The sequence below is a fragment of the Coloeus monedula genome, assembly GCF_965178545.1.
Source record: "Coloeus monedula genome assembly, contig: HAP1_SCAFFOLD_84, whole genome shotgun sequence".
NCBI classification, from domain to species: Eukaryota; Metazoa; Chordata; class Aves; order Passeriformes; family Corvidae; genus Coloeus; species Coloeus monedula.
Window position 1 is genome coordinate 739286 of NW_028120815.1, and position 69331 is coordinate 808616.

At 55.3% G+C, this 69331-nt stretch overlaps 3 protein-coding genes and 1 pseudogene across 4 annotated transcripts; 3 read left to right on the forward strand and 1 right to left on the reverse strand.

Moving 5' to 3' along the window:
• Positions 1 to 684: 684 nt before the first annotated feature.
• On the forward strand, positions 685 to 5857 carry LOC309585634 (maestro heat-like repeat-containing protein family member 7; the record flags this gene model as incomplete). Its single annotated transcript, XM_082303560.1, has 14 exons — positions 685 to 796; positions 1100 to 1164; positions 1272 to 1601; positions 1785 to 1933; positions 2190 to 2337; positions 2545 to 2732; positions 2815 to 2952; positions 3226 to 3340; positions 3511 to 3648; positions 3889 to 4065; positions 4194 to 4349; positions 4509 to 4610; positions 4990 to 5092; positions 5736 to 5857. 14 exons carry the CDS (start codon positions 685 to 687, stop codon positions 5855 to 5857), a joined length of 2043 nt encoding a protein of 680 aa, XP_082159686.1.
• Positions 5858 to 17755: 11898 nt separating this feature from the next.
• Positions 17756 to 18604, forward strand: LOC309585639 (olfactory receptor 14J1-like; the record flags this gene model as incomplete). Its single annotated transcript, XM_082303564.1, has 1 exon — positions 17756 to 18604. One exon carries the CDS (start codon positions 17756 to 17758, stop codon positions 18602 to 18604), a length of 849 nt encoding a protein of 282 aa, XP_082159690.1.
• Positions 18605 to 26299: 7695 nt separating this feature from the next.
• On the reverse strand, positions 26300 to 43592 carry LOC309585635 (olfactory receptor 14J1-like; the record flags this gene model as incomplete). Its single annotated transcript, XM_082303561.1, has 3 exons — positions 26300 to 26320; positions 42638 to 43274; positions 43537 to 43592. 3 exons carry the CDS (start codon positions 43590 to 43592, stop codon positions 26300 to 26302), a joined length of 714 nt encoding a protein of 237 aa, XP_082159687.1.
• Positions 43593 to 63412: 19820 nt separating this feature from the next.
• Positions 63413 to 64380, forward strand: LOC309585636 (olfactory receptor 14J1-like; annotated as a pseudogene). The gene has a single exon. The product of its transcript is annotated as an olfactory receptor 14J1-like (transcript).
• The last annotated feature ends 4951 nt before the right edge of the window (positions 64381 to 69331 follow it).

The following is a 69331-nucleotide window of genomic DNA, read 5'->3' on the forward strand; positions in this document are numbered from 1 at the left end:
GCCCCGGGGCAGGTGGCAGCGTGTGCAAGGGCCCTTTGTGACACGGTGCAGCATGGTCACCGTGGGATGGAACGGGACAGGGTGTCCCAGGGCCCTTTGTGACACGGTGCAGCATGGTCACCGTGGGATGGAACGGGACAGGGTGTCCCAGGGCCCTTTGTGACACGTGCTGACATAGGGGCTGGCGGCGACGCGGCCACGCCACAGTGCTCGGAGCACGCGACGGGACAGGACGGGACAGAGCGGTGCCGTGAGGAGCCCCCGCACAGCGCACTCGATCCTCGCTGACCCGGAGCTTTTCCGAGGCGTTATTCCTGCAGGTGACCTCGAGGCCAGACCACAGGACTTGGTGACCTGTGGCCTTCTTGAGGCTTCTCTTTTGCAGGTGCCCTCGAGGGCAGACCATGGGACTTGGTGCCCTGGAGCTTTTCTGAGGCATCTGCCATCCCTGTGGCCGGTGCCCTCAAGGCCAGACTGTTGGCTTTGCTGACCACAATCCTTGACGAGGAGTCTCCTGTCCTTGTGGCAGGAGCCCTCTGAGACCAGGCTGCAGGACTTGCTGTCCTGTAGCCTTCCTGAGGCTTCTCTGCTGCTGGTGCCTTCAAGGCACAAGTGCAGGACTTGTTCACTCAGAGCTTTCCCAAGGAATCTCTCTTGAAGGTGCCCTCGAGGCCAGACTGTGGCATGGCGGGCAGATTCCGTCGCCTGTTCAAGGTGTTCAGGGGGAAAAAAGGCCCTGGAGCTGCCCCAGCACAACAGCCTGAAGAGCTGGAGCAGTTCCAGCCACGGCAGGACGGTGAGTGACAGAGCTGGGCCACAGGGCTGATGGTGGCAGCCAGCTTGGCGCCATCCCATCCCATCCCATCCCATCCCATCCCATCCCATGCCCTCCCGTCCCGTCCCGTCCCATCCCATCGCATCCCTGGAGAACAGGCCCATGGATAGGATGGAAGAGGGGCCGGGCCAGACCCTCTGCAGCAGCCGTGCTCCATGCCCTGGGCATCCCGGGTCTGTCCCTGCCTGGGGAGCGCAGGGCTGGGCTGCGTTCTCCGGCCTCTCCTGCAGCCCCTCAGCTCTGGCTGCGCTCGCTCTTTGCCAGATGCAGCCCCGGACCGGACACAAGAGCAGGACCGTGCCCACGGCCGCTTCCGGAGAACAGTGCAGGTACCTGCAGCCATCCCCACCTGGCTGCTGTCGCTGCTCAGCCGAGCACCGTGCCTGGAGCACCCCTTGGAACATCCCTCCCTTCCCTGTCCTTTGTTCTCCTGCAGATGTTCCGGAAGTTCATCCACATTCGGCGTGGAAAGACCAGCACCACAGCAACTGAGGGCACAGCTGAGCCTGACTCTGGGCTGACCGAGCTCCAGGCAGAGCCTGATGTCAGCCCAGATATCACTGCACCCTCAGAAGACTCTGACAGTCCAATGAATGATCACAGAGTGAAGACTGATGTGGCAGTGACTGAGGACATGGCCATCACAAACACCGACACCGGAGAGACTCAGGGCATCCCAAATACTGACACTACGCCCATTCCCACTGGGATTCATGCTCCTGAACTGGGTTATTTCAAGGAGAGTGCTGATTCTTCTCAGCAGCAGGTAAGCAGCCTGGGGTCAGGGCTGGAGCCTCCAAGGATCGTGTGCCCCCTCAAGCCACAGCTGCTGGGCCCCCTCAGCCTTTGAGACCAGAACAGTGAGTCGAGAAGGGAAGCATTTCTTGGGGGCAGCTGGGGAAGTTGCTCCCTTGGACAGTGCTCCAAGTCTTCCCCATGCCTCCTCCAGGTGCCAGCCACGGTGAGGAACATTCACCAGAGTCTCGGGTCCCATGTCACTGTGGGCGCCAGGCTGGGCTTTAACCTTCTGAGGCTGGCTGAAGAGCACCCCGCTGATGTGGTGCTGACCCTCCTGCGCTGTGCCCCATCGTGCGACAGGTACGGGGCCCAGCTGCCTTGAGAGCTCGGGGCTCACCAGCCCTTAGGGCCCATCGCCCTGTGCCGCCTGTCCAATGGGGTCTGCCAGACAGGCGGAGAGCTGCAGGACCCTCGGGCCCCTCTGCTTCCTGAGCCTGCTGCCATGCTCCCTCCCTGCCCCTCAGGGCACCGGGGCTCTGTCACCTGGGCCCCCACAGCTGCACAGGGCATGGTACTGTGACTGAGACGCCCCTGACTCAGAGCTCCGATCCCACAGAGCTGCCACAATGATGTGGAGACTCCTAGGCTTGTCAGGCAGCACACTGGAGAAGGTGCTGCCAACACTGCTCTGTGTGATGGAGGACTGGCCTCTGCACAGCATGTGCACCTCTGATGGGGACGACACACCTGTCCTCGCCCTGGCTGTGAGTTTCTGGAACTGGCCTTTGCTTGCCCCCAAGCTGCTGCTCCAGCAGCTCTCCATCCTCTCCCTGCCTCAAGCACTGGGTGAAACCTGAGCTAGGGGCAGGCTCAGGGGGCACCAGGCCCGGTGCTCCCCCTGCGTCTCCCCTCGGGCCCTGCCACATGGACAGCTCGGCACCGAGCGCTGTCTCGGGCTGCTTCTTTTGCAGGCAACTCTGGGGCTGTGGGTGATTGTCCAGGTGCCTCGGTGCCACGAGGCAGTGAACCTTTACTCCTCCCGCATCTTTGTGGCTCTGCTCTCCCATGTTGTCATCACCACACAGCAGATGCCAGAGGAAGTTGATCACTTCTGGAGAGCGTGCCGGGAGGAACACCGCCTTCCCAGCAACCCCAACAGGTCCCAGTCCTCCTGTCCTTCCCATGCCCTTGTGGCCAGCGCCAGTGCTCCCAGTGTGACCTGGGCTTTGCTCTGCACACAGGTTTGCAGTGCAGGCCATGAAGGCTCTGCTCTGTCGACTGCACTGTGACAATGAGGTGGTGGCGATGGAGCGCAAGCGTGGCTGGGACACGCTGCTGTGTGCTGACACCCAGCACTATGCAGTGGGGCTGCTGGCCAGGTGAGACCCCCTTCTCCCCACTGCCCCCGGCACTTGTGCCCTGTGCCTGCGGTGCCCCACACAGTCCTTGTGGCCATGGGCCAGAGGGCCTGGTCAATGAGGGATGGCCAAGGACGCTGGAAAAGGCTGGAGAAGGGTGCTCAGGAGCAGCCACCTCCCAGAGCACCCACATCCCCTGCAGGGATGCTGGGGAAAGACCAGACCTCTGTGAGTCAGTCCTGGGAGATGTTTGCCCCCCAGCTCACAGCCTTGATGCCTTTTTCCCTCTGCCAGAGAGATGCGCCGGGTCTCCCTTCCCATGTGTGCTGGGATTGCACTCCGCCTGCTTGGGCTGCTGAGCAGGGAGGAGCCACGCTGGGATCTGCCCTTCCTGGCATTCCTTGTGGAGGTGAGCCTGACGCCAGCGCTGCCTCGCTGAGCTGCCTCCCGCCTCTCTGCCCTCTCGTAGCCGCAGCTGCCTGGGACGTGCCCGCGCCCTGCGCTGCTGCCTGGGCCCAGCCCTGGGCGGTTCCGGGCTCCTGCCAGCCGGCTCCCCTGTCACTGCCCTGTGCCTTTCAGCTCCTCGAGTGCCTGGACTTGAGGGAATGCGGTGACAGTGTCCTGGAGATGATGTCCAGGTACCTGCTGAGCGAGTGCACGCAGAGATGTCGCCTGGCACTCAGAGGCCTCGTGGTGCTCAGCAAGGATCCCGCGATGGTGAGAAGGCGGCAGTGGCTGAAGCTGCGCTGGGGAAAGCAGTCACATGGGCTTGGCTGGGCTTCAGGAGCTGAGGCAGCTGCTCCCAGCTCTCCTGCCTCCCGGCTCAGCTGCCCCAGTGCTTCAGGACAGGCCTTTGGCCTCTGGGCCCTGCGGCAGCAGGGTGGGCTTGCAGGGCCAGGGTGGTGTAGGCAGTGCAGCCGTTCATGGCTTCACAGCACAGCCTTGTGTTCCACACAGGCCAGAAGAATGGGCAGCCTGTCCCAACGGCTTGTGGAGCTGCTGGGCGATGCAGATGGAGAGGTGGTCAGGATGTCCCTCTCTGTGTTCATGAATGCGCTGGAGAACAAAGACATCCTGGTATCCAGCACCACCGCCCCGAAACTGGCTGAGGCGCTCCTGCCACTCTTTGAAAATGTAAGGCTCTGTGCCCCCAGCCATAGGCTGGGGTGCTACCTGCAAAACTTCAAGCCTTATGGATTTTCAGGCCTTTTCCTTGGGGAACCTGGAGTAATTGGTCTTAGGGTCTTATCTTTTTCCACCAGGACAACAGCCATGTGCAGCTGTTCTCCATTCACCTCTTCGGCAAGGTGATGGAGTTGGTAGTGGAGGAAGGAAAAAAGCCCCTGGAGAGGACTGTGAGCCAGAGCCTGCTCCTGCTCTTCTTGCACTGCCATGAGGAGAACCGCCACGTGGCAGAGGTGAGGTTTTGTGTGATGCTGCTGCATCCCAAGGACGGGGCTCAGCTGCCTCCTGCCCTGGTACCTCCTGGGCTCCAGCATCCTCCTGGCCTTGGAACAGGGACACGAGTCCTGTGCCCTAGGCTGCGGTGCCATCTCTGTGCCTCTGCTGCTCTCCAGGCCTCGATGGAAACTCTTCTTTGTGCGGCCGGGTTCCTGAAGAGGAGGAATCTCAAGCAACTGCTGAAGAAGGAGCAGCTGTTGACGTTCGCCGAGTGCCTGGTAAAGCCTGACTGGAGAAGCCTGAGGCACAGCCTGGAGAAGCCCAGTGTGTGGGGCTGGCAGCTGTGCCCCTGCCCAGTGCTGCACCAGGGGCGCCAGCCTGCGCCCCACACGCTGCTCCCTTCCCCGGGCTCTGCTCCAGGCTCCTGTGGCCCCGAGCCGGGAGCCGATGGAGCCCCGGCCCCGCTGGGCTGTGGCGCGGGGCGGCACCGCGGCTCCCCGGGCAGCAGCCGGCCCTCGGCCCCCTCCAGAGCCCGGCGCCAGCGGCTGCTGGCCGGGCCTCGGGGCCGTGCGGGCAGGGGAGGCCAGGGCTGGGCGCAGAGAGCCCGGCCAAGGGGCTGAGCCCGCGCCAACCCTTCCCTCCTGGCGCTCTCTGCAGCTGGCAGAGGACAGGAGCCGAGCGGCCGAGCGCCTGCACCAGGCGCTGCCGTTCGTGGAGAGCCCGCAGGAGTCGCTGCGAGAGGCGGCCGTCAGGTTCATCGGTGAGCCACGGGCCCGGGGCCCGTCCCCGCCCCGCCGCAGCTCGGCCCCAGCCCCGGCTGCTGCCCCGGCAGCGGGATCCGGGCCCGGGGCCGTGGAGCCCCGCCTGCCCTCGGGGCCGCTGCCGCCCTCTCGCAGCCGTGCCCTCGGGCGTCAGGATGCGGCGAGGGCCCGGGCTGAGCCCTGCCGGGGCAGGAGAGCGTGTGGCCACGGGGCTGGCAGCGCCGCTGCGAGGGAGCCGTGCCGCGGGGCCGTGACCGCCTCTGTGCTCCCAGGGACTGCCAGGGTGTTCTTGAGGGGGCACAAGGAAGAGCTCCAGGTCCTCAGCGAGGGTGAGTGAGGGCAGCGGGCTGGCAGCGGGGGCTGGCGGGGGCGAGCTGCAATGCCTGGCTCGGGAGCCGCAATCCCTGCCCTGGCTGTGGGGGCTTTGCTCCAAGTGTGGACTCGGGGTGACGTGGGCCGAGCACAGAGAGGTTTCAGGGACACGGTGGGGAGCTTCATGGCCAGCACCTTCTGGCTGATCTCCTTGGCCCCTGCTGTCTTCTGGCCATGGCAGGAGCTGGGTGAGATGGCCCTGGCAGGAAGGTCTGCTTGGATTCCCGCAGATCCAGGCTCTGACCGTGGCTCTGTTCCTGTCTCTTCCAGCCCTTCAAGCCCTGAGGAGAGACGACAGCCCTTCCCAGACAAACATCGTAGTTCAGAAAATATTCAAGGAAAGAGCTGCTGAACTACGTTCATCTGCTGGCTCAGAACCAGAGTCCCTTTAAGCCCTCCAGATATCCTGGAAGATGAGACCATCTGGAGACTAGAGTAGAGCAGCTGGAGCTCCAGGCACAGCTGATGCTGGTCACAGCTGAGCCTGTGGAAAGCTCCCATAGCTCCTGCCCTCTCCCTCCCTTTTGACAGCTCCATCCCTCCAGCCCTCAGACCCTGCCCATCCCCTTTTTCCCTCCCAGCTCATCCCTTCGCTTCGCCTCCTATTAATAAACAGTTTGGCTTCTTCACTTGACCTGCATCTCTGTGGTGCTGAAGCAGCCCAAAACCTGAGCCCTGGGACACACAGGCCCCTCCTGCCGCTCTCTTCCGTGCTATTACTGCAACCCTAGGGAATATCACCGTGTCCCGCAGCCGTAGGGAGGAGGAGAGAAGATCCAGCAGGCAGGAACTGTGCAGCAAGATTGATTTATTTAACTATTTTACAAACTCTTTTATAGACCTTTTTCTTCATAGTCTAATTGGACAAAGGATCAGCCACCCCTTGGGGTGATTGGCTAAAATCCTAAAGCATCCATTGTCAAAATATTTTCTACTGTACTATAAACAAGACTTTTCAAGGCTGCAGCTGTTTGGTTGTTTACATAACTCTGCTACCTCTTCTGTGAGAGAGGAAAGTCTCTCACAGGCTTAGAAAACAGCAAGAAAATCCTTGCTAGCAGCATTTTTGTATCCACACCATGCCATGTTTTGTGCAGAGACACAGAGGAACGAGGGCAGCTCAGGCTGGAAAGGTCCCTGTCCTGAAGGTCCAGTTCCACAACACTGTGGAGTCAGAGGTCTTGCTGAGCACCCTGAAGGCCCTGGATTTTAGAACAGCCAACAGGAGGATGCTCCGGAGGCAGCTGTGAGGGATTCCGTGGCAAGCCTCCACGGAGGGCAAAGGAGCTTGGAATGCTGGAAGTTTTCAAGAGCAGCTTCCTGAAAGCGCAGCAGTGCTGCATCCCTGCCCGGGATCAGGAAGAGGGCAGAACCAGAGACCATCCGGGCTTAACAGTGGCCTCTGGGTGTGTCTATGAGCAAAGGAAGCAGCAGCACGGTGGCCGAGACTCGGACGCACGGCCATCCCGGTGTCCGGAGCGCTGTCAGGCAGTGTTGGGATCCTGGGGGCGGTTCTGGTCCCCACAAGTGTGGGATCGCAGCCCCTGCTGATGCCTTGAGAGGCCACCTAAAAACAGAGGCTAGACCAGAATAAGGGAATAAAGGTAGGTATTTATTTGAAAGGCCTTCAAAGGTACACCCAGGGTAGCCAGAGGCTACTGCCAAGAGGGACCCCAAGATGGACAACAGGTCATGAGTTCTTCACACTTTTGTAAGTTTGGTTCCTTTGCATATGGGCCGGTTTTGCCCAATTTAGAAAGATATCCTCTGAGAGAAGGCACAACCACCCCTCCCCCGAACCTGGTTCGGGAAAAGATAAATTTTCCTCAAAGGAAAGTGAAGGAGATAATAACTATTTATTTAACAAACACACAGGAAAAGGAAAATAATGCTAAGTAATAAAATCTCTCACTGTGGAGAAAAAACCTGTGACAGTGTCAGAGTCCTCCCTTTGGTCTCCTCGGAGCTGGGGCTTGGCCCAGGGCCAGGCCCTCTGTGCCCAGTGGAAAGTCCTCCCGATGTGCTCTGATATTGAAGTAGGCCATCAGAAAAGGAAGAAAATCCAGAATTCCAGGGAAGGAAAAAAAAATTCAGCTCTCAGTCTCCCTTTGGAGAAAAAGAAGCTGAAGAACTGGCCAAAAGCTGACCAGGGAAGCAGCAAGCTGGGTGCCTCCTCCCTCCCCTGCTGCAGCTGGGAAAAAGAAAGTCCCTATCTCTGTGTGACCCTGAACAAGCTGCAAACTGCTTTGAAAAAGTTTTGCTCAGTTTTTCCTTCCCTCTCTCAGGCTCAGTTTAGAGGCATAGAAAGGCACAAAAATTAATTTCTGGGCATAGGGCAGTGATATGGGATATGCATCATAAAGTCACCCCAAGACATTCCACCCCTTATCCCATATCATTGGCTCAATGCCCAAACTAAGATATTCTAACTCTACACACACACATCAATACATATACATATACATATATATATACAGCTATGTACGAACAGTGACAGTGACCCTCAGCAAGCAGGGGTACCCAGGCATTTCACACTACAGGTGGTTTTCACCCAACAATCAGATCTCCCTGTGGTACACAACGTGTTGTTCCACCTTTCTGCATTACCCACCATGTGCAACCAGGTCCCTGAGCAAAGACAACCCCACGGATGGGTTTGTCTGTACTCGAGGCAGAATTCATCCCCACAGTCTTTCCTAACAGACCTCTGACATGCACTACTGGGACCTTATCTCCATCTGCTGTATGCAGGGATTCAGACTGGGCTGGACCAGCTCTATTGGTGGAACCTCAGGTGTTAACTAACCAGGTGGCCTTTGCCAGATTCTGTTCCCAATTTTTGAAAGTTCCCCCACCCAGTGCCTTCAAGGTGGTTTTCAACAATCCATGGCACCGTTCCACTTTGCCTGCAGCTGGTGCATGGTAAGGGATGTGGTACACCACTCAGTGCCATGTTCTCTAGCCCGGGTGTTAATAAGACTGTCTTAAAATGAGTCCCATTGTCAGACTCGATTCTCTCAGGGGTGCCATGCCTCCAAAGGACTTGCTTTTCAAGGCCCAGGATGGTGTTCCGGGCAGTAGCGTGAGGCACAGGGTAGGTCTCCAGCCATCCTGTGGTGCCTTCTACCATTGTGAGCACACAGCGCTTGCCTTGGCGGGTTTGAGGCAGTGTGATGTAATCAATCTGCCAGGCCTCCCCATACTTGTATTTGGACCACTGCCCACCGTACCACAGGGGCTTCACCCGCTTGGCCTGCTTGATCGCAGCGCATGTCTCACAGTCATGGATCACCTGGGAGATACTGTCCATGGTCAGATCCACCCCTCGGTCTCGTGCCCACTTATAGGTGGCATCTCTGCCCTGATGGCCTGAGGCATCATGGGCCCATCGAGCTAGGAACAACTCTCCCTTGTGTTTCCAGTCCAAGTCTACCTGTGACACTTCTATCTTTGCAGCCTGATCTACCTGCTTGTTGTTTTGGTGTTCCTCATTAGCCCTACTCATGGGCCCATGATGCCTCAGGTCATCAGGGCAGAGATGCCACCTATAGGTGGCACGAGACCGAGGGGTGGATGTAACCATGGACAGTATCTGTGATAAAACAAACTGTATCCCTGTGATCCATGAAAGGTGGCCACCAGAGGCCAAGGCCAGCCAGACCTGTTGGCCTTGGCAGCTTTTGTCTGGCAGCAATCCTTGGATAGATGGAATTTTGGAGGCCAAATTGCAATTTTGGCCATGGGCAGCTGGAGGAGAAGGATGGTTCTGTTCCACAGGAAGAGCAGCACAGCCCCAGCGTTTCAAAGGCAGCTGAGAGCTGGCCCTCAGGAAGCCAAGGGAAGCTGGACTTATCAGTCCTGGCAGATTTTGCCTGGGAGCTGTACTTGGATATATGGAATTTTGGAGCCGGATTCCCAGTTTTGGCCATGGACACCTGCACTTGAAAGATGTTTCTTTTCCATGGGAAGAACAGCACAGCCCCGCAGTGTTTCAAAGGCAGATGAGAGGTGGCCCCCAAGAGGCCAAGGCCCGCCAGAGCTGTCTGTCCTGGCAAGTTTCATATGGGAACAATCCTTACATAATCAAATTTGGATGTAGAGTCCCAGTTTTGGCCATGGGCCCCTGGAGGAGAAGGACAGTTCTGTTCCATAGGAAGGAAAGCACGGAGCCCCAGCGCTGCAGGGCAGGTGAGAAGCAGCTCTGGCCATGCCAAGGTCAGCCGGAGCTGCCAGGCGGCCCCAGGAGCCCAAGGCAGCCAGAGCTGTTCCATGTTCCCTTGGTTCCGTGGGCCCTGCAGGGTCACAAAGGCCCCTTGGTTCTTTGGGGCCAGCAGTGCCACAGTGGCCCCTTGGTTCCATGGAACGCCACAGGGTCACAATGGTCCCCTTGGTGCCACCAGCCCTGCAGGGTCACAACGGCCCCTGGGTTCCACGAGGCCACGCAGGGTCACAGTGGTCTCCAGAGGAAGGGCAGCACCGAGCCCCAGGGTTTCAGGGGCAGAGGAGACACAGCCACCAGAGGCCAAGGCCAGCCACATCTGTCTGTCCTGGCAGGTTTGTCTGGGAGCAACCCTTGGATATTGGGAATTTGGGAGGTGGAATCCAAATTTTGGCCATTTGTGCCTGGACAGGCAGGATGAGTCTTTTCCATAGGAAGGAAAGCACAGAGCCCCAGGGTTTGGAAGGTGGGTGAGATCTGGCCCTCAGGAGGCCAAGCCAGACAGACTTGATGGTAATGGCAGCTTTTGTCTGGGAGCAGCCCTTGGATATTGGGAATTTGGGAGGTGGAATCCCAATTTTGGCCATGGGCACCTTGTTGAGAAGGATGGGTTTTTCCATATGAAAGAAAAGCACAAAGTCCAAGTGTTTTGGAAGAAGATGAGAGGTGGTCACCATGGGTGAGGGCAGCCAGACCTGTCTCTCATGGCAGCTTTGGTCTGGGAGCCATCCTTGGATATCTGGAATTTTGGAGGTGGATTCTCAATATCGGCCATGGATGCCCGGACATAAAAGATATTTAATTCCATGGGAAGATGAGAGGTGGTCCCTGGGAGGCCAAGGCAGGCAGAGCTGTCTGTCCTGGAAGGTTTCATCTGGGAACAATCCTTGGATATACAGAAATTTGGAGGTGGAATCCCAGTTTTGGCCATGGGCACCTGGATGGGAATGACGGTTCTTTTCCACTGTAGGGAAAGGGTGGAGAGTTGCTGTTGGGACGGACACGACACACACCAACCCCAACAACAACCCCAGGCAAAAGGCTGTTTATTCTAAAAAGTCAGTGTCATTTATACACTTTTGTATGTTTATCATTCATTAACTTATCCATTGGTTGCTTCACTTCTACAACAGAGTCATTGGCTATTATTTAACTGCAACATCCTGTTATTGGTTACCTATAGCATCAGCATTCTGAGTGTTCAGAAAAACACCAGGTGCAGCCTTGTTGCTGTTTTCTCTTTCTGTTGTTTAGGTGTCTTGCTTCTGTTCACACTAAGTTTCTCATGGGTACAAACGGATTGTGCTAAGATCGATGTCGGAATCAGACAGGCTCGCTGACCTGCTGTTAATTCCCACAGTGGAGCACCGGTGTTTTGAAGGTTGATGAGAAGTGGCCCCCAGGAGGCCAAGGCCAGCCAGGCCCGTCTGTCCTGGCAGCTCCTGCCTAGGAGCAATCCTTGGATAGACAGAATGTGGGAGATAGAATCCCACTTTTGGCCATTTGTTCCTGGAGGAGAAGGACGTTTCTTTTCCATGGGAAGAAATCACGGAGCCCCAGCGTTTGGAAGGCAGATGAGAGGCGACCGCCAGAGGCCAAGGCCAGCCAGACCCGTCTGTCCTGGCACCTTTCGTCACAGAGCAATCCTTTGACAGATGGAATTTTGGAGGCAGAATTCCACTTTGGACCACGGGCCCCTGGAGGAGAAGGACAGTTCTGTTCCATAGGAAGGAAAGCACAGAGCCCCAGCACTCCAGGGGCAGATGAGAATCAGCCCTGGACATGCCAAGGTCAGCCAGAGCTGTCAGGCGGCCCCGGGAGCCCAAGGCAGCCAGAGCTGTTCCACGTTCCCTTGGTTCCATGGGCCCTGCAGGGTCACTGTAAGAGCCTAATAATAAGAGAAAGGCTCCAAAAAGTGCTTTGTCATTATGACTGCTTCAAAAATGCCTCGTCATTTGGTCTGCTTATCATAAAATGGGCGGTACAGACCATGGGTAGCTCGCCTTGAGGCCCATAAAAAGGAAGGTGAAACTGGTGCAGGTGTGGAGGGAAAAGCGAGGGGCAGAGTCCCTGAACTTTGCCTTTCCCCCCACCACCATCGCCTGCTGCCAGACACTCTGGGGCCTCCTGGAGCCGACGCTGCCCGCCTGAGAAGAACCCCCCTGATCCTGCACCCCTGGGCAGGGACAAGGAAGCACTGAGGCCCCAGGGCTGCAGGGGTCACTTGTCCCCTCCTGGCCTCAGGGCCAGGGCCAGCAGCCGTGGCCAAAGGGCTGCACAAGTTGGCTCTGTCAGGGCCTTGCAGCTGCTGCCCATCCCTCTGCCCTCTGCAGCCCAGGCTGTCCCACGGTGTCCCTGCCCTGCGCCTCTGTCCCTGCAGGCTGTCCTCATCCCCCCGGCTGCCCCACCTGGCTGGCCCCTTCCTTTGCTGGCAGCTCTGCGTCCTGCCTGCCTCTGCCTGGGCACACAAAGCCTTGGGCTGCTCCAGACTCCTTCTGGGGGACGTGTTGCAGCCCAGCCCTGCTTGGGAGGGAAATTCCTTTCTCCTGGTGTCCACTCTGGGCCTCCCCAGCTGCCCTGTCACAAAGGCCCCTCGGTTCTTTGGGGCCAGCAGTGCCACAGTGGCCCCTTGGTTCCATGGAACGCCACAGGGTCACAATGGTCCCCTTGGTGCCACCAGCCCTGCAGGGTCACAACGGCCCCTGGGTTCCATGAGGCCACGCAGGGTCACAGTGGTCTCCAGAGGAAGGGCAGCACCGAGCCCCAGGGTTTCAGGGGCAGATGAGACACAGCCACAGGAGGCCAAGGCCAGCCACATCTGTCTGTCCTGGCAGGTTTGTCTGGGAGCAGCCCTTGGATATTGGGAATTTGGGAGGTGGAATCCCAATTTTGGCCATGGGCACCTTGTTGAGAAGGATGGGTTTATTCCACATGAAAGAAAAGCACAAAGTCCAAGAGTTTGGAAAGAAGATGAGAGGTGGCCACCATGGGCAAGAGCAGCCAGACCTGTCTCTCATGGCAGCTTTTGTCTGGGAGCAATCCTTGGATAGACAGAATTTGGGAGGTAAATCTCAGTTTTGGCCATGGGAGCCTGGATGAGAAGGACGGTTCTTTTCCTTAGGAAGGAAAGCATGGAGCCCCAGGAGCCCCAGGATACCCCAGAACCCACTGAGGAACGGGGTCCCCCCGGCCTCATCATGCGCAGCCTTCAGCTGTCTCAGGCAGAGCCCATCCCGCCCTCAGCAGCCCCAGCCCAGCCCAGCCCTCCTGGGCAGGAAGCCCCAATGGCCGAGCCGGCCTGGGACACTTGCAGGGATGCGGGGGCAGCCGCAGCTTCTGGGGCCAGCCTGGGCCAGGCCCTGAGCGCCCTGCCAGGGAACCATTGCTGCCCCACATCCCATCTCAGCCTGCCCTCGGGCAGCGGGAAGCCGTTCCCTGGGGCCCGGCCCCGCAGGCCCTTGGCAAGAGTCTCTCTCAGCCAGCAATTGCTGCTCCTCCCTGCTGCGGGGCCCAAGCTGCAAGTTGATTTTCTGCCGCTGGCCCCGGCCCAGCCCCGAGCCAGGGCCAGGACCTTGCCCTGGAGCTCTGCAGGACTGCGGAAAGCTGAGAGGCAGCTCTGGCTTCTCCACTTTCCATGTGCTAAAGCTGCCTGGCAGAAGAAATGGAGGGACAGCTCTGGTGGCACAATCCCTCCCGGCCCAGGGCCCAGCGCTGGGAAGGTCTTTTCGTGCCGAGGCTTTGCTGCGGCCAAGGAAAGCTCCTGGCTCAGGGTCACCTTTCCTGCTGGGCCAGAGCCCCCGAGTGGCCCAGCAGCAGCAGAGAATTCCAGCACAGCCCCGGCACGGGCAGGGCGGCCCTGGGCGGGCTGCGGGAGCCGGCAGCGCCTGAGCTCAGAGCAGCTGAGCCCGGGGGCTCTTGGCCAAGGCCGAGGCCCAGCGAGCATTTCTCAGCTCGCAGGGCAGCCTGGAAAGGTGCTGGGGGGGATCATTCACCCCCCAGGGCGGTCCCAGTGGCTCCCAGGATTTCCATGTCCGTGCTCCCAGCGCTGCTCCCAGCCCTGATCCGTGGGGATGGCAATGTCCCGCTCCCTTCCCGGGGCAGGCTCACACCTGAGCCAGGTGTGCAGGGCAGGACCTTGCCCTGAGCCCAAGCCCTGTCCCCCCTGCAGGATCTGCTTCCCATCGGCCTCTTCCTCCTGCGGCCCCAAGCCCAGCTCGGTGCTGAACGAAGGGCGCTGGGCCGGGGTCATCCCCCGGCGGGGGCTGCGCACCCCCTCTGCCCCCTCCCCAAACTCCCTCCCGGGGCAGCAGGGGCTGCCTCAGGAGCCCTGGGGCTCCTGGGGCTCCGTGCTTTCCTTCCTAAGGAAGAGAACCGTCCTTCCCATCCAGGCTCCCATGGCCAAAACTGAGATTTACCTCCCAAATTCTGTCTGTCCAAGGATTGCTCCCAGACAAAAGCTGCCATGAGAGACAGGTCTGGCTGCTCTCGCCCATGGTGGCCACCTCTCATCTTCTACAAAACTCTTGGACTTTGTGCTTTTCTTTCATGTGGAATAAACCCATCCTTCTCAACAAGGTGCTCATGGCCAAAATTGGGATTCCACCTCCCAAATTCCCAATATCCAAGGGTTGCTCCCAGACAAACCTGCCAGGACAGACAGATGTGGCTGGCCTTGGCCTCTGGTGGCTGTAGCTCATCTGCCCTGAATCCCTGGGGCTCGGTGCTGCCCTTCCTCTGGAGACCACTGTGACCCTGCGTGGCCTCGTGGAACCCAGGGGCCGTTGTGACCTTGCAGGGCTGGTGGCACCAAGGGGACCATTGTGACCCTGTGGCGTTCCATGGAACCAAGGGGCCACTGTGGCACTGCTGGCCCCAAAGAACCGAGGGGCCTTTGTGACAGGGCAGCTGAGGAGGCCCAGAGTGGACACCAGGAGAAAGGAATTTCCCTCCCAGGCAGGGCTGGGGTGTAACATGTCCCCCAGAAGGAGTCTGGAGCAGCCCAAGGCTTTGTGTGCCCAGGCAGAGGCAGGCAGGACGCAGAGCTGCCAGCAAAGGAAGGGGCCAGCCAGGTGGGGCAGCCGGGGGGATGAGGACAGCCTGCAGGGACAGAGGCGCAGGGCAGGGACACCGTGGGACAGCCTGGGCTGCAGAGGGCAGAGGGATGGGCAGCAGCTGCAAGGCCCTGACAGAGCCAACTTGTGCAGCCCTTTGGCCACGGCTGCTGGCCCTGGCCCTGAGGCCAGGAGGGGACAAGTGACCTCTGCAGCCCTGGGGCCTCAGGGCCTCCTTGTCCCTGCCCAGCAGCCTGGCAGGGGCCGCCCCATGGTGCTGCCCTGGGCACTGCCCATCCCCACATCCCAGTGCCCCGGCAAGAGCCCTGAGCACTGAGGGAGGGACAGGATCTGCCTTGCCAGGGGCTGGGGCTCAGGCCTTGGCCCTTTGCACTCATGGAACACAGCCAGCTTTGCTCAGCACCAGAGACACCTTTCCCTTGCTTGTCCCCCCCTGCCATCGCTGCCTCCAGAGTTCTGCTCTCACTGGAACCTGGGGACACTTTCACGTGAGTCGTGTCCCTCACTGGGACCCATTAAAAGTTAAAGAAACTTTGGACTTTGAATCTGACTTTGAGTTCTTGAGAAGTTTTTTGAAGACACTCTGAGGGACTGAGTCTGATGTGAACAACACCAAAGCCCCGAGAGGGTCATTAAAATCCTTGTGCTGCTGCTGTGCTGCTGAGCTGGGCTGGGCTCCTGGCACAGAGGGAACTCTCAAGCTCCTGGCAACCAAGGAGAGCTTCAAAGAGGCAGCTCTGCTGAGGAGCAGCTCCTCTGCCAGCCCAGCAGGGCTGAGGGCACTGCCTGCAGGTACCTGGGAGGAGTGAGCAGAGAGCTGGCTAAAGCAGCTGGGAGGGCAGCTCTGAACTCATTCCTGGAGAAACCTTCCCAGCGTGGGACACAGTGAGTCTCTGGCTGCAGGGATCCTCTAGAGCTGGCCCATGGCACGGCTGCCATGGCTGTGAGGATGGCTCTGCTGCCGTTCCTGCCTTGGGGGAGGATGTGCTGCAGAGCGGGGCTGCCCTGGGCACCGTCAGAGGGACAGGGCAGGACGGCTCCTGCTGCCAGGGCCGGCTGCAGGCTGTGAAGGTGGGCAGCAGCCAGGGGTGCCCAGGGCTGTCCTGCAGAGCAGCTCCTGCAGCCCTGAGGGCTCTTTGCCAGGCCAGGGCATCTGCCACCTGCCAGGGGCAGCTCTCAGCCTGCCTGGCAGCTCCCCATGGGCGGTGCAGGGGAGCTGTGGCTGCAAGGAGTGACTCCTGCAGGGCAGGTCCTGCTGCTGTGGAGAGGCTGCTGTGGGGGCCAGGGCTGCTCAGAGCTCCAGCTCATTCCTGAGGGGATTTTCATGAGCACATTCAGGGCAGGAGATTCCTGCTTGAGTCTCTGCTTTCCTCAGTTTGTGCTCCCACTTTTCCCAGGCTCAGCTTGGTGGGAATGGAAACTCAGCTGTGCAGGTGGAGCAGGGGCTGAGGCTCTTAAACCATCCCACTGAGGATTCCTGGGAGCCTCAGCAAGTGCCTGCACCTCCGCGGCCTCCAGATCCAGCCAGCATCACCTTTCCATGGTGCCCAGGCCCGGGGGAGCTGCTCTTTAATCCCCGCAGCCCCGAGCGGCTGCCGGGCAGGGCTGGCCCAGGGGCTGGGCTGGGCTCCGGCAGCAGCGGCAGGGACGGAGCCCGGGCCGCAGGAGCAGCTCCCGGCTGGGACAGCTCCAGCAGCAGAGCCGTGGGCAGGGAGGGAGGGAGGCAGCGCTGAGGGCAGCCCTGCTGAGGGGAGCTGTGGCAGCTGCCGGGCCTGCCCTGCAGTGCAGACACCGCGCTGAGCAGCGCAGCCCCGGTGTCCCCTCGCAGCCAGCACAGCCCTCAGCCCGGGGGCTCGGGGCCCTCAGCCCGGGGGCTCGGGGCCCTCAGCCCGGGGGCTCGGGGCCCTCAGCCCGGGGGCTCGGGGCCCTCGGTGCCCTCCTGGGCCGGCAGAGCAGCACCAGAGATGAAGGGCATCTCTGCGGCCGCGGGCCCGTTCCTGCTGCCCGGGGCCTGAGGGCGACTGTCCTGCCCTGGTGCTGCCCGGGAGGGGCTGGGCAGCGCTGCGCAGGGAAAGGCTTTTCCTCAGGGCCCGGCTCTCTCTCCTTGCCCTGCTCAGCTGCTCCTGGCGCTGCTCAGGGGCTCTCTGGGAATGGCAGCTCCAGCTGCAGGCTCAGGCCCAGCCCTGGGGCTCCTCCTGTGCAGGCTGAGCACAGCAATGGGGTGTCCCAGCTCCCTGTGCCCCGGGAGCTCTGGGCACGCCGGGCTGGGAGGCTGGCAATGAGCCGGCTCTCCTCCAGCAGGGCCATGGACAGGACCCTCGCTGTGCCCTCGGGATGCCATCCCAGCTGTGAGCTGCCTTCCAGGGGACACTGGGGCCGGGAGTGTCCTTGGCCAGCAGTGGGGCTGAGACTCTGAGAAAGGCTGAGCCACTTTGCTCTGCTGTGGGTCCCTCTGCTCTCAGCTGTGCCAGGCTGATTTTCAGGGGAACACAGTGACTGCCCTCGATCTCAGGAGGGGCAGCTGGGGACAGATGGAGCGACAGAGCAGCTCCCCTCACCCTTCTCTGAGTTACAGCCAATGCTCTTGCCTTGCACAGCTCTCTGCTCTCCCTGGGCACGGCAGGAAACCCTCTCAAAGTGCCTTTGGCCGTCACCGTTCCTTAGCCCTGGCACAGGAGATGCTGCCCAGCTCCTCTGCCTCAGGAGCACTTTGGGCTGATGGAGTCCAGCCCCCGGACTGGCCCCTGTCCCCATTCCCATGTCCCCGCTGAAGCAGAGCAGAGCTGACTCCTCGCTGTCCATGGGCACAGCCCCTGCTCGTCTCAGCAACGGGGCCAGATCCCAGCAGAGCTCCAGGCACGGGGCTGAGGGAAGGGCTCTGAGAAAAGGAAAACTGGGGGGCAGGGCCAGGAGAAAGGGCTTGGACATTGCTCAGCAAAGTCTCCCCTGACTCCTCACTGTCTCGTCCTTCAACAGCACTCCATGGCCAGAGGCTCAAAATGTGCAACAGCAGCTCCATCAGCCCCTTCCTCCTGCTGGCATTGGCAGACACGCGGCAGCTGCAGCTCCTGCACTTCTGCCTCTTCCTGGGCATCTCCCTGGCTGCCCTCCTGGGCAGCGGCCTCATCATCAGTGCCGGAGCCTGCGGCCAGCACCTGCACAGCCCCATGTTCTTCTTCCTGCTCAGCCTGGCCCTCACCGACCTGGGCTCCATCTGCACCACTGTCCCCAAGGCCATGCACAATTCCCTCTGGGGCACCAGCCACATCTCCTACTCAGCATGTGCTGCTCACGTGTTTTTCTTTCTGTTCTTCCTCTCAGCAGAGGATTTCCTCCTCACCATCATGTGCTACGAGCGCTACGTGTCCATCTGCAAAGCCCTGCACTACGGGACCCTCCTGGGCAGCAGAGCTTGTGCCCACATGGCAGCAGCTGCCTGGGCCAGTGCCTTTCTCTACGCTCTCCTGCACACGGCCAATACATTTTCCCTGCCCCTGGGCCAGGGCAATGCCCTGGGCCAGTTCTTCTGTGAAATCCCACACATCCTCAAGCTCTCCTGCTCACACTGCCACCTCAGGGAACTTGGGCTCATCACTGTCAGTGCCTGTTTGGTGTTTGGCTGTTTTGTGTTCATTGTTTTCTCCTATGTGCAGTTCTTCAGGGCTGTGCTGAGGATCCCGTCTGAGCAGGGCCGGCACAAAGCCTTTTCCACGTGCCTCCCTCACCTGGCCGTGCTCTCTCTGTTCCTCAGCACTGTTATGTTTGCCCACCTGAAGCCCCCCTCCATCTCCTCCCATCCCTGGATGTGGCAGTGTCAGTTCTGTACTCGGTGGTGCCTCCAGCCCTGAACCCCCTCATCTACAGCCTGAGGAACCAGGAGCTCAGGGATGCCCTGAGGAAAGTGAGGACTGGATACTTTTCACAAGTTAAAATCTTTCTATTTCCTTCTGCCATGCGAGGAAAATGATGACTAGGATGCTTCTCAGAAGCAATAAACTCTCTCTTTTCTGCTCCAGAACCTTCAGAATGTAACTCTTTACAATCTTGGCCTCTTTTTCCTCTTTGTCCATATTTTCATTGGTGCTTTTTCTTATTCTTTTTCTGGTGTTATTCTGCTTTTTATAAAGTACTGTAGTACTACTCCTTGCATTTCTGCATGAACATCTACCTTTCTTTTGAAACACAAAGACTTTCAGGAGGCTTTTTCCCTGTGCATTTGAATCAAAACAAGGGGCTGTCCTGACCTTTGTGTCCAAGGTTTGTTCCTCAGCCCTTCTCTGGCTCTGCAGGGGCAGTGCCTGTGGGCAGAGCTGGAGGGAAGAGACTCCCAGCACAGCAGCACGGCCAGGGACAATGGCCCAGCCTCTCCCCACCTCTGCTCTTCCCAGCTCCACACTCCCTTTCCCAGCCCTTCTGAGGGTGCAAGGCCGGAGTGCTCGGGCAGCTCGGTCACTGTCCTGCTGCGTGTCCGTGCTGTGAGCACAGGCAGGGACAGGCCACGGGCACTGCTGGGACACAGCCGGGCTCCAGCACAGCAGCTCCATCAGCAAAGGGCATCTCCTGAGGGCAGGGCAGGAAGGCTTCGCTCTCCTCCAGAGCTGCTGTCAGGAATGTGCCCCAGGAATGCCCTGGCAAAGCAAACCCCAGTGCCCAGGGGCAGGGGGGAGTGTGCAGGGGGGGCAGGCAGCAGTGTCCTGGCACTGCCAGAGCTCCTGGGATGGACCTGAGGGAGCAGCAGAGCAGGGCCTGGGCTGTGCCTTTGTTCCGGGCACAGCCTGGGAAGGTGCCCAGGGCAAGTGTCCCACACCAGCCCCTGCCACCAGCAATCCCAGCACTGGCCTCTGCCCTCCCCTGCAGGAGGTTGTTTGTCCCTGCACAGAGGGACACCAAGTGACCAGGCCAGCAGTCCGTGTTTGCTGTGTCCTGAGGAGCCTTCAGCAGTGCATCGAGTGGGTGTGGGGAGATGAACCCGAGTGAGCACAAACACCATCAGCAGCACTCGGGGCTGGCACAATTCCAGGGGCACAAACTGTGCCCTGAGGCCACTTCACTCCCAGAGTAATGTCCTCTGGGAAAGCACCTGTTATAAACATATATTATAGTATTGGCTTCTCGCAAAGTATTAAAGTAGATATTATATAATGTTAGAAATGCTTTTTGCTGTGTGGATGTAGTTTTCTCTCGTTTTAGCAAGAATGTTAGCAAGTGTGAGCAAGTAAGATAACCTCCAAGGGAGCAGAGGATGAGGCCCAAGGAGCTGCTAATCAACACTTTGTCCAGAGAACAAAAGGGCCCAAAGGCTGCTCCGCCCGGAGAACGGGCAGCCAGGAGGGTCCGAGAGCTGCTATCACCGCTCTGCCCGGGGGGCAAAGAGGCCCAAAGCTGCAATCAGCCCTGACTGTCTGGAGAATTAAGAGATCCACCCCACCATCGACTCTTACCTAGCGGGCCCAACCCCAAGAATCAAAAGAAATAAAACCACAAGGCAGAAGACTACGCATGCTCTAAAAAGGCGGACCCAAGGAGTGGCCATGCAGATCAATTCCTGGAAAAGTTTTAATATGAATACAGAACAGACAGTAAAAATGGTATAAAAGAGACTCACCTCGGGCATCAGGTGTGCTCTTGGCAGAGCGCCAAGGCACCCGGCCGTTATCCCTTTGCTTTATTTTACGTGTCTCTTATTGTCTTTATATTAAACTCTTTAAATTCTAACAGGAGAGTGAACCTCGCTTTTCACAGCACCTGAATTCTTTGCTGGGCTGTGCTGAGAACTGCATGCAGACAAACGTCCAGGGCAGGGAGGCTCCAGGGAAAGTGCTCAGGACAGCCAAGGGCTGCACAGAGAGACACCGGAGTGGTGGGTCTGTGGGGAGAAATCACAGCTGCCTCCCTTGGGAATCTCCCCCAGGACCTGGACAGGCTGTGCTGTGTTCTGGGCACTGACCTGGAACCGAGGGATGTGGAAAAGGCGTCTGGTGTCAGGGACGTTGGGAAGGCTGGGCAGGCACTGGCATTTGTCCCTCAGGGATTCCATGAGGGTCCTGCCAAGATGAGCTCTGCTCCTCCTTGGAGCCCTTCATGGGCATAGAGGGCTGAGAGACCTTTCCAGGACAGGCTCAGGCCAAGGAGCCCTTGAGTCTCTCAGCCCTCCGTCGGTGCCTGCTGGAATTCAATCCCCCTCCCCATCCCGCAGCAGCCCCGCATTTCCCTCCTCCAGCCTTGCTCTCCAGCACAGCCACGGGGGCTCTTCGGGCTCTCGGCTTTTCCTGCAGCCACCGAGGCCAGCTGAGCTCTGCCTTCCCCACACTCAGCCCTGCCCAGCGCAGGCAATGCCCAGAAATTCCCTGTGTGTCCCTGGCCTTGCTGTCAGCCCCGGCAGCGGCTCCGTGGCCCCTCTGTGCCCCGCTGCCCCAGCCATGGTGCCCCAGCCCCTGTGCAGGCCCAGCCCAGGACAGGAGCGCTGCGGGTGGGAACGGCCCCTGGGCCCTGCTGCCCACAGCAGCCTTGGGGCTCTGCGCTGTTGAGCTTTGGACGGGGTACCCTTCCTTCCCGGACCAGGGTGAGAGAGCAGAGGAGGCTGCTGTTCTGCTGAGTTCTGTATTTCATAGTCTCACAGCTTTCTTGAAGGCAGAGTTCAAAGGGGGTTACATGATAAAGGCAAGCAGCAACAGCAACAACAGGCAAAACAGCTTCTTCTTCTTCTTCTGTATGCTCTATATGCTCTATACTCTATATGCTCTAGACTCTATATTTTTTCTTGCAGAAGTGTGGATTATATTTGTTAATTGACCAATAAGATTAACACACGATTCCAGTTTTCCTTTTCTTAACCGATCCTGGTCTAATTCTAACAGTCGTAAGCCTCACACCAGTGTTACACAGGTATTACACAGATTTGTGGATGCAGTTTCTATCAGCTCTTACTGTTTACGTGAACGCTCTATCTAAAAAATGTGAACAGTGTCATTCTATCAATTTTTTGTCTAAAGTAAAGAATTCTGTGAAAAGGTAACACTGCTGCAGTAAGAACTGTGTTTAAGGTCTCTGCTGCAGCTTTTCAATGTTTAAGGCACTTAGCATATATTTCTACTAAAGGTTAAAAAATCTGTATTTCTATTTCACTTTGGTGTGACTTCATGTATCTCAGCTTGTCCAAAGGTTTTAATTCAACCCCTGTGCTTTGGCTTCCCTCTGGGCCTGAGTCCAGAGGAGCTTTCACTTCAACAAAACAGAACACTTACAAGAAAAGTAAATGGAGTGGGAACTCATGAGAGATTGAATTTTCTCTGATTCAACTCCAGGATTGATGCCATAGACTTCTGAGTGGAAGAATAATTAATTCATTCTCCTTGAGACAATAAATCAAGAGAATAAATTAGACTTTTGTATCAGGTATGAGTGAATAGATTGCATCCAACACAAGTTTTTCCTGTAGGATTTTTATTTTATTTTTTATTTTCTCAGGAGATTGTATCAAGGCAGAAGAATTAAATTCAAGATATTTGTAGCAAAGAGATCTCTGCTGAACTGATTGTTCCAAATAAACATATCCCTTACCCCATATTTCCATGACCAGAAGTTTTTCTAATTTTGGACTCTAGTATATTGTACTGTATGTGTATTCAGAATACTTTGCAACAGTTAAATTTGCTTAAATTTCATTTCAGGCATTTACTTAATTTTAAGAATTTGCCTAATTTCAGCCATCTTTTAAAAAGTATTTTCACACTTTTATTTTTTTTGTCTGTTACCTTTTCAGTGAGGAGGATCATCATTTGGGTTTTCTCTTGGTACCTCACTAATGCACTCTGAGAGCCATGTTCTGTGTTATTAATGTAGTAGTGATCCGGGGTTCATGGATGGCTACTGCAGGAAACTTGATGGCCAGTAGTGAAAACAGCAAAAATAATGATGAGAGGAGCCACAGACGTTCTGTTGTCTGAGAACTGTGAACTGCCAAAATCAAAAGGTCAGTGCTCTTCTGGTTCAGAATGCCCTTCAGTTGGAGCTGGAACATACTTTGGGCTAAGAGCCTGAGCACAAGAGGCTGTAGCACCTATTTGGTTCAGCAGTTCCCTATTGCCCTACTCCATACTCCACTGCATTCCAGCATGTGATTTGCTGAGCTGTAGACTGTCCCTGAGTGGTGTGATTGCCTGGAATGCTTGAAAATTTGGCTTCACATTCCTCCGTTTCTTTTCAGCATTTTCTCTGTTGCCCTCGTTGCCTCACACCAGCCCCTGTTTTACTTCTAGATGGAGAACAAGGTTACAAACTACAACTTCTCTTCCTATGTCCTTAGAGGGGTTCTCACCTGTAATAATAAATGAAATAGGTTTCATTCCTTTTGATTCCTCCTGGTATGATGCAAAGAAAGGAAAGGTAGCTGGAACTATGGCTTTTTGGGGTGGCTGTTATACCAGAGCCCTGCATCTGTATTAGGGATATTTGTGTTGGCCAGACTGTCTCAGCAGAAAGAGGGAGGAGTGCAATATTAATGTCAGGAGCTCATCCCTGTCCGTGATTTATTAAAAGAAGCCTAGCTTCATGTCTTAGGCCCTGAATGAAATACCTGCAGTTTGGCTGCATGAGTTTGTATCTATGGATCCCACTTCTGTGCAATGTCTGAAGGCCAGGGAACTGCCTTTGTTACCTCTCCTACTGGCACTGCTACAGGAGAAGGAAAGAAATCCAACTAATTTTGAATCATCTAACATGTCCCTTTTGGATACAGAATTCACTGAGAGCCATAAATACAGTGTGTGGCTTTAATAAAGCACAAACGTGGATTTTAAACCACACCTGGCATTGATGTTGCTTGGACTGAATGTGTGCACAGCCCAATGTTTCTCCTCATTGTCCCTGTTATGAATTTCTGCCATTTTTCCTCTTCATTCCTGTCTGAACAAAAGCAGACTTTGTGCCACTGAGTTGAGAACGTTATAAATAAGGTATGGAATTCGTGCTATTATGTATAAAATTGGAGTGTAATCAGACCCTACAGAGACCGAGTTTCAAAATCCCTTCAGCAGCCTGGCTGAGAGAAAAATTTCACAACACTAAAAGAAGTTCTCTCACAATAAGTGAGGATTCCACCCAGGTGGGGTTAGATCTTATCACCGGGACATTTGCACCATAACGACTTGATTGCCACCTTCTGATATCTACATCTCATCTGATAAGGAATGGGACATCCCGGGAACTAAAAATAACTGTTCCAGGAAGAAGAGATGGCCCATTCATCAGCAGAAATGGCCCACTCATCACCCAGGATGGACAATTCCTGGGATCCAGGAAAGGCTTTGTGCAGCCCAACTCCGGGACAAGAAAACTTCATGAATATGCTAAAATGACGAGAAGAATAGAATTAATTCGGACTCTGCCCAAAAAATGTATAAGAAGGGACCAGCCAAAGCAGCATCCGTGAACTTGGGAGGTCTGGTGCGACAGAGATCAGATCTATGCGTGTTCACCCAGCTCCGACCCCGGGCTCGGAGCTGCTTTTCTCCATCGTGGCTTTTAAAACCGATATTTCGGTCACATAATAAATGTCATTTCTTTATAAATTTTGATTGGGCAATTTTGTTTATCTTAAGAACATCCTTCTCAGGCATCAGGAAACTGCCCCATCTCTTTGTTCACCATCTTGAGTGCTTTTCTCACTCAGAGAGGATGGTAACACCACAGAGATTCGTGTACTGACTCTGAGCAGCAAGCTTTGGCCCTGGTGAAGCTGAAGGACCATAAGGCAAGGCAGGAATTTGTTAAGAAGTTCTCACTAATCCCTGGATTTGAAGGAATGATGGAATAAATGGCAAACCTTTTGCTTCAGGCACTGGAGCAGATGATTTTTCTAACAAATAATATTGTTTTGAGTGTTACTGAGCTCATTCACCTTGTGAGGGATTTTTTCTTTAAAAAAACATTGATTTCTTTGTACCTTAACTGCACAGCTTTTGAACAGCTGGGTGCTTTTGTGTTCCTTCTCCTGTTTATGATGTCAGTGTGCTTTTTACTGCATATCCAAGAACAGCTTTTAATTTTTCTCATTTTTAGCTTCACTTCCTAGTTTTTACAGTTAAGTGCATTTTTTATGTTGTAGGTCACCTGTCACATTTCCCTCGGGCAGTATCTGTACACTGCAAGTGATTCAGCCTCTCTCTTTCTGTTTCATCTCATGCTAATGGCTGGGAGATGTTATCTGGGTTAGCCAGGCTAAGGAACATCCTGTTCTTGCTTGATCTTCTTGAGCTGAGAACCTTCTGGCTATCTCACTGCTCCTTGGAGTATTGTGTTGCTCTGGGTTCTGCAGATAGTTATCTGAGGTGTGAACTGGCCAGATGAGTTGCTGCCCTTTGTAAATGGCTCTGTTTAAATTTCTGTGCTATCTTGGACACCGCTTAAGGTGTTGGGTCCTTCTTGCTTCAGGTGCTGTAAAATGGGAAGATGAGAAATTCCTTCCCATCACTGATCAAAGTCCTGGCCAATCTCAGTATCAGGGGAGATCTGTAATGTGATGAATTTCCTTTGCTGCAGTGTCTGTGCCAGGCTTTTCTCCCTTGTGTTTGATCGTTTATAACATACACAGATACATGTTTTACTTAGGGAAAATCTGGGAGCATGGTGTGTTCATAGCTACTCGGTAACATATTTTCAGTATATATAACACGTGAATGGAAAAGGGGAAGTGCAGCACAATGAGTGTGTTTTGGGTATCTCCTGCAGATGTTGAATCTGTCCATAAGAAGAGATTTCTAAGAAAGTTTTATTAATGAACGTTGCATCATTGCTTTTTTTATGCTTGCAGCTGCTCAGAGGGAAGGAAAGTCCCACGTCTCTCTTACACTTGTTGAAACACAGCATGATTTGTTGGTGTATATAAATTTAAGCTAGCTATTTCTCATTTGACTTCATTTTGCTTTGTGCCAAGGTCCTCTGGAGTAACTGAAACAAAAGTAAAATGCCTGTTCTGATGGAATGATTGAATAAAATGTAAAAGGTTAGCAACAGTCAAATTAGATCCCCTTGCTGCTCATTGCCAGGAAGAGCTGGTTCATTAAACCAAAGCAGGATGGAAGTGATGAGCAATGTGCTTGCTTAAAGGATTCCTCTCTTGAGAGGGTGATGGTGTCACCTGGATCCTTGAGATCATCATCTGCTGCTTGCTGACTGCCTCTGAGGAACAAGCCTCAATGTCATCTTACCTGTCTGTGACCCATCGGCCTCGGGAAACAGCTGCATTCTCTCATGCTGCACTGGTTTGGAAAGGAAGAGGCAGGAAAATTGTGACTTTCACCTGTGTGAGTGCTTTGGTGGGAACAAGATTGTGTCTTTCTATGTAAGAAAGTGTGTGTGTGTCTCTCTTAAAAAGCCTGGTGCTTGTTATCTTTGCTAAGCAATTGCAAAGAACCAATAAAATAGACAGTGTTGTGGTGGATATTAACTTTTAATGAGCTTACAGAATAGAGCCTCTCATAATCGGAATTCCTTAGCTCTACAGAGATAATGAAAATAAGAATGCAGTGAAGTTGCTATATACGCTAGGAGATGATTTCCAAACACTGAAACCCAAAGGATTTAAAATTTATTCTGCTAAGAAATTGCTTGGGACATGCAACTCTTGGACAGGAACTATATTTCATGCTAAGTAGACATCATCTGGTTATGTTGAAATGTAAAGACTCAATTGGGGTCTTGCAGAAAGCAGTGGTAGAAGTACTGTTGGCTTTGCTAAACGCAGACCTGGGGCAGTGGGAACTATCCTGGTGCTGGCAGACAACAAGGTCTGCATGGAGGCGGCGGTGGGGGAAATCACGGGTAGGGCTTGGCCCCAGTATTTTCAGAACTATAAAGGACTTGGAATGGCCTGGGAAATTCTGTTCCGGGTAGAGCTGATGATGGGATGGGTCAGCATTTAGGAAATGCTGATTAAATGAAGGGCACGCAGGGAGTTGAAGACATTGTGTTAAGGTGAGGAACAAGACCGGGACACCGCGCTGGGGCCCCGCGCACTTTTCCAGCCCGGCCGCCCCCACGGGCCGGGCCCCGCGGCTCCCGCTGCCGCCCCCCAGCACGGGGCTGTGTCCCAGACCCCACGGTCCAGCCCGAGGGTTGGGGGCGGCAGCGGAGCTGCTGGACGGAGCTTCCAGCCCCGCCAGCCGCAGCTCCGATCCCTTGGGCCGTGACGCTGGGGACGGGTGTCCGTCGGCGCTCGGGTCTGTCAGCTTTTGCAATGCAGAGGGAGAAACTGAGTCCCAAGGGGTGTCGCTTTCCATCAATCGCTATTTCTCCTCTCTTTTCCATGACGGATTTCACAGCGCTTCCTTTCGCCCCAGAGATTTGGAAAACAAAATTCCCGGCTGCCCCGGATCCCTGCAGCTCTCCACAGCTCCAGCCTCGTCCCTCCTCTCCGTTTCCTTCTCTCCAGTCTCTCCCGCCTGGCCCTGCCGGCTCGGAGGAAGGAGATTCCCCCGGCACCCCCTGCCTCCTCCTCCTGTCCCGTGGGGCGCAGTTGGTGCTTCTGGAGCCGCCTGCCCGCGCAGCCGGACCCGCCCTGCGGCCGCTCAGCGCTGCAGCCGAGGGAATGAATTGCAGGCACCGCTGCGCTGGGCTGGCCCTGGCCGGGTGCCCGGGGCCACCAAAGCCGCTCTGGCACTCTGCTCACAGCTGCAGCACACAGAGCACTGAAGGAAAGGCTCGTGGGCTGGGATCGGGGCAGGGAGAGCTCACTCACTGCTCACTGCCAGGGCCACAACAGACCCAAGCTGGGGAAATTAATGGAATTTATTTCCAAACCAATCACACCAGGACAAGGAGAACTAAAACAAATCCTAAAGAAACACCTTCCCCACCCCTCCCTCCTTCCCGGGCTCCCAGTCTCCGCCCGCAGTCCCTCCTCTGCCCTCCCTGCACGGCAATCGTGTCACCAGCCATGAACTTGGCTTTTGCCTCATCCCGGGATCTCTTCCCGGACAGGAAGAACTTTCCCCAGCACAGATTCAGGCTGTGGCAGCCTTTGAGGCTCAGGGTGTTTCTCCTGCAGCTCCTTGCAGGTCTCCTCTCCCCGTGCCGGCTCTCCTGCGCCACAGAACTCTGCCGGCTGCAGCTTTGCAAACGTCAGGTCCAGGTCTGGATGTTCCTGCACGATTTGCTCGAGGTCCTTGGGGGCACTTGGGAGGTCACACCCCAAAGGGGGAGACCCAGGCCAGGGACAGGGACAGACAACCGGAATTCCTGGAGAACAGATGGGCTCAGGTGGACACCTTCTGCCAGCACAACTACGAGACTGTGGCCCCAATCTGCCTGGCTTCGCTGCCCCACAACATTCAGATCCTCCCAAATATTCCTCTGAACCCCAAATTCACCCCCAAATTCCGGTAAAATGGTGCCGCTTTAGACCTCTTTGTTTAATTTCTTTATTTTTACCCCAATTTTGGTTGTTTCAGTAGGATTAACACAGAAGTTACTTAGGCTGCAGAAGATCTCCAAGATCATCCAGGGTTGCTTGATACCACCAGAGAAAACAATTGGACAGAGCAGATGAAAATTTAGGGTGTAAAGGTCAAAAATCAGCTCTTCCCAATGGATCTCCAATGTTGATCTGAGTCCCGATGGATGTTCCTGCCCCTGCGTTCACCCAGGTGCCTAAGGGGATCCAGGAGAACGTGGAGAGCACCAGCCAGGGCTCTTCCCAACCTGGATCACAGGGAATGTGGGTCACCAGGGCTCTGCCAAACGTGGCTCCTCTGATGGGAGATGAAGTTGGAGCAGAGGACAAAGCTCTTCCCGCAGTCGGGGCACTCGCAGGGCTTCCCTTAGTGGTGCCTCTGTTGGTATTTGGTCAAGGTAGAGCTCTGTGAGAAGCTCTTCCCACACTGGGGACACTCGTAGGGCCTCTCCCCTGTGTGGATGCGCCGGTGCCTGACGAGGTGGGAGTTTTGCTTGAAGCCCTCCCTGCAGTCGGGGCAGCGGAAGGGCCTCGCATCCGTGTGAATCCGCTGGTGCCGGAGGAGATTGGAGCTGGTGTGAAACCTCTTCCCACACTCCCCACACTCGTAGGGCCTCTCCCCAGTGTGGATCATCTGGTGGACAATCAGGTGGGAGCTCCACCTGAAGCTCTTCCCACATTCCCCACACTTGTGGGGCTTCTCCCCATCGTGAAGCTGCTCATGAACCACCAGCTCTGACCTCTGGCTGCATCTCCGGCCGCCTTCCCGGCACAGGGTGGGTCTTTCCTCCTCAGAGCACCCTGGGCTGCGTTTGCAGCCCCTCCTCCTGCGGGATCTCCGGGGCTTTTCCTCCCCGTTGGATTCCTGCGCTGCGGAGCCGCTCAAAACGGCCTCTTCCACCAGGTTCTGCCGCGGGGATTTGTCCTCCCTGGGCTCCGTGCTCAGCTCCTTGTCTGGGGAGGAAGGACAAGGAGAGGATGGGATTTGCCTCCGGGCCACAGGGAAGGGCAAGGAGATCCCCCCAGTCCGTCCCCGGCAGGACGGCGTCGGCAGCGGGGTTGTCCTGCAGCCGGGGGCGATGCTGGGCTGGGAGATGGAGCAGGAGAGAGGGGAAAGGGGCACTGACTTCCTCCTCACCTGCCTGGGGCTCCCGGGGCATCTTCCTCTTCCTCACAGCCTCCTCCTCCATCTGGCCAAGGGCTGGGAATGGGAAATCCTGGTTTGGGGAAAACAAGGGATGAGCACATTGAGTTTAAGGTCCCTCTGCCCAAGTCCATCTCTAGAAGTCACTGGGCACTGTGTGTCCATAAAAATCTGCTCTGAAAAAGCCTCTCAGGAGTTCCCTGTCTCTGGTCTCTCCCCTTTGGTGTTTGGGGGTTCCCCCCTGTCCCAGCTGCTGGGGTCCCTCTTTTATTGGGGTCCCCCTCTCTCCTTGGTCTCCACCCTCCCCAGGCTGCTGGGAGTCCAGGAATCCAAAAGCTCCCCGCTTTGGTCTCCCCACTTAGGGATGCTGGGGGTTATGGGATCCCCAGGTCCCTTCTCCCCTTATTCTCTGCTTCGGGGTGCAGGGGGTCCAAGGAGTCCCCCCTGCCCCTCTCCAGGCTGTTGAGGGTCCCGCGAATGGCGGCGCTCCCCCCTCTCTGGGCTCCCCACTTTGGGGCCCTGGGGGTCACAGGGGTTCGCTCCTCCAGACTGCCGGGGCTCCCCTGCTCCCGGTACTGCCCCTCTCTGCTCGTCCCACTCTGGGGCTCCCGAGGTTCCCCCTCCGGCTCTCCCAAGGGGTCCCGCAGCCCCCTGGCTCCGGGCTGGAGGTGGCCGTGCCTGACCCACCAGCATGGGGTGGACCTGACATCCCACCACCCCCCACTGAGGCTCTGCCAGCAGCCAGCACAGGGACCCCCCAAAAACACCGCCTGGGGACCCCCCAGTATCCCCTCAAGGGGCACCTACAGCTCAGCTCTGGACTCCTGCAAGATCCAAACATCCCCCCCACAAACACTGGCCCAGGGACTCCCCAGGATATTTGGGCCAAGCTCCCCCTCCCCATCACCTGTGGGATGGGGGGGTCGATGCTCCTTGGGGTGAGGGGCCTGCAAATTCTGGGACCGCTGGACCCACGAGCTCCCTCCTCTTCCTCCATCTTCTTCTCGTCTACCTTCATCCGTCCTCCTCCTTCTCCCTAATCCCACCTCCTGCTCCTCCTCTCTCCATCCTTTCTCCTGCTTCTTCTTCCCCCGTTCTTCTCTTCCATCCCTCCTCCCCTGTTCCCCAAGCCCCTCACATCCCACGGGAGGAATGGGAATGGAGCCAGGACAGGTCGGGATGGGCAGTGCAGGGCTCTGGGCTGCTCCCACGCCCTGGGGTAACCTGGCCAAGGGAAAAGATGCAAAATTGGTGGGTGGAGATAAAAACTTGGTGTTGTGGTCACCCTGGGTGGGGACTTCCACCCCTCTGGTCTCATGTCAGGATGGAGAGGGGAGCGGGGAATGCAGAGACTGATGGGAGATCCCAAGGGATTTTAGGGGCAGGACGAGGGCTGCTGTGAGTTCTTGTTGGGAGAGGTCAGCCCGGAGACCCCAGAGTGTTCCCAGGGCCCTGGGATGGAGAGTTGTCACCACCTTCTGCTTCAGGTGGTGGTTCTGGAGGGACCTGGGCTCCTTGGGGCTCTTCCTGCAGCCGAGAACTTGTAGGGAACCTCCTCCAGGTGGCTCCTCCAGGTGTTCCAGGGGCTTGGGGCTCACGGTGAAGCCCTTCCCAGAGTCTGGGCATCCATAGGGGCTCCCCAGTGTGGATCCCCTGGTGTCTGGGGAGGCTGGAGCTCCTATGAAAGCTTTTCCTGCCCTCCTGGCCCCTGTAGGGTCTCTCTCCTCTGAGATGGCACCTCTGGGCAAAGCTTCGGCAGACACAGGACTTCTCCCCCACTTGGATCCTGTGCTGGGAGATCAGCTCCGTGCTCCGGCCAAAGCTCTTCCCACAGGAGATCAGTCCCCTGCAATGATGGCAACTTTGGACTTCTCCAGAACCCCTCCCACTCCTCTGGAGGTCCCACCCCCCATCTTTCCCCTCCTCCACCCTTTTCCCATCATCCCCCAATCCTCATCCACCAACGGACCCCACGAAGGGGAAGGGTCCCACTCCCTTTTTCCTCCCTCTCTCCAATATCCCCCTCTCCTTTCTCATCTTCCCCCAAAGCCTCCGTGTCCCACGTACCTGGTTTGGGGCTCTCAGTTCCCTCTCCCACTCAGTCTGGGGAGTCCGATCCCCTTTTCACTGCTCTTCCCCTCTTTAAAACGGGTCTCCCTTCCCCCCCCCCGCCCCTCACCCCAGAGCTCCTCGCCCGCGGCCGGGGGGCTCCCAGCACCACCAGTGCCACCAGTGCGGCCCCAGCTGCCCCCACACGCCCCATGCCCAGCGCCGGGCGCTGCCCACAGCCCCAAAGCAGCCGCGCTGTGCCCTGGGGGGTCCCCAGAGCGGCCCCGCCCCGCACGGCACTGGGAGCACCAGTCCGGACCAGTGCGGAGCGCGGGCGGGCGGCATCAGCCGTGCCCGGGCAGGGCCGGGCCCCGCGGGGCTCCCGCCCGCACTCGGCCCCCGCCGGGACAGCGCGGGGGGGCCCGGCCTGGCCGCCCCCACCTCCCCCTCCCCAAATTCCGCTCCGGGGGGCGCTGGCGGCGGGGGGGGCTCAGCTGGGGCCAGAGCTGCCGGAGCCACGTGTCCCCCGCTGCCGGCACCACCCCCCCAGGATTAGGGGTGCCCCAAAACTCCCTCCGAGCTGCCGGATACCCCGCACGCCCCTCAGGAGTGGGGTCCCCCCGGCCTCATCATCCCCAACCTTCGGCTGCCTCAGCCCAGGCCCCATCCCGCCCATCCCCCTCCGCCACACTTCATCCCACCCCCCAATCCACATCCCACCCTTCCCGGGCCCCATCCCGCCCCATCCCATTTCTCCCGGCAGCCGCCACCGGGACCCCAAAAACCCCGCGTGCCGGGGGCTCCCCAATATCCCCCAAGGGGCATTTGCGACTCACATTTGGAGCCCTGTAAGATCCAAACATCCGCCTCACCCCCCGCCCCACCAAACCCCCTTCCCCCAGGAACCAACAAAGATATTTGGGGCTCGGTGCTGGAGTCCTCCAAGCTCCAAAAATCCCCTCTCCCAAAAATAACCCCAGTGACTCCCCAAGATATTTGGGGCGAGCTGTCCCTACCCGGTCACCTGCGGGATGGGGGGAGCCGAGAGCTGCGGACACAGAGAGCGATGGATGCACGTGGAGGCTCCTCTTCCTGCCTCCTCTGTCCTGCCTCTTCCTCCCGCTCCTCCCCTTTTATCTCTCCTCTTCCTCCCGCCCCTCCCCTTTTATCTCTCCTCTTCCTCCCGCTCCTCCCCTTTTATCTCTCCTCTTCCTCCCGCCCCTCCCCTTTTATCTCTCCTCTTCCTCCCGCTCCTGCTCCTCCATCCGCCCTCCCCCCTCGCTCTTCCTCGTCCTCTCCTACCCCTCCTCCCGTTGTTTGTGGCTCCCATCCCGGCTTTGTCTGGCATCAGCCCTGGGGCCGTCCCGTGCTCAGCAGCAGCAGCAGCAGCAGCAGCAGCATCCTGTGCTCTGGCAGCACTCGCTGCTCCTTAGGGAAGGCTTTGGCATTTCTGCCGGGCACAGACACTGAAGCTCACCCCGACCTGCCCCGCTCCCATTGCTGTCCCCTGAGCGCTGGGCAGCTGCTGTGCCAGGGCAGCCAGAGACACAAAGGAAGCCAAGTCCAGCCCAGCTGCCCGGGCTGATGCAGACGAGCCCCAGGGCCGAGGTCCTGCAGAGCCCCACGGAGCCCTGGGCTCCTCGCTGGGAACGGGCTGTGCTGCGGCTGCCACAGCGGCCACAGCGAGTCCTGGGGCTCCCCCGGCGCCGCTGCAGCAGCACCCAGGTTCCACCTCCTGTGCCAGGCCCTGGCCAGGGGCCATCAGATCCATGGGCTCCGTGCCGAGGGGGAGCACAACAACAGTGGATCGGATGCAGCCCCCAAGGACCTCGAGCAAATCGTGCAGGAACATCCAGACCTGGACCTGACGTTTGCAAAGCTGCAGCCGGCAGAGTTCTGTGGCGCAGGAGAGCCGGCACGGGGAGAGGAGACCTGCAAGGAGCTGCAGGAGAAACACCCTGAGCCTCAAAGGCTGCCACAGCCTGAATCTGTGCTGGGGAAAGTTCTTCCTGTCCGGGAAGAGATCCCGGGATGAGGCAAAAGCCAAGTTCATGGCTGGTGACACGATTGCCGTGCAGGGAGGGCAGAGGAGGGACTGCGGGCGGAGACTGGGAGCCCGGGAAGGAGGGAGGGGGGGGGAAGGTGTTTCTTTAGGATTTGTTTTAGTTCTCCTTGTCCTGGTGTGATTGGTTTGGAAATAAATTCCATTAATTTCCCCAGCTTGGGTCTGTTGTGGCCCTGGCAGTGAGCAATGAGTGTACTCTCCCTGCCCCGATCCCAGCCCACGAGCCTTTCCTTCTGTGCTCTGTGTGCTGCAGCTGTGAGCAGAGTGCCAGAGCGGCTTTGGTGGCCCCGGGCACCCGGCCAGGGCCAGCCCAGCGCAGCGGTGCCTGCAATTCATTCCCTCGGCTGCAGCGCTGAGCGGCCGCAGGGCGGGTCCGGCTGCGCGGGCAGGCGGCTCCAGAAGCACCAACTGCGCCCCACGGGACAGGAGGAGGAGGCAGGGGGTGCCGGGGGAATCTCCTTCCTCCGAGCCGGCAGGGCCAGGCGGGAGAGACTGGAGAGAAGGAAACGGAGAGGAGGGACGAGGCTGGAGCTGTGGAGAGCTGCAGGGATGCCGGGGCAGCCGGGAATTTTGTTTTCCAAATCTCTGGGGCGAAAGGAAGCGCTGTGAAATCCGTCATGGAAAAGAGAGGAGAAATAGCGATTGATGGAAAGCGACACCCCTTGGGACTCAGTTTCTCCCTCTGCATTGCAAAAGCTGACAGACCCCGAGTGCCGACGGACACCCGTCCCCGGCGTCACGGCCCAAGGGATCGGAGCTGCGGCTGGCGGGGCTGGAAGCTCCGTCCAGCAGCTCCGCTGCCGCCCCCAACCCTCGGGCTGGACCGTGGGGTCTGGGACACAGCCCCGTGCTGGGGGGCGGCAGCGGGAGCCGCGGGGCCCGGCCTGTGGGGGCGGCCGGGCTGGAAAAGTGCGCGGGGCCCCAGCGCGGTGTCCCGGTCTTGTTCCTCACCTTAACACAATGTCTTCAACTCCCTGCGTGCCCTTCATTTAATCAGCATTTCCTAAATGCTGACCCATCCCATCATCAGCTCTACCCAGAACAGAATTTCCCAGGCCATTCCAAGTCCTTTATAGTTCTGAAAATACTGGGGCCAAGCCCTACCCGTGATTTCCCCCACCCCCGCCTCCATGCAGACCTTGTTGTCTGCCAGCACCAGGATAGTTCCCACTGCCCCAGGTCTGCGTTTAGCAAAGCCAACAGTACTTCTACCACTGCTTTCTGCAAGACCCCAATTGAGTCTTTACATTTCAACATAACCAGATGATGTCTACTTAGCATGAAATGTAGTTCCTGTCCAAGAGTTGCATGTCCCAAGCAATTTCTTAGCAGAATAAATTTTAAATCCTTTGGGTTTCAGTGTTTGGAAATCATCTGCTAGCGTATATAGCAACTTCACTGCATTCTTATTTTCATTATCTCTGTAGAGCTAAGGAATTCCAATCATGAGAGGCTCTATTCTGTAAGCTCATTAAAAGTTAATATCCACCACAACACTGTCTATTTTATTGGTTCTTTGCAATTGCTTAGCAAAGATAACAAGCACCAGGCTTTTTAAGAGAGACACACACACACTTTCTTACATAGAAAGACACAATCTTGTTGCCACCAAAGCACTCACACAGGTGAAAGTCACAATTTTCCTGCCTCTTCCTTCCTTTCCAAACCAGTGCAGCATGAGAGAAAGCAGCTGTTTCCCGAGGCCGATGGGTCACAGACAGGTAAGATGACATTGAGGCTTGTTCCTCAGAGGCAGTCAGCAAGCAGCAGATGATGATCTCAAGGATCCAGGTGACACCATCACCCTCCCAAGGGAGGAATCCTTTAAGCAAGCACATTGCTCATCACTTCCATCCTGCTTTGGTTTAATGAACCAGCTCTTCCTGGCAATGAGCAGCAAGGGGATCTAATTTGACTGTTGCTAACCTTTTACATTTTATTCAATCATTCCATCAGAACAGGCATTTTACTTTTGTTTCAGTTACTCCAGAGGACCTTGGCACAAAGCAAAATGAAGTCAAATGAGAAATAGCTAGCTTAAATTTATATACACCAACAAATCATGCTGTGTTTCAACAAGTGTAAGAGAGACGTGGGACTTTCCTTCCCTCTGAGCAGCTGCAAGCATAAAAAAAGCAATGATGCAACGTTCATTAATAAAACTTTCTTAGAAATCTCTTCTTATGGACAGATTCAACATCTGCAGGAGATACCCAAAACACACTCATTGTGCTGCACTTCCCCTTTTCCATTCACGTGTTATATATACTGAAAATATGTTACCGAGTAGCTATGAACACACCATGCTCCCAGATTTTCCCTAAGTAAAACATGTATCTGTGTATGTTATAAACGATCAAATACAAGGGAGAAAAGCCTGGCACAGACACTGCAGCAAAGGAAATTCATCACATTACAGATCTCCCCTGATACTGAGATTGGCCAGGACTTTGATCAGTGATGGGAAGGAATTTCTCATCTTCCCATTTTACAGCACCTGAAGCAAGAAGGACCCAACACCTTAAGCGGTGTCCAAGATAGCACAGAAATTTAAACAGAGCCATTTACAAAGGGCAGCAACTCATCTGGCCAGTTCACACCTCAGATAACTATCTGCAGAACCCAGAGCAACATAATACTCCAAGGAGCAGTGAGATAGCCAGAAGGTTCTCAGCTCAAGAAAATCAGGCAAGAACAGGATGTTCCTTAGCCTGGCTAACCCAGATAACATCTCCCAGCCATTAGCATGAGATGAAACAGAAAGAGAGAGGCTGAATCACTTGCAGTGTACAGATACTGCCCGAGGGAAATGTGACAGGTGACCTACAACATAAAAAATGCACTTAACTGTAAGAACTAGGAAGTGAAGCTAAAAATGAGAAAAATTAAAAGCTGTTCTTGGATATGCAGTAAAAAGCACACTGACATCATAAACAGGAGAAGGAACACAAAAGCACCCAGCTGTTCAAAAGCTGTGCAGTTAAGGTACAAAGAAATCAATGTTTTTTTAAAGAAAAAATCCCTCACAAGGTGAATGAGCTCAGTAACGCTCAAACCAGTATTATTTGTTAGAAAAATCATCTGCTCCAGTGCCTGAAGCAAAAGGTTTGCCATTTATTCCATCATTCCTTCAAATCCAGGGATTAGTGAGAACTTCTTAACAAATTCCTGCCTTGCTTTATGGTCCTTCAGCTTCACCAGGGCCAAAGCTTGCTGCTCAGAGTCAGTACACGAATCCCTGTGGTGTTACCATCCTCTCTGAGTGAGAAAAGCACTCGAGATGGTGAACAAAGAGATGGGGCAGTTTCCTGATGCCTGAGAAGGATGTTCTTAAGATAAACAAAATTGCCCAATCAAAATTTATAAAGAAATGACATTTATTATGCTACCGAAATATCGGTTTTAAAAGCCACGATCGAGAAAAGCAGCTCCGAGCCCGGGGTCAGAGCTGGGTGAACACGCATAGATCTGATCTCTGTCGCACCAGACCTCCCAAGTTCACGGATGCTGCTTTGGTTGGTCCCTTCTTATACATTTTTTGGGCAGAGTCCGAATTAATTCTACTCTTCTCGTCATTTTAGCATATTCATGAAGTTTTCTTGTCCCGGAGTTGGGCTGCACAAAGCCTTTCCTGGATCCCAGGAATTGTCCATCCTGGGTGATGAGTGGGCCATTTCTGCTGATGAATGGGCCATCTCTGCTTCCTGGAACAGTTATTTTTAGTTCCCGGGATGTCCGATTCCTTATCAGATGAGATGTAGATATCAGAAGGTGGCAATCAAGTCGTTATGGTGCAAATGTCCCGGTGATAAGATCTAACCCCACCTGGGTGGAATCCTCACTTATTGTGAGAGAACTTCTTTTAGTGTTGTGAAATTTTTCTCTCAGCCGGGCTGGTGAAGGGATTTTGAAACTCGGTCTCTGTAGGGTCTGATTACACTCCAATTTTATACATAATAGCACAAATTACATACCTTATTTATAACTTTCTCAACTCAGTGGCACAAAGTCTGCTTTTGTTCAGACAGGAATGAAGAGGAAAAATGGCAGAAATTCATAATAGGGACGATGAGGAGAAACATTGGGCTGTGCACACATTCAGTCCAAGCAACATCAATGCCAGGTGTGGTTTAAAATTCACGTTTGTGCTTTATTAAAGCCACACACTGTATTTATGGCTCTCAGTGAATTCTGTATCCAAAAGGGACACGTTAGATGATTCAAAATTAGTTGGATTTCTTTCCTTCTCCTGTAGCAGTGCCAGTAGGAGAGGTAACAAAGGCAGTTCCCTGGCCTTCAGACATTGCACAGAAGTGGGATCCATAGATACAAACTCAGGCAGCCAAACTGCAGGTATTTCATTCAGGGCCTAAGACATGAAGCTAGGCTTCTTTTAATAAATCACGGACAGGGATGAGCTCCTGACATTAATATTGCACTCCTCCCTCTTTCTGCTGAGACAGTCTGGCCAACACAAATATCCCTAATACAGATGCAGGGCTCTGGTATAACAGCCACCCCAAAAAGCCATAGTTCCAGCTACCTTTCCTTTCTTTGCATCATACCAGGAGGAATCAAAAGGAATGAAACCTATTTCATTTATTATTACAGGTGAGAACCCCTCTAAGGACATAGGAAGAGAAGTTGTAGTTTGTAACCTTGTTCTCCATCTAGAAGTAAAACAGGGGCTGGTGTGAGGCAACGAGGGCAACAGAGAAAATGCTGAAAAGAAACGGAGGAATGTGAAGCCAAATTTTCAAGCATTCCAGGCAATCACACCACTCAGGGACAGTCTACAGCTCAGCAAATCACATGCTGGAATGCAGTGGAGTATGGAGTAGGGCAATAGGGAACTGCTGAACCAAATAGGTGCTACAGCCTCTTGTGCTCAGGCTCTTAGCCCAAAGTATGTTCCAGCTCCAACTGAAGGGCATTCTGAACCAGAAGAGCACTGACCTTTTGATTTTGGCAGTTCACAGTTCTCAGACAGCAGAACGTCTGTGGCTCCTCTCATCATTATTTTTGCTGTTTTCACTACTGGCCATCAAGTTTCCTGCAGTAGCCATCCATGAACCCCGGATCACTACTACATTAATAACACAGAACATGGCTCTCAGAGTGCATTAGTGAGGTACCAAGAGAAAACCCAAATGATGATCCTCCTCACTGAAAAGGTAACAGACAAAAAAAATAAAAGTGTGAAAATACTTTTTAAAAGATGGCTGAAATTAGGCAAATTCTTAAAATTAAGTAAATGCCTGAAATGAAATTTAAGCAAATTTAACTGTTGCAAAGTATTCTGAATACACATACAGTACAATATACTAGAGTCCAAAATTAGAAAAACTTCTGGTCATGGAAATATGGGGTAAGGGATATGTTTATTTGGAACAATCAGTTCAGCAGAGATCTCTTTGCTACAAATATCTTGAATTTAATTCTTCTGCCTTGATACAATCTCCTGAGAAAATAAAAAATAAAATAAAAATCCTACAGGAAAAACTTGTGTTGGATGCAATCTATTCACTCATACCTGATACAAAAGTCTAATTTATTCTCTTGATTTATTGTCTCAAGGAGAATGAATTAATTATTCTTCCACTCAGAAGTCTATGGCATCAATCCTGGAGTTGAATCAGAGAAAATTCAATCTCTCATGAGTTCCCACTCCATTTACTTTTCTTGTAAGTGTTCTGTTTTGTTGAAGTGAAAGCTCCTCTGGACTCAGGCCCAGAGGGAAGCCAAAGCACAGGGGTTGAATTAAAACCTTTGGACAAGCTGAGATACATGAAGTCACACCAAAGTGAAATAGAAATACAGATTTTTTAACCTTTAGTAGAAATATATGCTAAGTGCCTTAAACATTGAAAAGCTGCAGCAGAGACCTTAAACACAGTTCTTACTGCAGCAGTGTTACCTTTTCACAGAATTCTTTACTTTAGACAAAAAATTGATAGAATGACACTGTTCACATTTTTTAGATAGAGCGTTCATGTAAACAGTAAGAGCTGATAGAAACTGCATCCACAAATCTGTGTAATACCTGTGTAACACTGGTGTGAGGCTTACGACTGTTAGAATTAGACCAGGATCGGTTAAGAAAAGGAAAACTGGAATCGTGTGTTAATCTTATTGGTCAATTAACAAATATAATCCACACTTCTGCAAGAAAAAATATAGAGTCTAGAGCATATAGAGTATAGAGCATATAGAGCATACAGAAGAAGAAGAAGAAGCTGTTTTGCCTGTTGTTGCTGTTGCTGCTTGCCTTTATCATGTAACCCCCTTTGAACTCTGCCTTCAAGAAAGCTGTGAGACTATGAAATACAGAACTCAGCAGAACAGCAGCCTCCTCTGCTCTCTCACCCTGGTCCGGGAAGGAAGGGTACCCCGTCCAAAGCTCAACAGCGCAGAGCCCCAAGGCTGCTGTGGGCAGCAGGGCCCAGGGGCCGTTCCCACCCGCAGCGCTCCTGTCCTGGGCTGGGCCTGCACAGGGGCTGGGGCACCATGGCTGGGGCAGCGGGGCACAGAGGGGCCACGGAGCCGCTGCCGGGGCTGACAGCAAGGCCAGGGACACACAGGGAATTTCTGGGCATTGCCTGCGCTGGGCAGGGCTGAGTGTGGGGAAGGCAGAGCTCAGCTGGCCTCGGTGGCTGCAGGAAAAGCCGAGAGCCCGAAGAGCCCCCGTGGCTGTGCTGGAGAGCAAGGCTGGAGGAGGGAAATGCGGGGCTGCTGCGGGATGGGGAGGGGGATTGAATTCCAGCAGGCACCGACGGAGGGCTGAGAGACTCAAGGGCTCCTTGGCCTGAGCCTGTCCTGGAAAGGTCTCTCAGCCCTCTATGCCCATGAAGGGCTCCAAGGAGGAGCAGAGCTCATCTTGGCAGGACCCTCATGGAATCCCTGAGGGACAAATGCCAGTGCCTGCCCAGCCTTCCCAACGTCCCTGACACCAGACGCCTTTTCCACATCCCTCGGTTCCAGGTCAGTGCCCAGAACACAGCACAGCCTGTCCAGGTCCTGGGGGAGATTCCCAAGGGAGGCAGCTGTGATTTCTCCCCACAGACCCACCACTCCGGTGTCTCTCTGTGCAGCCCTTGGCTGTCCTGAGCACTTTCCCTGGAGCCTCCCTGCCCTGGACGTTTGTCTGCATGCAGTTCTCAGCACAGCCCAGCAAAGAATTCAGGTGCTGTGAAAAGCGAGGTTCACTCTCCTGTTAGAATTTAAAGAGTTTAATATAAAGACAATAAGAGACACGTAAAATAAAGCAAAGGGATAACGGCCGGGTGCCTTGGCGCTCTGCCAAGAGCACACCTGATGCCCGAGGTGAGTCTCTTTTATACCATTTTTACTGTCTGTTCTGTATTCATATTAAAACTTTTCCAGGAATTGATCTGCATGGCCACTCCTTGGGTCCGCCTTTTTAGAGCATGCGTAGTCTTCTGCCTTGTGGTTTTATTTCTTTTGATTCTTGGGGTTGGGCCCGCTAGGTAAGAGTCGATGGTGGGGTGGATCTCTTAATTCTCCAGACAGTCAGGGCTGATTGCAGCTTTGGGCCTCTTTGCCCCCCGGGCAGAGCGGTGATAGCAGCTCTCGGACCCTCCTGGCTGCCCGTTCTCCGGGCGGAGCAGCCTTTGGGCCCTTTTGTTCTCTGGACAAAGTGTTGATTAGCAGCTCCTTGGGCCTCATCCTCTGCTCCCTTGGAGGTTATCTTACTTGCTCACACTTGCTAACATTCTTGCTAAAACGAGAGAAAACTACATCCACACAGCAAAAAGCATTTCTAACATTATATAATATCTACTTTAATACTTTGCGAGAAGCCAATACTATAATATATGTTTATAACAGGTGCTTTCCCAGAGGACATTACTCTGGGAGTGAAGTGGCCTCAGGGCACAGTTTGTGCCCCTGGAATTGTGCCAGCCCCGAGTGCTGCTGATGGTGTTTGTGCTCACTCGGGTTCATCTCCCCACACCCACTCGATGCACTGCTGAAGGCTCCTCAGGACACAGCAAACATGGACTGCTGGCCTGGTCACTTGGTGTCCCTCTGTGCAGGGACAAACAACCTCCTGCAGGGGAGGGCAGAGGCCAGTGCTGGGATTGCTGGTGGCAGGGGCTGGTGTGGGACACTTGCCCTGGGCACCTTCCCAGGCTGTGCCCGGAACAAAGGCACAGCCCAGGCCCTGCTCTGCTGCTCCCTCAGGTCCATCCCAGGAGCTCTGGCAGTGCCAGGACACTGCTGCCTGCCCCCCCTGCACACTCCCCCCTGCCCCTGGGCACTGGGGTTTGCTTTGCCAGGGCATTCCTGGGGCACATTCCTGACAGCAGCTCTGGAGGAGAGCAAAGCCTTCCTGCCCTGCCCTCAGGAGATGCCCTTTGCTGATGGAGCTGCTGTGCTGGAGCCCGGCTGTGTCCCAGCAGTGCCCGTGGCCTGTCCCTGCCTGTGCTCACAGCACGGACACGCAGCAGGACAGTGACCGAGCTGCCCGAGCACTCCGGCCTTGCACCCTCAGAAGGGCTGGGAAAGGGAGTGTGGAGCTGGGAAGAGCAGAGGTGGGGAGAGGCTGGGCCATTGTCCCTGGCCGTGCTGCTGTGCTGGGAGTCTCTTCCCTCCAGCTCTGCCCACAGGCACTGCCCCTGCAGAGCCAGAGAAGGGCTGAGGAACAAACCTTGGACACAAAGGTCAGGACAGCCCCTTGTTTTGATTCAAATGCACAGGGAAAAAGCCTCCTGAAAGTCTTTGTGTTTCAAAAGAAAGGTAGATGTTCATGCAGAAATGCAAGGAGTAGTACTACAGTACTTTATAAAAAGCAGAATAACACCAGAAAAAGAATAAGAAAAAGCACCAATGAAAATATGGACAAAGAGGAAAAAGAGGCCAAGATTGTAAAGAGTTACATTCTGAAGGTTCTGGAGCAGAAAAGAGAGAGTTTATTGCTTCTGAGAAGCATCCTAGTCATCATTTTCCTCGCATGGCAGAAGGAAATAGAAAGATTTTAACTTGTGAAAAGTATCCAGTCCTCACTTTCCTCAGGGCATCCCTGAGCTCCTGGTTCCTCAGGCTGTAGATGAGGGGGTTCAGGGCTGGAGGCACCACCGAGTACAGAACTGACACTGCCACATCCAGGGATGGGAGGAGATGGAGGGGGGCTTCAGGTGGGCAAACATAACAGTGCTGAGGAACAGAGAGAGCACGGCCAGGTGAGGGAGGCACGTGGAAAAGGCTTTGTGCCGGCCCTGCTCAGACGGGATCCTCAGCACAGCCCTGAAGAACTGCACATAGGAGAAAACAATGAACACAAAACAGCCAAACACCAAACAGGCACTGACAGTGATGAGCCCAAGTTCCCTGAGGTGGCAGTGTGAGCAGGAGAGCTTGAGGATGTGTGGGATTTCACAGAAGAACTGGCCCAGGGCATTGCCCTGGCCCAGGGGCAGGGAAAATGTATTGGCCGTGTGCAGGAGAGCGTAGAGAAAGGCACTGGCCCAGGCAGCTGCTGCCATGTGGGCACAAGCTCTGCTGCCCAGGAGGGTCCCGTAGTGCAGGGCTTTGCAGATGGACACGTAGCGCTCGTAGCACATGATGGTGAGGAGGAAATCCTCTGCTGAGAGGAAGAACAGAAAGAAAAACACGTGAGCAGCACATGCTGAGTAGGAGATGTGGCTGGTGCCCCAGAGGGAATTGTGCATGGCCTTGGGGACAGTGGTGCAGATGGAGCCCAGGTCGGTGAGGGCCAGGCTGAGCAGGAAGAAGAACATGGGGCTGTGCAGGTGCTGGCCGCAGGCTCCGGCACTGATGATGAGGCCGCTGCCCAGGAGGGCAGCCAGGGAGATGCCCAGGAAGAGGCAGAAGTGCAGGAGCTGCAGCTGCCGCGTGTCTGCCAATGCCAGCAGGAGGAAGGGGCTGATGGAGCTGCTGTTGCACATTTTGAGCCTCTGGCCATGGAGTGCTGTTGAAGGACGAGACAGTGAGGAGTCAGGGGAGACTTTGCTGAGCAATGTCCAAGCCCTTTCTCCTGGCCCTGCCCCCCAGTTTTCCTTTTCTCAGAGCCCTTCCCTCAGCCCCGTGCCTGGAGCTCTGCTGGGATCTGGCCCCGTTGCTGAGACGAGCAGGGGCTGTGCCCATGGACAGCGAGGAGTCAGCTCTGCTCTGCTTCAGCGGGGACATGGGAATGGGGACAGGGGCCAGTCCGGGGGCTGGACTCCATCAGCCCAAAGTGCTCCTGAGGCAGAGGAGCTGGGCAGCATCTCCTGTGCCAGGGCTAAGGAACGGTGACGGCCAAAGGCACTTTGAGAGGGTTTCCTGCCGTGCCCAGGGAGAGCAGAGAGCTGTGCAAGGCAAGAGCATTGGCTGTAACTCAGAGAAGGGTGAGGGGAGCTGCTCTGTCGCTCCATCTGTCCCCAGCTGCCCCTCCTGAGATCGAGGGCAGTCACTGTGTTCCCCTGAAAATCAGCCTGGCACAGCTGAGAGCAGAGGGACCCACAGCAGAGCAAAGTGGCTCAGCCTTTCTCAGAGTCTCAGCCCCACTGCTGGCCAAGGACACTCCCGGCCCCAGTGTCCCCTGGAAGGCAGCTCACAGCTGGGATGGCATCCCGAGGGCACAGCGAGGGTCCTGTCCATGGCCCTGCTGGAGGAGAGCCGGCTCATTGCCAGCCTCCCAGCCCGGCGTGCCCAGAGCTCCCGGGGCACAGGGAGCTGGGACACCCCATTGCTGTGCTCAGCCTGCACAGGAGGAGCCCCAGGGCTGGGCCTGAGCCTGCAGCTGGAGCTGCCATTCCCAGAGAGCCCCTGAGCAGCGCCAGGAGCAGCTGAGCAGGGCAAGGAGAGAGAGCCGGGCCCTGAGGAAAAGCCTTTCCCTGCGCAGCGCTGCCCAGCCCCTCCCGGGCAGCACCAGGGCAGGACAGTCGCCCTCAGGCCCCGGGCAGCAGGAACGGGCCCGCGGCCGCAGAGATGCCCTTCATCTCTGGTGCTGCTCTGCCGGCCCAGGAGGGCACCGAGGGCCCCGAGCCCCCGGGCTGAGGGCCCCGAGCCCCCGGGCTGAGGGCCCCGAGCCCCCGGGCTGAGGGCCCCGAGCCCCCGGGCTGAGGGCTGTGCTGGCTGCGAGGGGACACCGGGGCTGCGCTGCTCAGCGCGGTGTCTGCACTGCAGGGCAGGCCCGGCAGCTGCCACAGCTCCCCTCAGCAGGGCTGCCCTCAGCGCTGCCTCCCTCCCTCCCTGCCCACGGCTCTGCTGCTGGAGCTGTCCCAGCCGGGAGCTGCTCCTGCGGCCCGGGCTCCGTCCCTGCCGCTGCTGCCGGAGCCCAGCCCAGCCCCTGGGCCAGCCCTGCCCGGCAGCCGCTCGGGGCTGCGGGGATTAAAGAGCAGCTCCCCCGGGCCTGGGCACCATGGAAAGGTGATGCTGGCTGGATCTGGAGGCCGCGGAGGTGCAGGCACTTGCTGAGGCTCCCAGGAATCCTCAGTGGGATGGTTTAAGAGCCTCAGCCCCTGCTCCACCTGCACAGCTGAGTTTCCATTCCCACCAAGCTGAGCCTGGGAAAAGTGGGAGCACAAACTGAGGAAAGCAGAGACTCAAGCAGGAATCTCCTGCCCTGAATGTGCTCATGAAAATCCCCTCAGGAATGAGCTGGAGCTCTGAGCAGCCCTGGCCCCCACAGCAGCCTCTCCACAGCAGCAGGACCTGCCCTGCAGGAGTCACTCCTTGCAGCCACAGCTCCCCTGCACCGCCCATGGGGAGCTGCCAGGCAGGCTGAGAGCTGCCCCTGGCAGGTGGCAGATGCCCTGGCCTGGCAAAGAGCCCTCAGGGCTGCAGGAGCTGCTCTGCAGGACAGCCCTGGGCACCCCTGGCTGCTGCCCACCTTCACAGCCTGCAGCCGGCCCTGGCAGCAGGAGCCGTCCTGCCCTGTCCCTCTGACGGTGCCCAGGGCAGCCCCGCTCTGCAGCACATCCTCCCCCAAGGCAGGAACGGCAGCAGAGCCATCCTCACAGCCATGGCAGCCGTGCCATGGGCCAGCTCTAGAGGATCCCTGCAGCCAGAGACTCACTGTGTCCCACGCTGGGAAGGTTTCTCCAGGAATGAGTTCAGAGCTGCCCTCCCAGCTGCTTTAGCCAGCTCTCTGCTCACTCCTCCCAGGTACCTGCAGGCAGTGCCCTCAGCCCTGCTGGGCTGGCAGAGGAGCTGCTCCTCAGCAGAGCTGCCTCTTTGAAGCTCTCCTTGGTTGCCAGGAGCTTGAGAGTTCCCTCTGTGCCAGGAGCCCAGCCCAGCTCAGCAGCACAGCAGCAGCACAAGGATTTTAATGACCCTCTCGGGGCTTTGGTGTTGTTCACATCAGACTCAGTCCCTCAGAGTGTCTTCAAAAAACTTCTCAAGAACTCAAAGTCAGATTCAAAGTCCAAAGTTTCTTTAACTTTTAATGGGTCCCAGTGAGGGACACGACTCACGTGAAAGTGTCCCCAGGTTCCAGTGAGAGCAGAACTCTGGAGGCAGCGATGGCAGGGGGGGACAAGCAAGGGAAAGGTGTCTCTGGTGCTGAGCAAAGCTGGCTGTGTTCCATGAGTGCAAAGGGCCAAGGCCTGAGCCCCAGCCCCTGGCAAGGCAGATCCTGTCCCTCCCTCAGTGCTCAGGGCTCTTGCCGGGGCACTGGGATGTGGGGATGGGCAGTGCCCAGGGCAGCACCATGGGGCGGCCCCTGCCAGGCTGCTGGGCAGGGACAAGGAGGCCCTGAGGCCCCAGGGCTGCAGAGGTCACTTGTCCCCTCCTGGCCTCAGGGCCAGGGCCAGCAGCCGTGGCCAAAGGGCTGCACAAGTTGGCTCTGTCAGGGCCTTGCAGCTGCTGCCCATCCCTCTGCCCTCTGCAGCCCAGGCTGTCCCACGGTGTCCCTGCCCTGCGCCTCTGTCCCTGCAGGCTGTCCTCATCCCCCCGGCTGCCCCACCTGGCTGGCCCCTTCCTTTGCTGGCAGCTCTGCGTCCTGCCTGCCTCTGCCTGGGCACACAAAGCCTTGGGCTGCTCCAGACTCCTTCTGGGGGACATGTTACACCCCAGCCCTGCCTGGGAGGGAAATTCCTTTCTCCTGGTGTCCACTCTGGGCCTCCTCAGCTGCCCTGTCACAAAGGCCCCTCGGTTCTTTGGGGCCAGCAGTGCCACAGTGGCCCCTTGGTTCCATGGAACGCCACAGGGTCACAATGGTCCCCTTGGTGCCACCAGCCCTGCAAGGTCACAACGGCCCCTGGGTTCCACGAGGCCACGCAGGGTCACAGTGGTCTCCAGAGGAAGGGCAGCACCGAGCCCCAGGGATTCAGGGCAGATGAGCTACAGCCACCAGAGGCCAAGGCCAGCCACATCTGTCTGTCCTGGCAGGTTTGTCTGGGAGCAACCCTTGGATATTGGGAATTTGGGAGGTGGAATCCCAATTTTGGCCATGAGCACCTTGTTGAGAAGGATGGGTTTATTCCACATGAAAGAAAAGCACAAAGTCCAAGAGTTTTGTAGAAGATGAGAGGTGGCCACCATGGGCGAGAGCAGCCAGACCTGTCTCTCATGGCAGCTTTTGTCTGGGAGCAATCCTTGGACAGACAGAATTTGGGAGGTAAATCTCAGTTTTGGCCATGGGAGCCTGGATGGGAAGGACGGTTCTCTTCCTTAGGAAGGAAAGCACGGAGCCCCAGGAGCCCCAGGGCTCCTGAGGCAGCCCCTGCTGCCCCGGGAGGGAGTTTGGGGAGGGGGCAGAGGGGGTGCGCAGCCCCCGCCGGGGGATGACCCCGGCCCAGCGCCCTTCGTTCAGCACCGAGCTGGGCTTGGGGCCGCAGGAGGAAGAGGCCGATGGGAAGCAGATCCTGCAGGGGGGACAGGGCTTGGGCTCAGGGCAAGGTCCTGCCCTGCACACCTGGCTCAGGTGTGAGCCTGCCCCGGGAAGGGAGCGGGACATTGCCATCCCCACGGATCAGGGCTGGGAGCAGCGCTGGGAGCACGGACATGGAAATCCTGGGAGCCACTGGGACCGCCCTGGGGGGTGAATGATCCCCCCCAGCACCTTTCCAGGCTGCCCTGCGAGCTGAGAAATGCTCGCTGGGCCTCGGCCTTGGCCAAGAGCCCCCGGGCTCAGCTGCTCTGAGCTCAGGCGCTGCCGGCTCCCGCAGCCCGCCCAGGGCCGCCCTGCCCGTGCCGGGGCTGTGCTGGAATTCTCTGCTGCTGCTGGGCCACTTGGGGGCTCTGGCCCAGCAGGAAAGGTGACCCTGAGCCAGGAGCTTTCCTTGGCCGCAGCAAAGCCTCGGCACGGAAAGACCTTCCCAGCGCTGGGCCCTGGGCCGGGAGGGATTGTGCCACCACAGCTGTCCCTCCATTTCTTCTGCCAGGCAGCTTTAGCACATGAAAAGCGGAGAAGCCAGAGCTGCCTCTCAGCTTTCCGCAGTCCTGCAGAGGAATCCTGTGTGGGAAGCAGCCTTGGCCAGGCCGTCCTTGGAAGAGCTCTTCAATGATCAATGAGGTGGGCACTCCCTGTCCATGTGGAGCTTCCAGGTGGAAAAGGCTGCTCTGAGCAGGCGGCTCCAAGGGCAGAGAAAGGAGGTTCTCGAGCACTGGATCTGTGCCAGTGCCACAGCCCTGGGCAGCAGCCACCGAGCCCCGGCGGCACAGAGGGCACAGCAAGAGGGACAAAAGCAGTCATCAAGGGCAGAGACTGGGAAGGGCGAGAGCTGGGAGCAGGAACAGCTGCTTCATTGCACTCTTGGAGAAAGCTCTTGGCTGTTTCAAAGTGCTGAAAGGCGTGAAGGGCACAGAGGAGGCCACAGCAGCTTTGGGCCCAGCTCTGAGCACGGCCAGCACGGCCTGGGCACTGCGGGCGGCTGGGACAAGGCCATGAAATCCCACATCTGGCCTTGTTTGGGGCTGTATGGTCAAAGGCAGCTGCCTTGGCTCCTCCTTGAGCCCTGGCCAGGCTTAGGAGGAAGCCAAGAGGAGGATGAAAGCAGATGTTCCCGCTCTAGAAGTGCTGTCAGTCTGTTTCTCCAGCACTGTCAAAGCTGGGCCCTCTCCCAGCGGGGTTGGAGCCTCAGCTGTGGCTGGAGGCAGCTGCAGGAATTCCCAGTGTCCGCGAGTGGCTCTCCAGTCCTTGGCTGGGACAGCTTCCCCCAGCTGATGGGTGGCTCTGGGTGCTGGTAAAGTCTGAGGGGAACTGGGGCTGCATCTTGGTTAATCACTGCAGGCAATCTTTGGCAGGGATGACTGGGGGCATTGCTGAGCTGCTCCTGCTGTGATTCTTTGCTAATGATTATGTGTTTGCTGAGCTTATGCTTTTGTGACTTTTTGCAGATTTGCATTTTATAAATGGCACAACCCCTTCAGTTGGTGTCTGTGTCTTTGGTGCTGACCCTGCCCACCAGCAAATCAGGGCCCCATCCTGCCTGAGTGTTACCTGGGAAGAGAAAACCCCTCACTCCAAATGTCCCCCCTTCCTCCTTGTTCCCCCCACTTTATACCCTGGCCATGATGTCCTGTGGTCTGGGATATGCCTGGGGTCAGTTGGGGTCAGCTGTCCTGGCTGTGACCCCTGCCAAGCTGCCCCGCACCCCCAGCCCCTCGCCAGCGTGGCCGGACGAGGGGCAGGAAAGGCCTTGGCTCTGTGCAAGCTGAGCAAGAACAAAACCATCTCAGTGGGAGCAACGCTGTGCTCAGCACAGAGCCCAACACAGCCCCAGAGAAAGGGCTGGCAAGGAAATTCCCTGTGGCCCAGCCCACAGCAGCACCCCATGGCCACCCAGCATCACCACGGCTCCACGGGTTCCTTTCCATGGCCCCGGCCCTGGCCACGGGACCTTGGGCTGGTGGCCACGGCAGCCGCCTGTGGCCCAGGGCTGCGTGCCCGTGTCCATGGCAGCAGTGCCCGGCCACGGGCCCTGAGTGCAGGTGACCGTGCCAATGCCCATGGCAGCGGGGCCAAGCGTTGGTGTCCGTGGCACCAAAGTGAGGAACGGGTCCCTGTGGCCGCTGCCGTGGCACCTGAGGGCATCAGCGAGTGTCACTGCAATTGTAGCTGGCACCAGCCCGGCACCGCTCTGTCCTGAGGGCTGCCATGGCAGCCGAGGGCAGCCACAGCTCTGCGGGCAAGTGGCCACGGAGCCTGACTGCAGCAATGGGGCCTGGGGGGGTTTCCAAGGGAACTGGAACTGCTGAGGGTTGCCATGGCATCCAACCCCCTGGGATGTCACACAGCCACCCTGGGATGTCACACAGCCACCCTGGGATGTCACAACCCATTCTGTGATGTCACAACCACTCAGTGATGTCATAGTCCACTCTATGATGTCAGACTTCTGCTCTGTGATATCACAGCCATGTCTGCGATGTCACAGCTCACTCTGTGATGTCACACAGCCACCCAGTGATGTCATAGCCACTCTCTGATGTCACAGCACCACTCTCTGATGTCACAGCATCACTCTGTGATGTCATGGAGCTGTTCCATGATGTCACAGTAGGCTCTCTGATGTCATACAGCCACCCTGTGATGTCACAACCCACTCTGTGATGTCACAGCCTCTTCTGGGATGTCACCCGACCCCTCTGTGATGTCACACAAGCACCCTGTGATGTCACAGAACTATCTGTGATGTCACATGTGAGAAATGAGACAACTCTTAAAAAGATTAATTCATTGAAAACAGAAAAATTGAAAAATTACAGAAATTAGAAAAATATAAAAATTTGAGATCCTATGGCTCGGTAGATGGTATGCCCCAGGAGCGCAGGGATTTGAGATCTTCTGGCTGAGACAGCACTAGACCTCAGGTAGAGAAAAAGAAAGACTTGCAGTGCTGGACTGGCTTTTGGCTGGTCCAAAAGTAAAAAAATTACTAAAGGCTCCTTAAAAGGAGTAAGGCTTTGAATGCCCAGCACCGACGTCAACCACAGACAGCCTGCAGAGAAAAAGAGAGGAAAGGGTCCCCACCTCCCTGCCTCGCTGTTTTTATAGTGTCTTTGCTCCGCCCCTATCCACCCACAGCCCGCCCACAGCCCGCCCACAGCCCGCCCCTTTGGTCCAAAGCGATTGGTGCTTTCCCTTTGATGGATCATCTCCATCCACCAATGGCTCATTGCTGCCAGAGGGGTGGTACTAGTTGAGACAAGGGGGCTAAAATGCCCCCACCAAAACCCAGGTTGCCGTGGAGCTTGCCCCCAGGGCAACAGCTATGGGCTAAAAATAGCTGCTGGCTGTTAGAACTGGGATTTTTGGCCTTGGAACCAAATGCAAGTAAAAACACCTAAAAAAAGTATTAAAATACATCCAACACATCTCAAAACACCTGCAAAAGTACACAGCAAACACAGGAAAGACAACTCCCACAGTGCACAAGTGGCCCGAAGCCTGAAAAGGGAGCAAGCTGGTGATCTCTAACTGGGGAATTTCCAACTGGGAAGGGTGAACTCTCCCAATAAACCACCCTGAACAATTGAAAACACTGATAATGGAACTGGATTTTTGTACCTGGGCTAATGGGTTAATTTTAAGATTCAATCTAAAAATATTTAACTCAAAATTAATTAATTAAAGCACTTAATATGCAAAGACCAAGCACAAATAGGGATTTCATGTATGACATCACAACTCTGCACTGTGATGTCACACCAGCACCCTGTGATGTCACAGCCTCCTCTGTGATGTCACAATTGTTCTGTGATGTCATAGTCTGCTAGATGATGTCTGACCTCAGACCTGTGATGTCAGGACCCAATCTGTGATGTCACAGCACCACTCTGTGATGTCACAGAGCTGCTCCATGATGTCACAGTAGACTCTGTGATGTCATACAGCCACCCTGGGATGTCACAACCCACTCTGTGATGTCACAGCCTGTTCTGGGATGGCCCAGCCCTCTCTGTGATGTCACACGAATACCCTGTGATGTCACAACCCACGCTGTGATGTCACAGCCTACTCTGCGATGGCCCAGCCCTCTCTGTGATGTCACACCAATACCCTGTGATGTCACAGCCCACTCTGTGATGTCACACAGCCCCTTCCTGACATCACAGCTGCTCTGTGGGTCTGTGACACAGGCACAGAGGTGTTCCCAAAACTTCAGTGAAACAAAACCTCCTCAGCACCAGCGCAGCACGAAGCAGCAGCATTCTTTATTGGGCCGGATGCACGAGGGGAGAGCCCCTCCCAAAGCCGTGGGTGCCGAGTTCAGGAATGTTCCTGTTTGCAGACTGTGCTTCACAGACACATTCCCAGATTGTCCCACCAGAAACACACACACGATCATCATTGCCCCAAAATCATTGCAGATTTCCCCCACCCCTTTGCACATCCCTTCTTCTGCCCTGGGGGTCTCTTTGGGGGTCCCTGCTGGTCGCTGACCCCAAAGCCAGTCCTGACTGCCCGGTGAACTGGTGAAAGTTGGCACACCTGGGCTGGTTGCTGCCCACAGAATCAGCCTTGGGCGGGTCCATGGCCAGTGGCTTTTGGAGAAGAAGCATTGTATGAACCCACCAGGTGCAAACGGTTTTTCATCTGGCAAATCTCCCCCCCTTGGAGGGCTGTGAAGCTTCTCTTCCCTTCAAGCCTTCAGAAGCCTCACTCTGCTCCTTTACTCACATCCCACGAGTTCCTCAGCTGCTTTCACAGCCATGTTCTTTACACAGCTCAAAGCAAGTGTCATAAGCACAAGTAGTGCTGTGATCCCAGTTAGACTTTGCAAAAGTGAGGCCAACCATCAGTCAGGGAAAATCCAAGTCCTCTAAATATTTTATTCAAACAATTACAGTCTAACCCTCCCCTTAATTCCCTGCTGGATGCAGCAGCCGATTTTATCCTCTCTACCTGATCATCCAATCCAGCATCACATTTGGAATGTGCACACAACAAGTGTTGCTGTTTCAGTTCAAGAATCCACACACTCCCTGTCCATGTAGCAGCAATAGGGCTAAAGCCAATCTGCTCTGGAAGGTCATTTTAGCTGGGGCTGGCAATTGTTCCTTTATTTCAGCAAACCCCAAAGGAGCTGCATTCACTGAAGTTCCCATTTGCAGAGCCCAATGGTGTGGGGCTGGTCTGTTCCTAAAGGCAGATCTTTGCGGAGCAGAGATGGATTCTAAAATCCATCCCGCTGGAGTTCCCGCACTGGGATGTTTCCCAGTTCCATCCCCTTTAACCTTTCCCCACAGTCGGGTTCCCAGTGGTGACTCCTTGCACGAGGGACGGAACGTTCATACCCCCAGTGTCCGTGGTGCTCCTGATTCTCCCAGGGCAAACGTGTGCTCCAAATTCCATCCCTTCCCACCCATCCTGGGGCTCCTAAGGATCTGACCGTGTCCTGCTGACACTCTGTGCCTCTCCAAGGCTCCTTGTTTGTTGGCTCAGCCCACGTGTCCCTGAGAAAGGCAGAATCATTTCTACAAACACAGCCCAGCCTCAGAGCCTGGGCCACAGCCAGGAGCCGCTGGACCTCAGCATTCCAAACAGCTCAAGTGTCTGTCCCAGGGCAATCCCACTTTTCCTTGGTCCTCAGATCCTTTGGCCTTGACCTTGTTAAATCTGGATATTTTATACCCACCTCTAAGGGGTCCTGTGGGAGGCCTGGGCTCCCTGCCCAGCCCAGACACCCCTGAACTGGCTGGAAACATTCCCAGTGTCCTGTCTGAGGGCCATTCCATACTGCTGGAATTTGACAGCCCCAATTTGCTGACAGTGCAATCTGTCAGCTGATCAATATTTCCTGATGTAATTTCCAGATCCGCTTTGGAATGTTACAATTCTCAGCATTATTGTTCTGATGTGTCCATGGTAAGGAATATTCTCCTTCCATCCCTGTCCAGGTGCCCTGGGTGCTATTTCCTTCCCACACGTGTTCCCAGATTTTTGTCAAATTGTTGACTGAAGCTCCCCATGGCACTGGATTTTCTGCAGAGGTTGGTGTTGGCAAACAAGCTGTTACAGGGGTTACATTCTGTCATCTGCCAACACCTTGAACTGACTTTGAAAACCGCATTTCCCTTCCCAGAAGTCAGGAACATTGTTTCTATTATTATTATAGATACACAATTATTGATCATCTTTATCCAGATCCAATAAATAGTATCCCCTTAGAAAATCATATTCAATACCTAAAACAATAGGATTTATGTAAAACCCCAAACCCCACGGTGTCAGTCAGTCTTGTTTCTGCTGTGTTTAATGTGTGCTCGCTGGTTTTACCCACATGTGATGAAGCCCGAGTTGGATTCCTTCTACCTTGAGTGCAGGGTAGGTTACCAGGAGGACTTGAGATGGTCCCTTCCACTTTGGCTGGATTGTTCCAAAATTCCAGGTTCTGATGCACACCGCATCTCCTGGTTGGAAAGGATGTACAGGCGAGTCCAGCCCCAATGATCTGTTGAGAACCATGCACCTTTTAAGGCTTACAAGAGTTAGGCCCAGTGCTATTAAATATTCATTTCAGCAAAACTTCTGAGCCTTCCCTTGGCTTGTTGGTGCCACATGGGAAAGCTTCTGGCCATCCAGAAAAAGGATCCACCAAATGCCAAAATGTGTCAGTCCCCTTCTGCCTGGGCACTTCTGCAAAATCAGTTGGCCAAAATCACCTGGTGATTCCCATTTAACGAGCCCTGCAGGCAGCCTTCTTCCTTCAAAACCAATCCCATCTTTCTCAACAACTGATCTATCATTTTTTGCCATTTTGGTGCTTACTAGATGCCTTTGTAAACTGGCCACCAGATTCTCCATTTCCTCATGTGGTTCCTGATGTTTTAGTTCCGTTCTACATTAATTGTGGAGCTACAATTACCTGCCCACACGGGGTTACCAATCACCTGCTGGGATTTTCCGTAGCTGCTGCTGCTGCTGGGGCTGACTGCCTGTCCTGATCACTGGAATCTGGTTGTTGTTGCAGAACATTCCAGTTTTTGCTAGGTATTAGTGCAAGGAGAGCTTTTGCAGCCCCCTCTTGAGCTGCTTGGTCAGCCAATGGATTCCCTGGATTACCTGGGGAGTCTCCAAACCCATGGGCTTTACAAGGGCACCAGGGCCACTTCTTTTGGCTTTGGCACACTCTGCAGTAGGTGACTGATTTCTTTTTGTACTCACTGGAGACCTCTGTGCCCTTTCCTTCCATGTGGCTCCCTGGGCGTGTATTATTGCAAACCCAGAGTTCAAATCAGTCCATATGGTCACCCTTTGTCCTTCAGGGATTTCTAGGCAAGGTCATTCATTCTTTTTGTGCTGCTCTGTTCAAAGCTAAAGCCTGGCCTTCTAGGACCTGGCTCGAGGTTGCCACTGCACACCCAGCTGCCCGTTTCCCATCCGCACCACGCTGCTCCCACCAGGGTGCAGGGCCAGTGCTGGCTCCTGCATGGGATTGCTCTCGAGGTCCCAGAGTCTGCCAGAACACACTTGTTCCATGCATCCCAGGCAGTCATGGCACAAAGACTCCAAGCCTTCTCTTAGAAGGGACTTGAACACTTCCCTCTTCCAACCTTGGGCACCTTGAACCAAACCGTGCAAAGCTTTTGCTGCACCTTACAGGCAGGTCAACAGTTTACACCAGGAAAGGAAAAGGAAAAGGAAAAGGGAAAGGAAAAGGAAAAGGGAAAGGGAAAGCGAAAGGGAAAGGAAAAGGGAAAGGGAAAGGGAAAGGGAAAGGGAAAGGAAAAGGAAAAGGAAAAGGAAAAGGAAAAGGAAAAGGAAAAGGAAAAGGAAAAGGAAAAGGAAAAGGAAAAGGAAAAGGAAAAGGAAAAGGTGCCTTGATCTGAGCAGGGCTCTTTCTCTGATGTCCTTTGGAGCAGGGATCAAAGGCTCTCCCCAGAATCCTTCCGTGCTGCCTGCAGGTGCTGCCATCCCTCAGATGTGTTGGAATTCCAGAGGATGAGGCCACGGGGTGTCCCAATGGTGCCTTGGTTCCATGGCCCCGCAGTGTAACCACGGTGTCCTTGGCTCTGCAGTGGCACCATGGACCCTTCATTCCATGAGGCCCCACAGTGTGGCAATGGTCCCTTGAGTCCAGGAGGCCCCACAAGGTCCCAATGGTCCCTTGGTTCCATGGCCCCGCACTCTCACAATGCTCTCCTTGGCTGCACAAGGTCCCGCAGTGGCACAAGGGTTTCATTTTCTCCTGGATTTCTTTTAGCTTGCTTTCTTTCTTCATTCTTTCATCTTTTTTCTTTCTTTTTCCTATTTTTTCGTTGCTTTCTTCTTTCTTTCTTTCTTCTTTCTTTTATTTTTTCTTGTGTCTTTCTTTTTTTTCTTTTCTCCTTCTTTTTTGGTTCTTTCCTCTTTTTTTTTTAAAGTTTTTTTGTTTCACATTACTTAGTCTTTCTTTCTTCTTCTCTTTTTCTTCACTTTTTAAATTTTCTGGTTGATTTCTTTTCGTTTTCTTTCCTTCTTTTTTCTTTCCTTCATTTTTTTACCTTTTTTCTTTTTCTTGTCTTTGTTGCTTTCTGGTTTTCATCTTTCTTTCTTTTTCTGCTTTCTTTGGTTCTCTTGTTCTTTTATTTTTTCTCATGTCTTTCTTTCTGTCATTTTCTTTCTTCCTTGTTTCTTTCTTTCTTCTTTTTTTGACTTTTCTTAACATTTATTTTCTTGTTGGTTTCATGTTTTCAGTCTTTCTTTTTTTTCTTCCTTTCCTTCTTTCATTTTTATTACCTTCTTGCTTTTTTCTTTATTTCTTCATTTTTCAATATTTCTCTTGGTTCTTTAATTGTTTCTTGCTGCTTTCTTCATTTTATTTTTTCATTTTTCTTCTTGGTCTCACATTATTGAGTCTTTCCTTTTTCTTTTACTTTCCTTTGCTTTTTAAATTTTCGTGTTGATTTCTTTTAGCTTGCTTTCTTCATACTTCACTCTTTTATCTTTTTTTCTTTCTTTTAAATTTTTTTTGTTGCTTTGTGTTTTCCTTCATTCTCTTTTGGCTTTCTTTCTGTTCTTCTTTTGTTTTTTTCTTGTGTCTTTCTGTTCTTTTTTTCTTTCTTCCTTGCTTCTTTCTTTCTTCTTTTTTTTTCTTTTCCTTTTATTTTTCTGTTGGTTTCATGTTATGTACTCTTGCTTTCTTTGTTTATTTCTTTGTTTCTTTCTTCTTTTCTAATTTCTTCACTTTTTTCATTTTCTTGTTAATTTTTCTTTTCTTTCACTTTCTTTCTTTCCTCTTTTCTTCCTTTCTTTCATTTTTATTATCTTTTTGCTTCCTTGCTTCATTTTTTTAATGATTTTTCTTTTCTTTTTAAATAATTTTTCCTTGTTGGTTTCATGTTATTTAGTCTTGCTTTCTTTCTAATTCTTTTCTTTTTTAATCACTTTCATTTCCTTTTTTATATGTCTTTTGATCTTCTTCCTTTCTTCTTTTCTTTTTATTCATTTTTATTATATCTTTCTTGCTTCCTTCCTTCATTTTTAATTTTTTTCTTTTTTTTTCTTTTTTATTATTTCTTGTTGCTCTCTTTCCTTCTTTCTTTTTTTCTTTCTTCTATTTTTCTTTTCTTCCTTCCTTTCCTTGTTCCTTCCTTCCTTCCTTCCTTGCCCAATTCTCACCCCAATTAAGGGGTGCAAAGCAGCAGGACCCCCTCCCAATTGGGATCCCCTCACCCTCCCAAAATGTGGGGACTTCACCTCAGCCCCCCAAATTGCAGGGGGTTTTGGCACCTTCCCCAAATTCACTGCAACCTCCCAGAAGCCACCTAGAGGCCCCAAAATTGTCAAAAAGCAGCAGGAGCCTCCCCAAAAGCAGCTCCTTCTTTCCCTTCCTGAAATGCCCCACTCCAAGTGCCCAAACCACCCCATCAATCCCAAACTTCATCCCACCCCCACAATGCCACCCCCATCCCAACCCATCCCATCCCATCCCATCCCATCCCATCCCATCCCATCCCATCCCATCCCATCCCCATCCCACCCCATCCCATCCCATCCCATCCCATCCCATCCCATCCCATCCCATCCCATCCCATCCCATCCCATCCCACCCCTCCTGGACACCAATTCCCCTTCTGTGCTTCCTGAATTCCCACAGCCGGGCCTTGGGGCTGACGGATCGAGCCATTTGGGGCTGCCATCGACACATTGGGGCTGGCATTGAGTTGATTGCAGGCACCCGCTCAATCCCTCCATCCCAAATGGGAGCTTGGAACCTCTCCTCAGGCCTTGCTGTGCCCATGGGCTCACCTCAAGTCCCAAAATGAGAGCCAGGGCCCCACAGCCCATTCAGAACCTCTCAACATTGCCACAAACAGCAGCATCCTTCCCAAAATGGGCTCCCCACATCCCTGACAATAGGTCCCCCTTCCAAGCACCAGAGACCCCCTCTCAGAACCTCTCCCGAAGCATTGGGGGGACCCCAAAATTGCCTCAGGAATGGGACATACCCTGAGATCCCTTCAGGAATGTGGGACACCCCAGAACCCACTGAGGAACGGGGTCCCCCCGGCCTCATCATGCGCAGCCTTCAGCTGTCTCAGGCAGAGCCCATCCCGCCCTCAGCAGCCCCAGCCCAGCCCAGCCCTCCTGGGCAGGAAGCCCCAATGGCCGAGCCGGCCTGGGACACTTGCAGGGATGCGGGGGCAGCCGCAGCTTCTGGGGCCAGCCTGGGCCAGGCCCTGAGCGCCCTGCCAGGGAACCATTGCTGCCCCACATCCCATCTCAGCCTGCCCTCGGGCAGCGGGAAGCTGTTCCCTGGGGCCCGGCCCCGCAGGCCCTTGGCAAGAGTCTCTCTCAGCCAGCAATTGCTGCTCCTCCCTGCTGCGGGGCCCAAGCTGCAAGTTGATTTTCTGCCGCTGGCCCCGGCCCAGCCCCGAGCCAGGGCCAGGACCTTGCCCTGGAGCTCTGCGGGCGCTGCCTTTGTGCGGCCGCAGCGCAGCGGCCGCAGCTCGGAGCTGCCCTTTGTGTCCCCGCCGGCAGCTGCCAGAGCTGGCGGGGCTGGGCCAGGGCCGGGCCAGCCCCGGCCTTCCCGGCTCTGGGACACAGCGGCGGCAGCCCCAGCCTTCCAGCCCTGCACACGCTCCCACACAAGCCTCCAGAGCCGCGGCCACGCAACGCAACTGACCGGCCGCTGACCCCCCAGCCTGGCCTGATGGCCATTCCTCTGCCCACACCTCGGCCAAGCTCCCCTTGGCCACCTCCTGAGCCACAGTGCCACACACAAGTGGCACATACAGCTACAGAGCTCTGCCCACAGCTGGCAGGGAACGTTCCTTCAACAGAAAAACCACCAAGAAAAAGAGAACTGCCCCCAGCAGAGCTGTTCCCTCCTGCAGTAGTTACACCTGCACACCCACAGCGCCTGAGACTGCAAGCAATGAGCATTCCCTGGGCACATGTGCAGCCCAAGCAGCTCGAGGACAGCCTTGCAGCAGGACTGCTCTCAGCTGAGCCAAAAAGGCCCCTCTGGCAGCTGCAGGGCCATTGCAAAGGGCAAGGGCCAGAGCCTGGGCCCACGGCGGAGGAAAGGGCTCTCAATTCCCCTGCCCTGGCACCTCAACCCTGTTCCCAGGCTGCTTCCCACACAGGATTCCTCTGCAGGACTGCGGAAAGCTGAGAGGCAGCTCTGGCTTCTCCACTTCTCCTGTGCTAAAGCTGCCTGGCAGAAGAAATGGAGGGACAGCTCTGGTGGCACAATCCCTCCCGGCCCAGGGCCCAGCGCTGGGAAGGTCTTTCCGTGCCGAGGCTTTGCTGCGGCCAAGGAAAGCTCCTGGCTCAGGGTCACCTTTCCTGCTGGGCCAGAGCCCCCGAGTGGCCCAGCAGCAGCAGAGAATTCCAGCACAGCCCCGGCACGGGCAGGGCGGCCCTGGGCGGGCTGCGGGAGCCGGCAGCGCCTGAGCTCAGAGCAGCTGAGCCCGGGGGCTCTTGGCCAAGGCCGAGGCCCAGCGAGCATTTCTCAGCTCGCAGGGCGGCCTGGAAAGGTGCTGGGGGGGATCATTCACCCCCCAGGGCGGTCCCAGTGGCTCCCAGGATTTCCATGTCCGTGCTCCCAGCGCTGCTCCCAGCCCTGATCCGTGGGGATGGCAATGTCCCGCTCCCTTCCCGGGGCAGGCTCACACCTGAGCCAGGTGTGCAGGGCAGGACCTTGCCCTGAGCCCAAGCCCTGTCCCCCCTGCAGGATCTGCTTCCCATCGGCCTCTTCCTCCTGCGGCCCCAAGCCCAGCTCGGTGCTGAACGAAGGGCGCTGGGCCGGGGTCATCCCCCGGCGGGGGCTGCGCACCCCCTCTGCCCCCTCCCCAAATTCCCTCCCGGGGCAGCAGGGGCTGCCTCAGGAGCCCTGGGGCTCCTGGGGCTCCGTGCTTTCCTTCCTAAAGAAGAGAACCATCCTTCCCATCCAGGCTCCCATGGCCAAAACTGAGATTCTACCTCCCAAATTCTGTCTATCCAAGGATTGCTCCCAGACAAAAGCTGCCATGAGAGACAGGTCTGGCTGCCCTCGCCCATGGTGGCCACCTCTCATCTTCTTTCCAAACTCTTGGACTTTGTGCTTTTCTTTCATGTGGAATAAACCCATCCTTCTCAACAAGGTGCCCATGGCCAAAATTGGGATTCCACCTCCCAAATTCCCAATATCCAAGGGCTGCTCCCAGACAAACCTGGCAGGACAGACAGATGTGGCTGGCCTTGGCCTCTGGTGGCTGTGTCTCATCTGCCCCTGAAACCCTGGGGCTCGGTGCTGCCCTTCCTCTGGAGACCACTGTGACCCTGCGTGGCCTCGTGGAACCCAGGGGCCGTTGTGACCCTGCAGGGCTGGTGGCACCAAGGGGACCATTGTGACCCTGTGGCGTTCCATGGAACCAAGGGGCCACTGTGGCACTGCTGGCCCCAAAGAACCGAGGGGCCTTTGTGACAGGGCAGCTGGGGAGGCCCAGAGTGGACACCAGGAGAAAGGAATTTCCCTCCCAGGCAGGGCTGGGGTGCAACACGTCCCCCAGAAGGAGTCCGGAGCAGCCCAAGGCTTTGTGTGCCCAGGCAGAGGCAGGCAGGACGCAGAGCTGCCAGCAAAGGAAGGGGCCAGCCAGGTGGGGCAGCCGGGGGGATGAGGACAGCCTGCAGGGACAGAGGCGCAGGGCAGGGACACCGTGGGACAGCCTGGGCTGCAGAGGGCAGAGGGATGGGCAGCAGCTGCAAGGCCCTGACAGAGCCAACTTGTGCAGCCCTTTGGCCACGGCTGCTGGCCCTGGCCCTGAGGCCAGGAGGGGACAAGTGACCCCTGCAGCCCTGGGGCCTCAGGGCCTCCTTGTCCCTGCCCAGCAGCCTGGCAGGGGCCGCCCCATGGTGCTGCCCTGGGCACTGCCCATCCCCACATCCCAGTGCCCCGGCAAGAGCCCTGAGCACTGAGGGAGGGACAGGATCTGCCTTGCCAGGGGCTGGGGCTCAGGCCTTGGCCCTTTGCACTCATGGAACACAGCCAGCTTTGCTCAGCACCAGAGACACCTTTCCCTTGCTTGTCCCCCCCTGCCATCACTGCCTCCAGAGTTCTGCTCTCACTGGAACCTGGGGACACTTTCACATGAGTCGTGTCCCTCACTGGGACCCATTAAAAGTTAAAGAAACTTTGGACTTCGAATCTGACTTTGAGTTCTTGGGAAGTTTTTTGAAGACACTCTGAGGGACTGAGTCTGATGTGAACAACACCAAAGCCCCGAGAGGGTCATTAAAATCCTTGTGCTGCTGCTGTGCTGCTGAGCTGGGCTGGGCTCCTGGCACAGAGGGAACTCTCAAGCTCCTGGCAACCAAGGAGAGCTTCAAAGAGGCAGCTCTGCTGAGGAGCAGCTCCTCTGCCAGCCCAGCAGGGCTGAGGGCACTGCCTGCAGGTACCTGGGAGGAGTGAGCAGAGAGCTGGCTAAAGCAGCTGGGAGGGCAGCTCTGAACTCATTCCTGGAGAAACCTTCCCAGCGTGGGACACAGTGAGTCTCTGGCTGCAGGGATCCTCTAGAGCTGGCCCATGGCACGGCTGCCATGGCTGTGAGGATGGCTCTGCTGCCGTTCCTGCCTTGGGGGAGGATGTGCTGCAGAGCGGGGCTGCCCTGGGCACCGTCAGAGGGACAGGGCAGGATGGCTCCTGCTGCCAGGGCCGGCTGCAGGCTGTGAAGGTGGGCAGCAGCCAGGGGTGCCCAGGGCTGTCCTGCAGAGCAGCTCCTGCAGCCCTGAGGGCTCTTTGCCAGGCCAGGGCATCTGCCACCTGCCAGGGGCAGCTCTCAGCCTGCCTGGCAGCTCCCCATGGGCGGTGCAGGGGAGCTGTGGCTGCAAGGAGTGACTCCTGCAGGGCAGGTCCTGCTGCTGTGGAGAGGCTGCTGTGGGGGCCAGGGCTGCTCAGAGCTCCAGCTCATGCCCAGCTCATTCCTGAGGGGATTTTCATGAGCACATTCAGGGCAGGAGATTCCTGCTTGAGTCTCTGCTTTCCTCAGTTTGTGCTCCCACTTTTCCCAGGCTCAGCTTGGTGGGAATGGAAACTCAGCTGTGCAGGTGGAGCAGGGGCTGAGGCTCTTAAACCATCCCACTGAGGATTCCTGGGAGCCTCAGCAAGTGCCTGCACCTCCGCGGCCTCCAGATCCAGCCAGCATCACCTTTCCATGGTGCCCAGGCCCGGGGGAGCTGCTCTTTAATCCCCGCAGCCCCGAGCGGCTGCCGGGCAGGGCTGGCCCAGGGGCTGGGCTGGGCTCCGGCAGCAGCGGCAGGGACGGAGCCCGGGCCGCAGGAGCAGCTCCCGGCTGGGACAGCTCCAGCAGCAGAGCCGTGGGCAGGGAGGGAGGGAGGCAGCGCTGAGGGCAGCCCTGCTGAGGGGAGCTGTGGCAGCTGCCGGGCCTGCCCTGCAGTGCAGACACCGCGCTGAGCAGCGCAGCCCCGGTGTCCCCTCGCAGCCAGCACAGCCCTCAGCCCGGGGGCTCGGGGCCCTCAGCCCGGGGGCTCGGGGCCCTCGGTGCCCTCCTGGGCCGGCAGAGCAGCACCAGAGATGAAGGGCATCTCTGCGGCCGCGGGCCCGTTCCTGCTGCCCGGGGCCTGAGGGCGACTGTCCTGCCCTGGTGCTGCCCGGGAGGGGCTGGGCAGCGCTGCGCAGGGAAAGGCTTTTCCTCAGGGCCCGGCTCTCTCTCGTTGCCCTGCTCAGCTGCTCCTGGCGCTGCTCAGGGGCTCTCTGGGAATGGCAGCTCCAGCTGCAGGCTCAGGCCCAGCCCTGGGGCTCCTCCTGTGCAGGCTGAGCACAGCAATGGGGTGTCCCAGCTCCCTGTGCCCCGGGAGCTCTGGGCACGCCGGGCTGGGAGGCTGGCAATGAGCCGGCTCTCCTCCAGCAGGGCCATGGACAGGACCCTCGCTGTGCCCTCGGGATGCCATCCCAGCTGTGAGCTGCCTTCCAGGGGACACTGGGGCCGGGAGTGTCCTTGGCCAGCAGTGGGGCTGAGACTCTGAGAAAGGCTGAGCCACTTTGCTCGGCTGTGGGTCCCTCTGCTCTCAGCTGTGCCAGGCTGATTTTCAGGGGAACACAGTGACTGCCCTCGATCTCAGGAGGGGCAGCTGGGGACAGATGGAGCGACAGAGCAGCTTCCCTCACCCTTCTCTGAGTTACAGCCAATGCTCTTGCCTTGCACAGCTCTCTGCTCTCCCTGGGCACGGCAGGAAACCCTCTCAAAGTGCCTTTGGCCGTCACCGTTCCTTAGCCCTGGCACAGGAGATGCTGCCCAGCTCCTCTGCCTCAGGAGCACTTTGGGCTGATGGAGTCCAGCCCCAGGACCGGCCCCTGTCCCCATTCCCATGTCCCCGCTGAAGCAGAGCAGAGCTGACTCCTCGCTGTCCATGGGCACAGCCCCTGCTCGTCACAGCAATGGGGCCAGATCCCAGCAGAGCTCCAGGCACGGGGCTGAGGGAAGGGCTCTGAGAAAAGGAAAACTGGGGGGCAGGGCCAGGAGAAAGGGCTTGGACATTGCTCAGCAAAGTCTCCCCTGACTCCTCACTGTCTCGTCCTTCAACAGCACTCCATGGCCAGAGGCTCAAAATGTGCAACAGCAGCTCCATCAGCCCCTTCCTCCTGCTGGCATTGGCAGACACGCGGCAGCTGCAGCTCCTGCACTTCTGCCTCTTCCTGGGCATCTCCCTGGCTGCCCTCCTGGGCAGCGGCCTCATCATCAGCGCCGGAGCCTGCGGCCAGCACCTGCACAGCCCCATGTTCTTCTTCCTGCTCAGCCTGGCCCTCACCGACCTGGGCTCCATCTGCACCACTGTCCCCAAGGCCATGCACAATTCCCTCTGGGGCACCAGCCACATCTCCTACTCAGCATGTGCTGCTCACGTGTTTTTCTTTCTCTTCTTCCTCTCAGCAGAGGATTTCCTCCTCACCATCATGTGCTACGAGCGCTACGTGTCCATCTGCAAAGCCCTGCACTACGGGACCCTCCTGGGCAGCAGAGCTTGTGCCCACATGGCAGCAGCTGCCTGGGCCAGTGCCTTTCTCTACGCTCTCCTGCACATGGCCAATACATTTTCCCTGCCCCTGGGCCAGGGCAATGCCCTGGGCCAGTTCTTCTGTGAAATCCCACACATCCTCAAGCTCTCCTGCTCACACTGCCACCTCAGGGAACTTGGGCTCATCACTGTCAGTGCCTGTTTGGTGTTTGGCTGTTTTGTGTTCATTGTTTTCTCCTATGTGCAGATCTTCAGGGCCGTGCTGAGGATCCCCTCTGAGCAGGGCCGGCACAAAGCCTTTTCCACGTGCCTCCCTCACCTGGCCATGCTCTCTCTGTTCCTCAGCACTGTTATGTTTGCCCACCTGAAGCCCCCCTCCATCTCCTCCCATCCCTGGATGTGGCCCTGTCAGTTCTGTACTCGGTGGTGCCTCCAGCCCTGAACCCCCTCATCTACAGCCTGAGGAACCAGGAGCTCAGGGATGCCCTGAGGAAAGTGAGGACTGGATACTTTTCACAAGTTAAAATCTTTCTATTTCCTTCTGCCATGCGAGGAAAATGATGACTGGGATGCTTCTCAGAAGCAATAAACTCTCTCTTTTCTGCTCCAGAACCTTCAGAATGTAACTCTTTACAATCTTGGCCTCTTTTTCCTCTTTGTCCATATTTTCATTGGTGCTTTTTCTTATTCTTTTTCTGGTGTTATTCTGCTTTTTATAAAGTACTGTAGTACTACTCCTTGCATTTCTGCATGAACATCTACCTTTCTTTTGAAACACAAAGACTTTCAGGAGGCTTCTTCCCTGTGCATTTGAATCAAAACAAGGGGCTGCCCTGACCTTTGTGTCCAAGGTTTGTTCCTCAGCCCTTCTCTGGCTCTGCAGGGGCAGTGCCTGTGGGCAGAGCTGGAGGGAAGAGACTCCCAGCACAGCAGCACGGCCAGGGACAATGGCCCAGCCTCTTCCCACCTCTGCTCTTCCCAGCTCCACACTCCCTTTCCCAGCCCTTCTGAGGGTGCAAGGCCGGAGTGCTCGGGCAGCTCGGTCACTGTCCTGCTGCGTGTCCGTGCTGTGAGCACAGGCAGGGACAGGCCACGGGCACTGCTGGGACACAGCCGGGCTCCAGCACAGCAGCTCCATCAGCAAAGGGCATCTCCTGGGGCCAGGGCAGGAAGGCTTCGCTCTCCTCCAGAGCTGCTGTCAGGAATGTGCCCCAGGAATGCCCTGGCAAAGCAAACCCCAGTGCCCAGGGGCAGGGGGGAGTGTGCAGGGGGGGCAGGCAGCAGTGTCCTGGCACTGCCAGAGCTCCTGGGATGGACCTGAGGGAGCAGCAGAGCAGGGCCTGGGCTGTGCCTTTGTTCCGGGCACAGCCTGGGAAGGTGCCCAGGGCAAGTGTCCCACACCAGCCCCTGCCACCAGCAATCCCAGCACTGGCCTCTGCCCTCCCCTGCAGGAGGTTGTTTGTCCCTGCACGGAGGGACACCAAGTGACCAGGCCAGCAGTCCGTGTTTGCTGTGTCCTGAGGAGCCTTCAGCAGTGCATCGAGTGGGTGTGGGGAGATGAACCCGAGTGAGCACAAACACCATCAGCAGCACTCGGGGCTGGCACAATTCCAGGGGCACAAACTGTGCCCTGAGGCTGCTTCACTGCCAGAGTAATGTCCTCTGGGAAAGCACCTGAATTCTTTGCTGGGCTGTGCTGAGAACTGCATGGAGACAAACGTCCAGGGCAGGGAGGCTCCAGGGAAAGTGCTCAGGACAGCCAAGGGCTGCACAGAGAGACACCGGAGTGGTGGGTCTGTGGGGAGAAATCACAGCTGCCTCCCTTGGGAATCGCCCCCAGGACCTGGACAGGCCTGTGCTGTGTTCTGGGCACTGACCTGGAACCGAGGGATGTGGAAAAGGCCTCTGGTTTCAGGGATGTTGGGAAGGCTGGGCAGGCACTGGCATTTGTCCCTCAGGGATTCCATGAGGGTCCTGCCAAGATGAGCTCTGCTCCTCCTTGGAGCCCTTCATGGGCACAGAGGGCTGAGAGACCTTTCCAGGACAGGCTCAGGCCAAGGAGCCCTTGAGTCTCTCAGCCCCCCGTCGGTGCCTGCTGGAATTCAATCCCCCTCCCCATCCCGCAGCAGCCCCGCATTTCCCTCCTCCAGCCTTGCTCTCCAGCACAGCCACGGGGGCTCTTCGGGCTCTCGGCTTTTCCTGCAGCCACCGAGGCCAGCTGAGCTCGGCCTTCCCCACACTCAGCCCTGCCCAGCGCAGGCAATGCCCAGAAATTCCCTGTGTGTCCCTGGCCTTGCTGTCAGCCCCGGCAGCGGCTCCGTGGCCCCTCTGTGCCCCGCTGCCCCAGCCATGGTGCCCCAGCCCCTGTGCAGGCCCAGCCCAGGACAGGAGCGCTGCGGGTGGGAACGGCCCCTGGGCCCTGCTGCCCACAGCAGCCTTGGGGCTCTGCGCTGTTGAGCTTTGGACGGGGTACCCTTCCTTCCCGGACCAGGGTGAGAGAGCAGAGGAGGCTGCTGTTCTGCTGAGTTCTGTATTTCATAGTCTCACAGCTTTCTTGAAGGCAGAGTTCGAAGGGGGTTACATGATAAAGGCAAGCAGCAACAGCAACAACAGGCAAAAACAGCTTCTTCTTCTTCTTCTATATGCTCTATATGCTTTATATGCTCTATGTGCTCTATACTCTATATGCTCTATATGCTCTAGACTCTATATTTTTTCTTGCCGAAGTGTGGATTATATTTGTTAATTGACCAATAAGAGTAACACACGATTCCAGTTTTCCTTTTCTTAACCTATCCTGGTCTAATTCTAACAGTCATAAGCCTCACACCAGTGTTACACAGGTATTACACAGATTTGCGGATGCAGTTTCTATCAGCTCTTATTGTTTACGTGAACGCTCTATCTAAAAAATGTGAACAGTGTCATTCTATCCATATTTTGTCTAAAGTAAAGAATTCTGTGAAAAGGTAACACTGCTGCAGTAAGAACTGTGTTTAAGGTCTCTGCTGCAGCTTTTCAATGTTTAAGGCACTTAGCATATATTTCTACTAAAGGTTAAAAAATCTGTATTTCTATTTCACTTTGGTGTGACTTCATGTATCTCAGCTTGTCCAAAGGTTTTAATTCAACCCCTGTGCTTTGGCTTCCCTCTGGGCCTGAGTCCAGAGGAGCTTTCACTTCAACAAAACAGAACACTTACAAGAAAAGTAAATGGAGTGGGAACTCATGAGAGATTGAATTTTCTCTGATTCAACTCAAGGATTGATGCCATAGACTTCTGAGTGGAAGAATAATTAATTCATTCTCCTTAAGACAATAAATCAAGAGAATAAATTAGACTTTTGTATCAGGTATGAGTGAATAGATTGCATCCAACACAAGTTTTTCCTGTAGGATTTTTATTTTATTTTTTTATTTTCTCAGGAGATTGTATCAAGGCAGAAGAATTAAATTCAAGATATTTGTAGCAAAGAGATCTCTGCTGAGCTGATTGTTCCAAATAAACATATCCCTTACCCCATATTTCCATGACCAGAAGTTTTTCTAATTTTGGACTCTAGTATATTGTACTGTATGTGTATTCAGAATACTTTGCAACAGTTAAATTTGCTTAAATTTCATTTCAGACATTTACTTAATTTTAAGAATTTGCCTCATTTCAGCCATCTTTTAAAAAGTATTTTCACACTTTCATTTTTTTTGTCTGTTACCTTTTCTGTGAGGAGGATCATCATTTGGGTTTTCTCTTGGTACCTCACTAATGCACTCTGAGAGCCATGTTCTGTGTTATTAATGTAGTAGTGATCCGGGGTTCATGGATGGCTACTGCAGGAAACTTGATGGCCAGTAGTGAAAACAGCAAAAATAATGATGAGAGGAGCCACAGACGTTCTGCTGTCTGAGAACTGTGAACTGCCAAAATCAAAAGGTCAGTGCTCTTCTGGTTCAGAATGCCCTTCAGTTGGAGCTGGAACATACTTTGGGCTAAGAGCCTGAGCACAAGAGGCTGTAGCACCTATTTGGTTCAGCAGTTCCCTATTGCCCTACTCCATACTCCACTGCATTCCAGCATGTGATTTGCTGAGCTGTAGAATGTCCCTGAGTGGTGTGATTGCCTGGAATGCTTGAAAATTTGGCTTCACATTCCTCAGTTTCTTTTCAGCATTTTCTCTGTTGCCCTCGTTGCCTCACACCAGCCCCTGTTTTACTTCTAGATGGAGAACAAGGTTACAAACTACAACTTCTCTTCCTATGTACTTAGAGGGGTTCTCACCTGTAATAATAAATGAAATAGGTTTCATTCCTTTTGATTCCTCCTGGTATGATGCAAAGAAAGGAAAGGTAGCTGGAACTATGGCTTTTTGGGGTGGCTGTTATACCAGAGCCCTGGATCTGTATTAGGGATATTCGTGTTGGCCAGACTGTCTCAGCAGAAAGAGGGAGGAGTGCAATATTAATGTCAGGAGCTCATCCCTGTCCGTGATTTATTAAAAGAAGCCTAGCTTCATGTCTTAGGCCCTGAATTAAATACCTGCAGTTTGGCTGCATGAGTTTGTATCTATGGATCCCACTTCTGTGCAATGTCTGAAGGCCAGGGAACTGCCTTTGTTACCTCTCCTACTGGCACTGCTACAGGAGAAGGAAAGAAATCCAACTAATTTTGAATCATCTAACGTGTCCCTTTTGGATACAGAACTCACTGAGAGCCATAAATACAGTGTGTGGCTTTAATAAAGCACAAACGTGAATTCTAAACCACACCTGGCATTGATGTTGCTTGGACTGAATGTGTGCACAGCCCAATGTTTCTCCTCATTGTCCCTATTATGAATTTCTGCCATTTTTCCTCTTCCTCTTCACAAAGTGACACAACTTTATGCCACTGAGTTGAGAACGTTATAAATAAGGTATGTAATTCGTGCTATTATGTATAAAATTGGAGTGTAATCAGACCCTACAGAGACCGAGTTTCAAAATCCCTTCAGCAGCCTGGCTGAGAGAAAAATTTCACAACACTAAAAGAAGTTCTCGCACAATAAGTGAGGATTCCACCCAGGTGGGGTTAGATCTTATCACCGGGACATTTGCACCATAACGACTTGATTGCCACCTTCTGATATCTACATCTCATCTGATAAGGAATGGGACATCCCGGGAACTAAAAATAACTGTTCCAGGAAGCAGAGATGGCCCATTCATCAGCAGAAATGGCCCACTCATCACCCAGGATGGACAATTCCTGGGATCCAGGAAAGGCTTTGTGCAGCCCAACTCCGGGACAAGAAAACTTCATGAATATGCTAAAATGACGAGAAGAATAGAATTAATTCGGACTCTGCCCAAAAAATGTATAAGAAGGGACCAGCCAAAGCAGCATCCGTGAACTTGGGAGGTCTGGTGCGACAGAGATCAGATCTATGCGTGTTCACCCAGCTCCGACCCCGGGCTCGGAGCTGCTTTTCTCCATCGTGGCTTTTAAAACCGATATTTCGGTCACATAATAAATGTC